Source organism: Gopherus flavomarginatus, chromosome 24, assembly GCF_025201925.1.
Source record: "Gopherus flavomarginatus isolate rGopFla2 chromosome 24, rGopFla2.mat.asm, whole genome shotgun sequence".
NCBI lineage: Eukaryota > Metazoa > Chordata > Testudines > Testudinidae > Gopherus > Gopherus flavomarginatus.
This window is the reverse complement of record NC_066640.1, coordinates 5574761-5634655: the sequence shown is the minus strand read 5'-3', so window position 1 is coordinate 5634655 and position 59895 is coordinate 5574761. Positions and strand designations below refer to the sequence as shown.

Sequence of the window (59895 nt, the reverse complement as noted above, 5' to 3'; positions counted from 1 at the left end):
TGCTTTAGTGTCAGGCCTGGTTATGGGGGCCAGGTGCCCAGTTTTTGACTGGAAAATCAGGTCAAAAAGGGGACCTGACAGTGTCCGGTCAGCTCTAGTCCGGGTACCATGGGGAGGGGCTGAGTCATCAACCACTCCTGCCTCTACCTAGCTAGGGCTGCCTCCTACCTGCATCAGGCAGCTACACCTCCCAGCCACGGCAAAGTAGGTGCATCCCTCCTAACCTTGGCAGGAGGCAGGAGAGGAAAAGCAGCTAATGATGGGGGGGAGGAGGAATAGATTGGGGGTGGGGCAAGGGTGAGGGAAGAGGTGGAGCAGGGGTGAGGGAAGAGGTGGGGGGGAGTTCAGGGGGGAAGACAAGAGGCAGGGCAGGGGAGGTTCTGGCACTCCTGCTGGAGTATCTGGTTTTTAAATATTACCAAGTTGGCAACCCTAGGCCTGGCCTGCACCGAAAAGTTATATCATCCTTGAGAAAAGTTGCTAAGCCAATATAAAGCCTGGTATAGACACTGCTAGGTCAATGGAAGAATTCTTCTACCTCTTGAGGGGATGGTTTTACTACCGTGATGGAAAAACCCCTTCCATGGCTGTAGCAGGTGTCCACGCTACAACAATGTAGCTAGCTGTGCTGCTGTTGCATTTGTAGTGTACATATACCCTCAGAGTTTGTCTTCATCTGGAGTTATTCCAGTACAACTGCATGCATGGGCACTCTTATTCTCAAGTAAATTTGCTTTGTTGCAGTTTATCTTAATCCCTTTTTGAAAGCAGATTACCAAACAGGAACAAGGCGTTCTTATTCCAGAATAAGAGTGGCCACACATGGAGTTATTCCAGAATAGCTATTGTCCTGTAAATTCATACCCTACCTTAATCCGAATTAACTTTCACGTGTAAACAAGACCTTCTTGTTGAGACTTATTTACATCAGAATTAAAGAAGTTTGACACCGAGTTTATGGAAAGAGCTGTTGAGACTGAAGGAAATAACTTTGCAGTATTTCAGGTTTCCAGTGTACCGTTGGTTGTGGGGCTCTGGCACATGCTGTGTCTCACATTTGGGCCTTGGTAGACTGACAGGCTTGGTCTGGCCTGATCTCACTGCCCTTCAGCAGCAGTAGAACATAAGAACGGCCATACTGGGTCAGACCAAAGGTCCATCCAGCCCAGTACCCTGTCTGCTGACAGTGGACAATGCCATGTGCCCCAGAGGGAGAGAACCTAACAGGTAATGATCAAGTGATCTCCTCCTGCCATCCAGCTCCACCCTCGGACAAACAGAGGCTAGGGACACCATTCCTTACCCATCCTGGCTAATGCACCAGCTCCCCTCTGGCAGCATGAAAGGAGGGTTTGGCAATTAGTGGCCACTTAAGATCCCTTTTCTTCTCCAGCAGCGGCACCTGCCTAGGGCCAGCCCTAGGCTTGTTCTTAATTCAGGTTAGCTAACTCAGTCAAATAGCAGTGAAGACACTACAACTTGCCCTTTAACTTGGGTTAGCTGCTCATGCTGCCAACCCAAATTGCAGCGTCTTCACTGCTATTTTATCTGAATTAACTAACACAGGTTTGCTAACCTGAGTTAAGAACACACCTTTTTTTGTAGTGTAGAAATACCCAGTGAAGCTACTCCAGGGTTAACAAGTATGCAAGGCAGAGGAGAATCAGGTCCAGTGTCTCATGTCCCTCTGTGAGAATGACTGAAAGAAAGTCAGGATTTCAGCCCTAAACCAGCAGAGATCATTCTGCCTCTAGTGCAGAGGTCCCCAAGCTATGGGAGTGTGCCCCCCTAGGGCGGCATGGAGGAACATCTAGGGGGCATGACAGGGCCTGATCCAGCCCCTATGGAGGGCAGGAAGGGAGCACCAGCCAACCCCTCCCTGCCCCCAGCTTTGCTCCAGTCCTGCCTCCAGCCACATCCCTGGCTCTTGACCCCATGCCTGGCCCTGTCCCCAGCTTCGGCGTAGTTCCACTTCTGGTCCTGCGCTGGCCAGGGCCCCAGCCTCGACCCCCTTAACTCTGTCCGCATTCCCCCTCTTCCCACTGAGCTGTGGCCCTACTCCTGCCCTGGCTCCCGGGGGGTGCGACCCTCAAAAGTTTGGGGACTGCTGTTCTAGTGAAGCATCTGAAAACCCAGCAAGGCTGGAAGCTTGACTGGGCTGCAGCGGGGGAAGAAGGGGAGTTTCATTACACAAGACCTATCGCCACCTTTTAAATGTGTCCTTGTTTATTGAGGAGCACTTCCAATATAATTGAATTCTTATCCAGTTTACAGACATCTGTGGATATTAAACATTCATTTAATGGATTTCCAGCTTGTTATATGTAGAGCTGGCTGGGAAGAAATTTTTTCAACACTTTCTTTTTGATGAAAAAGGTTATTTCAAGTGGAATGAAGATTTTCTGATTTTGAATTTATTGAAATTTCCTGACAGTGTCCATGAAAAATCAGAAACTGAGAATCTTCAATATAAAGTTTCAGTTTTGTAAAACTGAACATTTTTTATCAAAAGCATTTTTTATAAAAAAAAAACCCAAACAAACCAACCCCAAACAAACAAAAAAGAATGAGAGTTGCTTACTGTTTAGAAGACGGCTTAGTCTAAGTGCTCTAACATCTATGTGCCAACTCAGTGTCTCAAAACTCGCGGGGCTTCAAATGGGCATGGGGTAGAGCTAGAGGTCCAAATTTGGGGTTATTTGAGCCAGGTGTTTGTGAGATACAGCCCCCTAAAAATCACATGTACCAAAATCGCCTGGAGTGAGTGAGGTATTGTTCAAAGAGGGTCCAGTTAAGGCTGTGTTGTAGGGGTAAAAGATGTGCTAGGAATTTTGTGCTGACCCAGGATAGACAAATCCCAGCTCAGACCCTATCCCTGGGCGGCCCCTGCTTGAGCACCCTCCAGCCCCACGACAGACGTGCCTGCGTTAGCTCCCCTTTGTTTCACCTCTCTAAGGAATATTGTCTCTCTCAGTAGGAAATTCAGCCCCTTTTAATTCATGTAAAGTGCAAGACTGCAGATCCCGCATAGGAAAACAGTTCCTCCTCAAAGTCAAACAAAGTGACAAGGCAGCAGCTCCTCAATCCCATTCAAAGGTCACTTTTCCCAGGTCACCCACCTTACAGTCAGTAATCAGTCTGTCCCCATTCCTTTAGTCCCTGTTCCAGGGCTCCACTCTCCAGGGCAGCCATCTGACAGTTCCCAGACTCGCTTCTCTCCCACAAGTCTTCTCCTGTAGTCCCGAATCAGGTCTCCCATGAGAGGGCTCCCTGCAGTATTTCACTCCCCCAGGCTCCGCACCTGTGTGATTCCTACCCCCTGCTCAGGGGAATCTCCCTTCAGAGCAACCCCTTGTTCCTGGGCTCCTCCCACAACCCTCCACTCAGGTCTTCTGCCAGAGGGCTCCTTGCAGTGTTTATACTCCCCACACCTCCAAACCTGGGAATCCTCTTACCCCCTACTCCTGGGCCTCTCCCTCTGGAGTCAATCCCTTGCTTCTGGGCCTGCCTTACACTGACCATGTCGATTCTTCCCCTCATTCCTAGGGGCGCTGCACAAGACTCCCTACCATTTGGCAGGGTTCCCCAGCTCTACCCAGGCCTCCTAGCAGTTTTACTCAGAGCTCAGCAGCAGCTTACAGTTTTTCCTAGATTGGTAGATTCGAAGGGATGGTTGTGACCATCTAAGTCTGACTTCTTGTATAGCACAGGCCAGAGCACTGCCCCCAAATCAGTCCTAGAGCAGATCTGTTAGAAAAACAGCCAATCTTGATTTTCAGCGATGGAGGCCATGACTCTTGGTAAATTGCTAATTAAAGATGTACAACTTATTTTCTGTCTGAATTTGTCTGGCTTTCAACTTCCAGCCCTTGGATTGTATTGGAAGACTGAAGAGCCTGTTATTAAGTATTTATTCTTCAGGCAGGTACTTAGGAGTGTAATCAAGTCACTCCTTAGCCTTCTCTTTGTTAAGCTAAATACGTTGAGCTCCTTGAGTGTGTCACTCTAAGGCAGGTTTTCTAATCCCTTAATCTTTCTCATGGCTCTTCTCTGAACCCTCTCCAATTTATCAACATCCTTGAATTGTGGGTACCAGAACTGGACCGTGAATGACCATTCACAATTTCCCTTCAGCGCTTTCCCTCAGGCAACTAGCCAATTCAACCAGGCCCATAAGCACATGTCCAACTGTAAGCATCTGAATAGTACCCAGAGGTGAAAGTAAGCTGGTGCGCCATACCAGGGCAGATTGGCTTCCCCTGGTGGCAATTTAAAGGGCCTGGGGATTTAAAGGCCCCACCTCTTCCAGTAGAGGCCCTGCCCCTCCTAAGGACTCCAGAGTACCGGTAAGGCCTTTAAGTTAGTTTCACCCCTGATAGTACCATAGGTCTAAAAGTCAGGCATTGAGTACCTTGTGAATGGGGTTTCAGTGACAGCCTGTCCCAGAAAGCCCCTTGAAATCCATGGAAAGACTCTCCCTGGATTCAAGTGGGCTTGGGGCTTTCTGCTAAGAAACAGGAGTCAAATTCAATACTTCCAACACATTTTGCTCCTGTAAAACAGACTTTATTTTCTTTCCATAAATCTTGTGCAATATACATCTATCTCTCTATAGAATCCACTTCATTAAAAGGTCACCCCCATATATTCTAGTACTTTTATGAAAAATCCAAACAAAAGCCCCCCCCACCCCTTAAATTAACATTTCCCCTCCCCTACCCCCACCCACCCTTCCTAGCTGGCCGATTCATAAGAGGAAGTTTCATTATTTTGTTAGGTTTTTTTTTTCTTTACAAAAATAGAAATTACAATCTTACAAGACTGGACATTCAATGAGAACAGAAGTGTTTTCCTAAGTCTAAAAAGTAAAATATTTCCATAAAACCTGTCTGTACCTACAGGTGGTGGTGGTGGGGTGTGTGTGTGTGTTGTGTTGTGTTAGATGGAAAAATGCAAAGCATTTCTTCATTTCATTCATATAGATAAAAATAACATAAAACTGACTGCAATGTTATATATTTTCTCTTTTGCACCAACATTCACAAGAATATATATTAGCCATTTCTTCTTTTTATACACAGTGTGAGGGGTCTAGAGGTGGAAAAACACACTCAGCTAAATGTTCATATAAAACAATATATATATTAGATCTTCATCTGGGAAAGAGTGAGTTCTCGCTTTTTGTTTGGTTCTGCAATTCAACTTTTTTTTTTTTAATAAAAAGGGAAAGCAAACACATGAAACCCATCCAACTATCTAAAGCCTGCTCAGCACGGTGCTATGAGTCAGAGAGACATGGTGTGAAATTTTCAAAAGCACCTGACTTAGGCTCTTAAGAGTCATTGTCAAAAATGACATAGGAGCCTAAGTCTCATTGAAAGTTAGAGGCTCTTAAGTGCCCAAGTTTCTTTTTAAAACAACACTTAGGTTCCTAGGCCCCCCATTCTCAAAGGGATGTAGATGTCTGACTCTCACCGAAATCTGTAGTATTCAGACCAAGAGTCTCAAAGGTGTTGAAGTGCCTAAGTCCCATAGGCACTTTTGAAAATTTTACCTGTGATCTTATCTTTATATCGCTTGGTGTGTGTGTTTGTGTGTGTATCCACCAGGTCAGATTCCCACTTACACTAAGCCTCATTTAATCCACTCTAGCTGCATAAAGGGGCCTTAAACTGTGTGTAATTGCACTTTAAGTCCGCTTCATATTGGCAGAGTGGTGTAAAAAGGCCTTAATCTTATTTACACTAAGACCCACCACGTATACTGGCATATAAACTGAGAAATGTGTGTATACCCCAAAGATGCAGCATATGTTACAGGCCTTGTCTCTAATCTCTTACCTACATAAGTGGGTAATTGCTACTAGCCCGTGGAGTTACTCCTTCAGCTGAAGCAATAGAGGTCCCTACTTTCAGCCCTGCAAGTCCTAGTTTCATTCCCATATTGGGGAAGGGGAGCATTCATTACATCTGTTAGAATGCCAAGATATTAATTTGTGAGGCAGGTGGGTGACACACTCCTATGCCTACGGTGAGTATGATAACCCAGTGACTGAACCTAGGGCCTGATCCCACAAGGTGCAGAGTACCCTCACATGGCATACAAGTCAGTGGGAGATGAGGGTGCTCAGCAGCTCGGCATATCAGGCCCCACTGGCAAAGCTACCTTTGACTACACTGGGAATAACATTGAACAGAAGGGGCAAAGGTGAGAGGAGAAGCAGAGGGAAAGGTGTACAAGGTTTGGAAAGCCTGGTGGGGGGCTGGAGGGCAGGTCCCAAGCCCAGAGCTGGACAGTGCAGCCAGAACGAGAATATATGGAAACTGGCCTACGTGGGACACTGAGCTTTGCAGTGCTAAGTTAGGGGAGTGATTTATACAAAGGGTTATTGTATATGCAAGTATATATGGTACACATGTAGGTGGAGATTTGCAACAGTGCCTAGAGGAGTTAGATGCCCAACTCCCATTAATTTCAACATGCCTAAATTCCCTAGATGGCTTTGAAGATCTCCACCATCACAGGTTGTTTTAAATAATCACGCATGTCCGACTTTCATTCAGCAGCTGGAGGTTAATGTTACTTGTGAAAAGGGCCAAAACTCCATGAGTTTTGACAAACTGATTTATTAAAAAAAAAATTAATTAATTTCACCAACAATTCGGTGCCTTTAAAAAGAAAAAGAAAGAAGTGTTGCTTCCTGCAGTTTGGCAGGTTGGGTTACAATGTCTTATGTTTCCAGTATCTTCCTTAAATTTCTTTGTGGGCTTTTATTGCTCAGAATCCAAAATTTCTCCCATTTGACATACGCTGTGTCGCAAGCAGGGAAATTGCAATTTCAGTGGTGAGGGCTCAGTCTTTCCAGATTTAAGGTGCTCTCTTGGTCTCTTCGCTGATGAAATGAAAATGGCGACTTTTAACCTTGTGCACATTGTTTGGAGAACATCAAAGACACAAAAGGGGACGGGGAGTTGTGCCTTTTTTTTTTTTTTTTCAAACATTTCAGAACACCTGTGGCTACTGCCTTTAAGAACAGGATTTCTGTCCTCTCGCAGAAACTGACAAAAGCCTCTTTAACAAAGCACATTCCTGCCTCGCTGTGCTAGCCCCCTAAGGGCTGCCTTCCATCGAGGAAGATAGCCAATAAGCAATCAGTGCGGTTGGAAATGATTTAAAAAAAGGCACAACCCCGTGTATGAAAAAGGCAATACTGACGTTTCAAGTCCACAAAGTTCCGGGATCAGAGGGTGTATCACAGAAAGCAATATTCCGTCCCCACCCCTGCTAACACTGCCCTGGAGAACAATACATGGCACTAGATACTGCAACGGGCTACTGGGAAAGCCAGCAGCCTTCTTCTGAAAGATGAGTGAATTTGGGAACATACAATCAGTGGAGAAAAACGCCATGTTAATAAACGGAGGTGGAGAATTCTGATATTCCCCACTACAGCCATCTAACAGTGCTGAACAAATGAGAAATGATGTCCAGCTTTATTTTGTGTATGGTGGCTTTAAGGGAAAATGAAAGTCCCAAGTTCTTAGGCAGAGTTCCCATAGACTTCACAGGGAGGTTTGCCTGAATAAGTGCAAAGCATGTTCCTCTCCGGGAGCTGGGCCACCCGCAGAAGAAAAACGTATGACTAGTGCTGGCTAATGGAGTTACTTGCTCACCTCCAGAGATGGAGCGGGCTGTACTATAGAAATGAAGGTAGTGGGTTCAAACCTTCTTGGTGACTTAAGGGATGGGGGAGGTTAATGACATAAGAAATAAGTAAGAAAAAGGTGCAAGGAGTTGGGAGTTTGACTATTTGTCAGTAGGAACCACTGTTCCTCTGGCAAGAAGGTTTTCTCCTTGTACGATTTGGCATTGGCAACAGTGGGAGCAGGAGCTAAAAAATAATCCATAGAAGGTGACAGTTTAATCTCTCCAGCAGTATAACCAACCTATGGGCTGTTACACAGCGTGGAAGGAGATGGTATCCCTCCACCCAAATGATTGCACAAATATAGTCCCTCTTTTTTTTTTTTTTTTCCTCAGAGGCATCAGCTTCTTCCAAAATTGAAACTCTGGGGAGGAGAAGATGCTAGAGGGGGAAATAACGACTGCTGCCCCCATCACCGCCTGGTAACTTTGTTGTGACTAAAAAGATCCATTGAGAGAGAACCCTGATTTCTGCTCAACTCAGAGAGTGAATCCTAAAAAACATCAAAATCGGGGGCTAAAAGCTCCTGAAAAATGGGGTCAAAGATGATTCGACCTCGAGGAACAGAGCAGACACGCGCCGCTTTTTCCTAACCTTGTTACGCTTGGCAGGTACCGTGCATGTTGCCTGGAGAACGAGAACATTAACCGCCCTTACAAGGAGGTGCAAGGCGTGGTGTGGGAGCCAGCACCAAAGGAGGCCCGGGACGCCTTGGTAACACTGCATTCCCAGCTGGGATGTCAGTTGCAGGGACTGACCTGGGACCTCTGGTTCTAAAAAGCACAAGCCACTACTGCCCAAGCAAGAAGACCAAAGTTAGGTAGCTAACACTGCAGTGGGCTCAATAACCTCTGTCTATGGCCCAGCCCCCACTAAAATGGGACAAAGTGCTACACTGAGTGGGTTACACCTCTGGGAGAAGGAGGATTAACATGGCAGCGCTGGATGAAGTTAGGGAGAAGAAAAGGTCACCGGACCTGATCTGAGACAGGGGATTTCTCTTTAAAAGGGGACTCTATACAAATAAATACATACGACAGCCATGGCCCGAACGAACGACTGCTTATAACAACAGTTACAGCCGTGCCTGGCGCCCCAAAGCACGGACACTATATACACACAGCACCTCTAAAATACAGCTGCCTTGGGGAGGGCAATGCACAGCAGCACTACACAGGAACCGGAGAGTGGCATTTGGCCACAGGTAAAGAGGCAAACTCCTTCTCTTAGACAAAGTGCCCAGGATAGTACAGGACAGACGGGGGCTTCCCTGAAAGACTTACATGTATGGCATTCGGAGGAGGGACAGGAACAGCTGATTCTGCATTCAAACCATTGATCACAGGGAGTCTACCCCTGTGCAGACCCCACTAGCATCCCTTCTGGTTAGATTTGGACAGTTACCCTGCTAGATTCTTCATAAGGGGATACGACGTTGAATTTCTACTTCCCTGTTTTCCACCGAGTGGTCCAGCCATTACAGGCCTGGCTCTGTCCCCCTGCTCCTTGGGTAGTCATTAAGCCCAGGGCGCATTAAGAGCAAGATGCTACTTTTGTCTTCTTTTCCCTCCAAGATTCAGTCCAATTCAACTCCCGACTCTACTTCTCTTCCCATCCCCTGCCTGTTTTTGGTTAGCCACCTATCCCACCAAGTCTGTATTGCCCCTTTTTCATTCCATCCTTCTGGCATTTATTTAATTTAAAAGAAACAAATACATATGAAACAAGAGGAGAACAAGGGCTGGTCCTGGGATGAGTGCTGGCAGCTGGGCTCCTTTGCTTTGTTGAATGGGGGTGTGCATGCCCCATGGTGATTCATGCACTAAGGGAAGGTGTTGGTACGGTACTGGAGCGTCTCCTCGAGGGAGTGGAGATTTCACATTCATTTCACCGGTATGGCAAAGTCAGTTCACTTGTCCTTCAAGGTGCATTACATTCAAGAGCTATTGCAAACCACAGCGAGGAGGTGGGGCAGAGGGGCAGATCATCTCGCCCCGTAGGGTCTCTCGGGTTTGGTTATTTGAGTTAAATGAACCTCCTCTGGCCCCCAATGTTTCTGTTCCCCTCCAGACTTTGGGAAATGAAACAGGGTCTGGCTGCTCCGAGCCTTAGCTCTCTCGTGGGTCGCTGTACTGGAGCTCCGAGTTGAATACTTCCTTGTACAGGGGCGGAAAGTTCATAGCGGTCTCTGGATGCAGGAGCCGGAAAAACTCCAACTTGTCCAAGTGCAGGTTGCAGATGGTTTTCATCAAGGGCAGCTTGGAAATCATCTGCAGGGGAAGGAAGTGAGATTTGGGCTTGCGATCAGCATTGCTGTGCACCAGCCATGCCCAAGCTTTGCAGTCACTGGATGGGGCTTAGCTAGACGCGGCGTGGTGTCATGACAGCGAGGCGGCTACAGCAGCGTGAACCCCTGAAGATGGTGAGCTGCGCCTGGGTGATTGCCTCTGGGAACGGACCAAGGCTGAGAGGCACCAGGTCAAGCCCCGTTTTGAACTGGTGCAATGCATCTATCCTAGGGGCTTGCTGTTCTCAGGGGGAAATGATTTGGCTCCCCCTGGGGCCTGGGAATTAAAGGGAGCAGCTGGGCTGGTTTTCAACAGCCCTGAAAATCTATGGCTGAGGTTTCCTCCTGCCCGCCCGAAGGTACCGTAACCACTCGATCCTGAGAGTCACAAACGAGCCCTTGCACTACAGATGGCTGATACGTAAACCTCATCCACACCTGGAACTCGAACCCTAACCCCTCCATTCTTAACGCACAGGCCTCTTGCACTTGAGTGAGAGGAGAACTTCCTTGGGCAGTCCCTGCGGCAGGTTCCACTGTAATTAAGTAACAAAGCTCACCCCAGGCTGTGGGAGAATTCTGCGGTGATGCTCTGCCCCCTCCCAGCCCAGGGCTGTATGTCAGGCCAGAATCAACCTTGATGAAGCGCTGTTAGAAAGGACGTAGCCCGTTCACTCAGTGCTAGAGGCCTTGTGCTGTGCACGGTTAGAAGATTCTAATGGCCTTAACATTTAGAAAGTGAGACCTATTCCCATAGGACCTAGTGAAGCCAGCCAATGCAAGAGGATCTCTACGGTCTGTCCACCAGGGTCTTTGTCTAGTTTAGTTGTAAAATTCCCCAGGAGTAAGGCTACCCTCCCCCACTGAGAGCCAATTGTCCTCAGTAGCGGGACCATTTTCCCTTGATGTTCAGCCCTTGTTTTTTCCTTAGTGTAATTCCACCCCCGTTCCGCCTGGCTGCTCCCAGTCAGCTCCGTTACCTTCGAGAGCTTATCCTCACTGGAGTGTTTCTTCTGGATCTCGTGCTGCAGGGCTATGTAGATCTTGTCCTGGAGCTTCTGCACCTTCTTGGATTCCGTGAGCCAAGGGCGATCTGCAAATCAATAGCCAAAGCTCACGTCAGCCCTGGGAAATGGCTCGGAATCCTGCATAGCACGGCAACGCTGCGGGGAGGGGGTATTTCCTTAACTGATTTTCCTGCCCTTCATATGCAGGGAGCTACAGGTCACTACTTTGCTTTGTGATCATTGCCCCTCCGCCCCCAGTGACACCACTCGCTTGCCCTCGCACAAGTGTCTTGGCTGGAGAGGGCTCCAAATTCAGATCTGGTGGGAAGTGGAAAAAAGGGGACGGGGGGAAGGGGATTCAGTACACAACTTAAGGTTACAAGGATTTTCCACTGGACCATTGGTCTGACATGCTGCCTCTGTTGGTGGCCAATGCCTGATGCTTGAGAACAATTTAGCCCAACTAGCACCCAACTGTGTACAGGGGCAGTTCTTTCCTGACCCCAGCAGCCATCAGTTTTACACCCTGAAGCATGAGAGTGCCATAGACTCCATCAGCAGCCAGATCAGAGCCATGCGTTTCGTTTGCTCCACCTGACAATGATCTTAGTGGGTCTTCAATTTCTCTGATAAAGCTTAGGGTTAACTCCCCAGAATCACAGCCAGAACACTCTCTCCTGGAGCTTGCAGCTCTGCGAGCTCCTTGAATGCAGAACAGACATTGCCATTCGCCTGTCTCCCTCTGCACCTACCTGGAGAGAGCAGGACGGCTGCAGTGAACAGTGCAATCTCCTCGTCTGAGAGCTGTAGCCGGCACAGGTTCCTCCCGAGCTCGAAGACGGCGTTGATAAGGTCGTCGCAGCCTAAAGAGAAGACATGGGAATGAGAAGCACATCACGTCCCAGTGCAGCAGACCCCTTTGCTGCAAGAAATTTGCCTCTGTCCCCACAGGGCAACTCCTGCTCGCAACAACAGCCAAGTCTCTGGGCTCCTCTCCTGGAGCAGGAGAAGAAAGGGAGTCACTTAGAAGGCTCCCGGAGACTAAGCAGGCAAATGGGGAGGAACCCAGCAGGTCTCCAATAAAAGAATCCCTGCATCACAAGCCAAAGGCATTGGAGTGAATGCCACCTCCGCATTGCCCTGCACCACTGCCAATGCCCATTAAAATCAAAGGGTGCAGGGTCCACCCTTGTGGATCCCACTGCAGGACTGGGGCCTACACGTCCACTGGGGCCCAGACTGAGACCCATCGGCTTGCGGCACAAAGAACAACCAGCCATTAGCTGGATACACCTTTGAGAGGCACCAGATCTAGGCTGGGGTCAGAATGACAGCCTAGAGCCCATTAGCCACTGGCCCATTTGCTAGCCAGCCTCTGAGAATATAAACTATGAGATTCTGCAAGAAGAGGTGCTAGACAGTTAGGGAGACAAGAGGACAAGACTCAGTGACTTTCATTATGTTCCTAAATCCCCTAGGTGCTTCTGATGCTTTCCCCCTTACTCCTTGCCATGAAGTTAATGCAGTGACTGGACCTTTCCTGTTGGAGTCACTGCTATGTTTTCACCATAAGAAGCTTTAAAGAAGAGTCATAAACTCACCCCCATCACCCCGCGAGGACAAAAGCGAACAAACCAGCTCTTACCAAGCGACTTGAACATCTGCATGCCGCCGTATTTCCCCTCGAAGAGCACCATGTTATTTAAAGGGTTGAATGCCCGAATCATTCGGATCAGAAGCACTTCCAGGCAACCTAATGCAGGCAGAAAGACAACAGACAACGAGGAGGAGGAGGGAAAGGAGGAGGGTCAGGGAGCATTTCCGTCATCCAAGGACAAAAAAAAAAAAAAAAAAAATCCAGACCAATAATCCCGCCATTCCCAATTCAAGTGTAAATTCCAAATTATTTTTTAAAGTGTTTAAAAAAATCCCAATTTTTTTTTTAAAAGAGCAATTTGTGACCATGATATTTCAGCAAAGGGAAATATGACCCAGTCAGTTAGCAACGGAAAGCAGAGATCAAATGATCAATGTAACGGTGGGTTACAAAGAAAGGAGCAGGTGAAAACAAAATAAAAAAATGGAAGGAAAAAATGAAGAGGTTAGTTAGATTCCATGTGCTAAGACATAGAAACTAGCAGCAATTGGTTTTAAGTGTAGCAGCATGCATGGAACTTAGAGGGAGGACCATGGGTTGCAGGAGGGAGGACATTGGTGAGGAACCAATGCAGGTGGCTATATAAACAGATGTAGCCAGGAGGTGCCCAGCTATCTGTATTGTCTCTCACAACCATGGATGGATGTGGGGGTGTTACGACAGTGGTATGGCTGTGCTCTAGGAAGCTGGGTTACTGGGAGATGACTAACCCAGGATTGCCCAACTCGCAGTTAGCCCGCACTGAAGACGTGGCCTGATTCTCCATCGTCACCCAACCCCTCGTGTGGTGGTTTACATCAGGACAAAATGGACGGATGCTTTTCCCTGGTGTAAATGTCAGTGCAATGGAGAATCAGACCCGGGGGAGCGTAACACCAAATTTTGACTCCCCAAGCCCGCAGACTGATCTGCTAGCATGGACCTGACTGGAGGATCGGGGCCTTCCTGTGTGAAAATCTAACAGGAAGGGAGTGTCGGGGACTGTACATGAGATGAGGGCTCTCAATGGTAAACAATCATCTGTACACAATCAGAAAGCACACGGGATTGGCTGCAGGCCCCAGGGTCGGAGGATCCTCCCTTCACTGTTCTTTCTCAGTAGCAAAAGTGCACAGATGTTCCTGTACTTCTGCTGTAGTTTATAAATGGCAGTGAAAGCAGAGTTTTGCATTTTAAGCCAGTCCCGATGGGTTGGGATTACGCCAACACTCAACGCAAACAAAAAACTAACTCGAGACTTTGGAGTGGAATACAAAAGCAAAGTGGATTAATCTGTTTTCCCCCGAGAGCTGAATATAGCACAGAAAGCCAATGAGCACCATCCATTCTCTTAAATGCACCAAGGGGTTCTTAGAAACTCTCTTTGCTGATTCCTAAAAAGAACAACTTTTAACCTGGCACTTTCCCGATGAGATTCACTGCCCTTAAAACAAAAAAAACAACAAAACAGTGGACAGCTGGAGGTAAGCTAGTATCCAGCCATAAGGAAACGCTCCCACCAATTCAAATTGGCTGCTAAGAGTCCATCAAGAGACCTGTTATATTGGCTGAATGAACAACTGTAGCTTCATCATTTGGACCTGATCTCATTCAAGTCAATGGCAAAACTCCCCTCAACTTCAGTGGGTGCAGGACTGTTTCCTTTAAGGGTGTGACCTTGCAGATACAATGCAGACCAGGGCCACCCTTGTGACCTGGGAACCTGAAGGCTTGGAGATTATTGCTACTTTGACCTCTACCTCTTTGGGGCAGGACGGCAGCTTACACAGGGGGACCTCATCTGTGAGTGGGGCTCGAAGGCCCTCCTGCAATCCATATCAGAGATAATAATAATAAAAGTGGATTCTACGCTTGGCTCTGGCTGCTGGAATAATTCTAGAGGGGAGAAGGTCAGAGCCGTCACATTAGAGTTCAGAGAGGAGCAGTAGTTGCAGTAATGGGAAATCTGACCCTCCAGCGTGGGGTTAGTGGCTGAGCCAGTCAGGAAAGGTGACTTAATTCCCAGGAAAACGTAGACAAGAACAAAGAGCGCGTCATTTTCACGGATATTTTTCTTCAAAAGTTTTCTGGGTTTTCAATTAAAAATTTCAGCAACATCCGACAATTCCCAGGGAAATGTCCACTTTGATGAAAAAGCCATTTTTGGTTGGAAACGCCCCCTCCCCCATTGCGAACGAAAAATTCCAACCCGCTTTAGTTAGTGCCTGAGAGCTGGAAAGTGAAACTGACTGGAAACCCAGGGCCTGATTCTTCAGTAGTTCTGGATAGTTATTTACACCAGTGGTACCAGCTCACAGCGGGATCATTTTATACCCGCTTTGCGCTGGCAAGAGAGAATCCGCGCTATTCAGGCCTAAAAGTGGATAAAACAGCCAGCATTGTCACTACAACATTTATACACTGCTGCAGATGTGTAGGGCACTGCTCAGACATTCACTAAGTCACCCTCACAACATCCCTGGGAGGTAGGTATGGGACACTGAGGCATGGAGAGGGGACGCGATTTGCCCCACGAGTCATTGGCTGAATCAGTATTAGAACTCCGGTCCTTTCTGACTATGAGGGCAAAGATACCTAAGAGACGGATGCTGTGAGAACTAGCTAGATTCACAAAGGTTTTCAGAAGGGCTGAGCATCTGCAGCCCCCATTGACACAGCTGGAGTTGGAGCACTGCTGAAGATCAGGCCCCTAGGAAGCAGAGATGGAAGAAATTTATCAGGTCTCGTCCAGGATTATCGGTGCAAAATTGTTTCCTTCTGTCTATTCCTTAGTGGTCATGGGGTGAGAGGGGGATTCCCAGGGGTTAAGAGGTTGGATCTGAAATGCACTTGGATGCTTATGGGAGCTGGAAGCTGCAGAGAGACACACTTAGTACCCCTCAAGATCCCAACGCCCCTGTACTTGTGGGGAGTGGGGGCACTGAAAACCAGACCTGGATCCAAAATCTGTTGCTTTTTCTGAGGTTCTTAGTGAGCCAAAGCGAAACTCTGGATCTGAACCACTCCAAACCCGGTGGGGGCTGAACTCCAGACATAGACATTAATAGTTGAACCCATCTACATGCAGGACCTTTAATAAAGGTCAGGCCCACGTGTGGACCTGGGAATGGGGAAAGCTTGGTGAATAGAGGGATTGTGGCTTTTCCCTGACTCGGCTAATCCCTGAGCATTCCCAGCCTGGCACCCTGGGATGCGTTACCTCTGGAGGTAACGGACCATCAAGGCTGTGGCTCTACATGATCCTGGTTCTCCGCCCCAGGCGCCTTCACGTTTCCTGTTCTCTCTCCCTTACCCAGCACCACCAGCTGCTGGTTGTGATCAGAAAGAGACCAGGCAGGAAGACTTGTCTCCAAGCTGGTTCTGGAGACGATAAGCTGCCCAGGCCACTGGGCTGACAGCAGAGAGGGTGTGTGTGCGTGTGCGCACTTCCATCTCTCCAGGAAGGGGTGGGTGCTGGGAGATGCCCCTCCCCTTATCGCCTCCCAAGCAGGAGAGCTAGTGAGGAGGCTCTTGAGTCAGGGGCCCCATGCTATGAGATTCCCCCTGGGCCTCCCACCATCACCAGTGGTTTCTGACGGGCTCCTTCATTGGCTCTGGGTTCCAGCTCCTGCCAGTTCTTGGGATCCTCCTCCCCACCCACTCCACCTGTCCACAGTGGGAAATGGGACCTGCGTGTGTCAAGAGGTAGGAGATTCGGGGGGGGGCAGCGGGGCTCAGTGTGTGCTAAGAAGGTGAGCCAGACCCACCTCAGTCTGGAAAAAGAGCGAGGAAGAAGAAGGGATGCAGATGGGGGGGAAGGTGAGGGTGAGTATGAGTAAGAGGGAGAAGTGTTGGTGGGGGAGAGAGGAGAGAAAAGCAAGGAGAGGGGAAGAGAGAGCAGAGAAGGGAAGGAATGAGGAAGTGGCCCTGTGGACGTCTCCCTGTTGAAATCCCAGGCTGAGCCTCCAGGAGGTTGGACTAGATGACCGCCTGAGGTCTCTTCCAACCCTAATCTTTCACGAGGCGCAACGCGGTGGGAAGAAGGCGGCTTTCAGCCATTCTTCAATCTGGGCTGCTCTGGGAAAGGCCCCGACGTAAAGCAGAGCAGCCCCAAGGGGCTCTAATGTACAGCAGCCTCTGGAGAGCAGCTTATGGGCTTCTCTATAGATCAGAGCAGCTCAGAATCTCCATAGTGCTCTGTGCTAAACTGCGCTGAAGCCTTTCACATTGGCTCCGCCCCCTCCCACCCTAGCCCCGCACCCACCCAGCACTGAGGTTCCGATGGGGGCATGTAAGGGCCAGTTAGGGGGCTGTGCCTGGCTCCTCAGCCCCTGGGGCACTAGGCCAGCCCCATTGTGCTGCCTGGGGACCAGGTCAGGGACCGGACTATCAATGCCTAGAAGTCTGGGGGGGATTTTGCTGCCCCAGCAGGGTGTGGGGAGGAACCTGTCTGCGCAGTGGGGTCTGTCTCCCCGCTCTCTTACCTGCTTTGAGGAGGATGATCTGGTCATTCTGGCAGAGCTCCATGAAGCCGTCGATGCGCTTGGCGAACTCCACCACGTACTGAATGGCGTTGGAGATCTGCAGGGAGCATTGCTGCCACATGGTCTCGCAGCTCTGTGAGCACAACAGGGGGCGAATCAGGCGCGGCCAGCTCCCTTCCACACATCACCCTCCCTCTCCCCCCCACAACATCACAGGGGACCAAGCACAGGGGCTCCTTTTTGTACTGTCCCATCATTAAACTTCAGATGAACGACACCTTGAAATAGAAGGGGCTTCACAGAGCCCTTAAAGCAGGGCTTTCACGCTGCCTGCAGACTCAGGCAGACATGTCTGCAGCAGTGACACTTGGTTCTGGGATATTACATCTATTTCATATATTAAGGCTAAAGGTGTCTGGTTCTCTCCCTACCACCCAATGTTCGCCCACCTCCTGAAATGTTAGCGTGGATTTTGGAGCTCAAGGAGATGGCTTCCGGAAAGAGCCCTGCCTTGCTGTGACAGAACCTGGTTCACCCCTGTCTCCACTCCCCTGCCCCCCAGGTGATGGTCTGGAACACCAGGGTACATGGCCTGGGGATTCTGCCACACCAACCCTAGGGCATGTGCACCCCACAAAGCTGTGCTCCCCCACTCGCAGATCCACGCCATGGGGTTCTGCTCCTAACCACAGGGTGGCCGCCTGCTCAGCCAATATCCCTCCCCTGACCCCATCCCCATGGGCTGCACAGCCTCTCCAGCTGGAAAGCTGCCAGCCCACTCCTAGGGCGCCACGTATGATGCAGCTGGCACCCTGAGACAGAGGGGTGTCCCATGACGAGCTCCCATACGTGTGCCCTGACCCCTGGGGACTGGGTATCTAGAGCAGCCTGTTGTGTGGGGCAGTGAGACACAGGCCCCGGGGCCTGGTAGGAAGCAGGGGGAAGTTACCTTGTTCTGAAAGCTCCTGATCTCCTCCTGAGTGTACAGCATCCATGCTAGCCTCTTGAGCTCCTCCGTTGTGTACTGGCAGGTCTCCAGGTGAGACTTGACTACGTTCTGAGCAATCCGGTCTGCCGAAGCAAGCACAAAGCACAGCTGAGACTCAAGGCCTGGGGCCTACGGAGGCAGCCAGGCTTCCTCAAAGGCAGGGCAGCCCCAGGGACAAATGCAGCGCATAGGCAGCCCCAGAGCTCCTGGCGCGTTGCCAGCATAGCCTCTGAGCTACGGATGTGTTGTGATGAGCTGTCGCGTGTCTGTATGTGCCACTGCCTTCTCCTGGGTGGAGTCAGAACTGATCCAGCTGGGTGTCTTAGGCCCTATAGTGCCAGTGGGGATTCTCTTTAGCTCAGGTGCAAGGGGCTTTGTGCTTTCAGAGCAGGAGGATCTGGGGTCTATCCTTGCTACAAAGTTCTTAGCTGCCTGAGGTTTGTTACAGGATTTGTGTGTTGTGAGTAAGCTGGAATTCAGGCAGTTGGCTGATCAGTGGGGTAGGGGCTGGACTGTAGCATAGCAGGGTGTGGGGCATGTTCTGGGTCTCAAGGACGTTAGGAGCTGAGTTTGGGGGGGGGGAGGGGACAATCTGCCTCCTGTCGCTGCTCGGTTCTGGTGGAAGTGGGAGAGGACAGTTCCTGCCACAGCTGCTCTACTCCTCCAAGGGCTTTCTCCCGCCTCCATCCTTCTAGCAAGGGCTGCATTAGCCTTGCATGGACACACTCCCATGCTTTAGGGGGGTGGGTGCCAGACTCACAGGGAGGGGACCGCAGGAGGCTCCAGGAGAGTGCAGGACCAGAGACTGGGAGTCCCCACTTTATCTTCTGCTATCAGCATGTAGCCCCCGCCCCTCGGTTTAGGGGCGGTCCCACATGAGATGATAGCCTACTACTGCTCCCATCTAGCAGAAATGCTCCTTTAGCTCAAGCATAGAGGCCTGTGCTTTCAGTGCTGGAGGTCTGGGGGACAGTCCCACCTATGAGTGGTTGCTCTGAGCCCTGCAAAATTCAGCTCATGCCTTCTCTCATGTCTGAGATGTGGCGGAGGGGGCAGGTACTGACCGATCTCGAGCATCGAAATGTCTGAGGCGAGCTGGCTGCCCTCCAGGGTGCTGTGGGCAAAGAGGCCGGGCTCCAGCATCAGCTCGTAGATGGACTCCTGTTTGATGAGCTTGGCATCGCTGACGTCCATGCTGGACTGGTCGGGTGAGGGCTGGGCCGAGGTCAGGAGGTCCAGATTGTAGTAGGTGCTGCCTCCATCAGGGGTGAGCGGGAAGTCAAAGAGGAGCCCGTCCGACAGCAGGGAGATGTCGTCCAGGTCCGAGACCCCGCTGCTCACGCTGGTGGGGTAGACCCGTGCCAGGACCTCGGAGTCATCCTTGGAGACCCTGTTCTGTTCCTGGTTCTGCTGGTGCTTCTGTACTTCTGCATACAGGCTGTCCCGCTGCTTCTTGGACATGCGGCCGAACTTCACCGCTGGGGAGAAGGAAGCAGGCCGGTAGGTATGGGTGCGTGGATGGCAGTGGCAAACGAAGGGTTAACAACAACTCCACTGCCCGCCCCCAGGCAGTGGCCAGAGGAGTAGGAGGGGGGCAGGGCAAAGCCCTGGGGCTCCAGGGCTGGGGAGATTATTTTGGTACATTCCGATGATGGGATGTTCCCCCCCACACTTTGATTAGCAGCAGCAAGCAGAGGCCCCAGCTGGGATCAGGGCCCCCACTGTGGTAGATGCTGAGTACACAGCTAGGGGGACAGTCCCTGCTCCAAGGAGCTTACAGCTGAAACCGACGAGACTTACCCAAGGTCCCTGGCACAGCCAGGAATTCAAGAGTCCTGGCTCACAGCCTATTCCCCACTGAGCAGCCCAGCCTGCAACTCCCTGATTCCCCAGGGGCCCAGCTGACCCCCAGGCCTTGGGAGCAGACTCACCGTCACGCGACATGCCCAGCGCCAGACATTTCTGCAGGCGGCAGTGCTGGCACCGGTTCCGGTTGGTCCGGTCGATCAGACAGTTCCTCTGGCGCGAGCAGGAGTAGCTGGCGTTATTCTGCTGGCTTCTCCGGAAGAAACCCTGCACGGAAAGGACGGGTCAAAAAAGGGGTGTGTGTGGGGGGATCCCCCACGTGGTCTCCACCTGCCTGGGGAGTGACTGGAGGAGGGGTCTTCCGAGGGCGGGGGCACCTGGCCCATCCCAACCTAAGCTTGTTCCTGGGGAGACGGTCTCCTGTGCTTTGTCCAGCCTTGGCCCACACACAATGGGACTGTTCCAGAGTGGGGAGGGAGCAATGCCAGACCCAGGGGAGGGATGAATTGGTGGGGGAGGGAACTCGGCCAGCGGTGGTGCTAGTAGGATGGTGACCAGAGCCAGGGAGGTGCCATGCGATTTATTCCCAGGCAGCTCAACCAGCGTATCCGGCTCCTGCCCGGCAATGCTCCTAGACTGGGACCTTCAATGGGAGCTGACGTCTAGCTGGCGTCGGCTCCTTTGCAAACCCCTACCCCCGTGCTGGGCGAGCAGACAGCTCACGCCAAAGAGGTTTGTAAACCATCCCCTGAATCATCAGGCTGGGAATGCCCAATTCCTTACACCTGCCGAGTGCCAGGGCCGGACAGAGCCCATCGCTTACCTTACAGCCTTCACAGGTGATGACGCCGTAGTGAATCCCCGAAGACTTGTCTCCGCAGATCTTACACGGGATCACTTCGATTTGGGCTGCAGCCAGGAGGGGAACAAAACAGACAAGCCAGGGTCAGTTCACTGCGGCGTCTCTCTCTCTAGAGGACAGAGCAGTTAAGACACTTGGACCTCGTGCGGAGACAGGGACCTCGCAGAGCTTTACAAACAGACATTAACGAAACCTTCTGGGAGGTGGGTAGCATCATCCCTGTCTTGAGGGAAACTGAGGCGCAGGGCTGTGACTTGCTCAAGGTCAGCCAGCAGGCCAGCAATGGAGCTGGGAACAGAACCCAGGCTTGCTAATCCTGTACTCTAGTCAGTAGATCCCACTGTTTAAACCCTCTGAAATGATCCTCTTACGAGTCCAGCCCTCCTGCTCAGCACACCTGGGAAACAAGCAACACTAACTACTTAGCTCGGCAAGCAGACGCTCTCTTCCCAGCCTCACTCCAAGCACCGCAAGACCCCGCCTAGGCCCTGTTCCAAGTGGCCACAGGATCCCTCCAGATTTTCCTCTTCCTTATTCCTGATGGTGAGTGAGGAGGCTGAGGGGCTCATTAACACTTGGCTTGATTCTGTACCTGTGCTAGTTGCACTCATAGTCATAAGTGGATCTGAGCACTCGGAAGGGACGGATCTCCGCCTGCGTGGATCCCACACACCTGCCCTGCCTGGGTCTCTTTGCAGGGACTGAATCCTGGAACCTCTCCATCTAAATGCCCATATTAAACATCCAGACCTGCTCCACCCACTAGTGAGAGACAAAGTGCTACTCTGCGCTAGCCTGAGGTACACACCCAGGTGCAGTCTGTCTGCAGCGCTTAAATGGCCACTTTTCTCCATCTTTTTTATGGCAGGCTATCAATCAGCCTTGCAAGTATTTGAAGTCCTCTTCATCTCCTCTTTTCCAAACTAAACACACCCAGTTCCTTCAGCCTTTGCTCACAGGGCTTGTGTTCCATCCCTTGGATCAACTTGGTCAGCCACCTCTGGATCCTCTCCAGTTTCTCTACATCCTTTCTATACATTGATGACCAAAACTGGACACATTTCTCCAGCTGAGGCCTAACCAGCGCAGAGGAGGGCGGTACTATCACCTCCTGTGGCCATGCGTGGCCTCTGTTCATACAACCTAAAATTGCATTTGCTTTTTTTGCAAGTTGAGGTGGTGATCCACCATAACTCCCAGAACCTTGCACAGCCATTGCCACCAACAGCATGGAAGTCCTGAGCTGCCTCAGGGGTATAGATGTACAAGAATTACAGACCATTGGGACAGCGTGCTCAATAGCGGGGATCGAAGGGGATCCAGAACCTGGGTTACCTGCCTCGATAGGATACAGTACAGGAGCAGAGGATGAATCAGTACAGTGAATAGGGCTGCAATTCCCAACATGCTCAGGAGATGGTAGTGACGTGCTGTTCCCAGCCATTAGGAGCTCTAGGCTGGATTATAGCTGGGTGGGTGCGTGAAGGGAAAGATCTCACTCTTAGCAGCGGTCGCAAGGCAAGGACAAGGATTTCACAGCTCAGCTGCACAAAGACTCGCTGCCCCCTGACCTCCAACACCCACCCCTCCAGAGCCACATCTGCCTGTGCTGAAACTGGCTCCCCAGCCCCCTCCCCTCCCCATAGCTACCAGTTCCCGGTACGGGGCTGCCCTGCATGTCCCGGACACGGGGTAACGTGCCAGGTGTACCAGCAAGCACTGGTGGTGCTTCAATCCCTAGGCCTTCTCCTTCTGGGTGGGCTCCCATTGTCTGCACACGCAGCTAGCAGGGAAGGGTCGAGCAGGGGCGAAATGGGGCAGGTCCCAGAGGCCATGGGTGTAGTTAGTTGCAGGCACCGGCTATAATCAGTCAAAGGCAACAGAGAATGCAGAAGGGTGCTGCAGTTTCATGGCTCAAAAGGCCTCCTGGAGGGGGAATCCCCTATGTCCCCTGTAAGTGTCCCCAACGTTGCAAGAGGGAGGGCTGGAGCTAAAAGAACTTGGCTTGTTTAGCCTAAGTAAAAGGAGAGCAAGAGGAGCTCAGATCGCTCTCTATAAACACATCAGAGGGATAAATACCAGGCAGGAAGAGGATTATTTAAATTTAGCACCAATGTGGACACAAGAATAAATGGAGATAAACTGGCTAGCAACAAGTTTAGACTTGAAATTAGGTGAAAGTTTCTAACCATCAGAGGATGGAAGTCCTGGAACAGCCTCCTAAAGGGGCACTGGGGGGCAAAAAACCTACCGGGCTTCGAGCCTGAGTGTGACAAGTTTACGGAGGGGGTGGTATGAAGGGATGGCCTACAAAGGCGTGTGGCCCATCGGCGACAGCCAGTAGCAAAAATCCCCACCGGCTGGAGATGGGACCCTAGAGGGGGAGGGGCTCTGAGTTACTGCAGAGAATTATCTCCCAGGTATCTGCCTGGCTGGTCTTGCCCATATGCTCAAGGTCTAGCTGATTGCCATGTGTGGGGGTAGGAAGGAATTTCCCCCTCTGGTCAGACTGGCAGAGACCCTGGGGGGTTTTTGCCTTCCTCTGCACCATGGAGCCGGGCCACTTGCAGGTTTAAACTAGTGTTAGTGGTGGATTCTCTGTAACTTGACGTTTTTTAACCACGATTTGAGGACGTCAGTAACTCAACCAGAGGTTGGGGGTCTCTTACGGGTGAGATCAGACTAGATGACCATGATAGTCCCTGAAAGTCTATCAGTGTGCAGGGGAGCCTGGGCTGAGGCTGCTGGACACAGACAGACCCTGTGGTCCTCTCTGGCTCTCTAGCTGGCAGCCTAGGGTCACTACACAGGGCAGCCCGAAGGCCCAGCCTGGATCCGGCAGCCGCGGACTGGGATTGCTGACTGCACTGTAGTTCTGGGGGGCGCTGCCAGCAAGCCCAGTCCCCACAGGATGTCAAACTACCCCTGCAAGCCCTTTGTGTCCTGGGGTGCCCCCTGGTGTTTGTGTGCATGACGCCTTTCACGCCATCTCTGCTGGTTGGCTTGTCTCGGGGATAGAGCACTGGGACTCAAGTCACCTGGGTTCTAGCCCCAGCTCTGCTGCTGGATGACGCTGGGCAAGCCACCTCCCCTCCCCCTGCCTCAGTTTCCTCATCTGCAAAATGAATGATACTGCCCTCCTTGGTAAAGTGCTTTCAGATCTAGAAACGAGAAGTGCTATGAGAGCTAAGTATTACGGTATTTATTTGCACTGCAGTAGCACCAGGAACCCTAGTCACAGACCAGGACTCCACTGTGCTAGGTGCTGCACAAACACAAGAAAAGATGGTCCCTGCCTCGAAGAGCTTACGGTCCAAGTATAAGATAAGAGACAACACAGACAGACAGGGGAGCACAAGGAAACAATGAGCCAATAGCAACAAGCCATCTCTGCTGCAGCTGAAGTCATTCGGGTGTCCCTGGTGTGGTGGCTGGCCTGCCCATTGGGACAAGCATCGGGATAGGGTCTGGTCATGAAGAGGATGCTGAATGGGCCTGATTCTGCTTTGCACCTCCTGCGCTGATTTCCACAGCACTCTGCAGGATCGGGGGCCCCTGCAGTGGGGGTGCATGTTGACCCGCCAAGGCTTTGGTTGTGTGGTTTTAAAACCAAAAGACCAGGCAGGAGGCAATGCAAGGCAGGTACCAAGGCAGACGGTCAGCAGACTGGCCCAGCTGGGCAGGCCCCGGGCACCACAATAACGGCAATAGCGGGGCTGGAGGGGTAGAGGCAGGGATCTGGCATGCAGGAGTGACACCTGGAACTCCCAGTGCCTTCGCCAGTGGGACCCAGCTGTGTCTAGGACAGGGCTGGGCTTGTTCCCAGGATACTGAGTGGGAGGGGGCTGGGAGTCTGTGGCTAGAACGACTGGGCCAGATTCTGACCTCACACTGGTGTTAAATCCAAAGTATGGTCAGTGGAGTCCCACCAGTGTGAGACTCAGCGTGTCTGTGGGCTCGGCCTGTCTACAGCATGTTTGTGTCCTGGGCTGCACGTAGAGTGGGAGCATGTAGGGGGGGAAGGGAATGGAGCCTACCTGCACAGCTCCTCTGCACTCTTTCCCCCGCCCCCAAAACTGCTAGTGTGGGGGGCACCGCGGATAAGGAACATCAGGGGGTTTGGAAGCACTCCTTTCACACAGCTCTGTCTTTGCAAACATCCATGCACTGGGGCGGATGGAGCGGGGGCAGGAACAGGCCTCCAGATGGGCTTATCAGAACCTGATTAACAGCTGCATAATAACCAGGCTTTTCATTACAGCCAAGGCATTGCCGCAGGGAACAGCTGTGTGTAGAGAGGACGGCTGCCTTCAAGTGTCCTGTGCCTTGGAATAAACCTCTCAGCAAATGCTCAGCTTTGCTCCACCCTTCCCTTCAGCACAAAGTAAGATCCTCTGTTCCTGTGCTTGCAGGATTTCTGAATGCTTTCCAAGCCACTAGAAAAAGGGATCTCTTCACCCAGCACTGCAGTGCAGCCACCTCTGTGATAGAACACGGCAGCTGTTTAACAAGGCACAGCACCGGTTTAGCCCAGGAAGTAAAGAAAAACACAGAATCCACCTAAAGGAATTTCTGGAGGGAAACTGAATGGAATGAGCCAAGCTGGCATCTGGCCACAACAGCAGGGTTGTCTCTAGCAGAAAGAGCCCCAGAATCCTGAGAGATTATAGTGGTTAAAACCGGGGTTTTACATCTCACTTGTGCAAATGCCTGGTAGAGAAAGGAGCCACTCCAGAGGGAGTGCAAAGAGAAATCCAGTCCAGAGCTTGCTTACAACTGTCTCCGGCGGCACAAGTGAGCTCCAGCCCAGTTTAGAAGGGGATAAATAAGGGGTGGATTCCCCTGCCCACCTGCAATGACCTTGGGTGGAAATACCCTGGAGTGGCTCTCTCTTCTCCCCTGGGGCCTGATCCAGTGGAAAGTCTCTCACGGACATCACTGGCCTTTGGAACCAGCCCCTCGAATGGTTCCCTGCTGCTAAAGCCCCATGCTGAGTCCGGGGCTAGAGGGTGCCTCCCGGCAGCCGGAGCACGGCCCTCTTCCCTGCGGCTGTTGCAGCAGGCTGGGTTTCCAACCACGGAAACAACTTGCCAGTTGGATTCTCCATCCCTGCAAATCTGGCAGCGTTTCTAGAAGAGCCGCTGTAGTTCACACAGGACGGAACCCAGTGAAGTCCCATTGGTCCCTTCTGGCTTGGAAACGATGAGCCTAAGGGGTCTGCTTGCAGCCTCTTCCCTGCAGCAGGCAGCCACCTGGGACCGACACGGAAAACAGCCTTGGCAGCAGGCCCCCCGGCAGCACTGCTCTGCATCCGCTTTCCCAGCCTGGGAGAGGGCTTGGCAGCCATTCTCTGCTCGGCTTGTGCTGAGCTGCTAACAGGGTTCAGCCCCTCCATCTTCCAGGCTGCCCCAGATCCAGGGGGTGATCTCCAGCCCTCTCCCCCAGGCAGCCCTTGGCCTTCTGGGTAGGCATTACATGGGCCCTGCCGCCTGGGAAATAGTAGATACCATTCAGATCAGGCCTTGCCCATTACATCGCTACTGACTCAATGCCCTGTTGTGACACTAGGGGGCGCTCGTCTGCCATCTTTTACATGAGACTTTTAAATCAAGGTCCTGGTCAATCACGGTCATTACAGATCCCAGGGTGCTTTCGGCTCCACCATGGTCTTGCTTAAATCCCCAGCTCAGATAAGTCCATTCTGCCTCCCTACATTCCCCTCTGCATTTCCAATGGATTTTTCTTTTAGCTATTGTGTGGTGTTGCTCCGAGCTGGTAAACAGCTGCTGTGTTCCAGCCCAGAGGTGGCTGCATTTCAGTGGCGGGTTCAGTGTTGTGTATAGTTATCCCGGGTGCTTTGAGGTCAGTTGAGATGAACAACATTAGGGAAATCATCATCTTTATTGTTGTTGTTATTCTCTGGCTCCAGAGGCTGGTTTTGTACAGCTCTTTGTTCTCCCCCATCTAACTCATGTTTTCACTGTGCCTTTCATCTTAGAGGACCCCAAAGTGCTTCAGAAACTAGAAGCCTGGTTTTTGGAAGTGCTGAGCACCCACCAGTTCACTTGAAGTCAGTGGGAGCTACGGGGGCTTAGCACCCCCCCAAAATCAGACACGATATCCAGGGATTCCTCCATCCACCGCTGACATGCGGCCACCTCTGGGGTGGAATGAAGCAGCCATCTTCCTGTAAGGAGGACAAGGTTTTATGTCCACAAGCCAGATCCCCTAGTGGCAGAGTGTCCCCTAACTCCACCTTTGGACCAGGGCTCAGCTCTCACATGGGGTGAAGAGCGCCCCCTAGTGAGCATGCCATCTACATGCTCCTTGGAGGTCTCACCTAAGGACCGAGCCCACCAAAGCCAGCTGAACCTCACAAGATCACATCTCCAGGTAGTACCATCCCTGGCCTGTGCTGTTTTCACCCAGCTGTGTTAGCTGTTCGGCTGTGCGTGTGTGTTCTCTGTATGTGCTGCACAGAGAGCCAGCACAGCAGACCTCGAGCGAACCGCCCAATGACCACAAGATCCATTAAAGTACGAAGGTGCCAGGCCAGGTTTACTGCCGACAAAGCACAGTAATATCACCTGGCAGACTCTATGAGGATATTAAGACGTGTCTGCCTGTGGCAAAGGACGCAGCTCAGTGAATGTGGGGACTTTTCATTCTCCCCTCGGCTGGACAAAGATATTCTTTCTGAGATACCTCTGTATACATTCCAGTGTCCCCCACCAGCTGCCCGGGACTCTGAGAAATGTAACTAGCATCCAGTCCAGCGTCCTCATGGGTGGCTCTGGAATTCCTGCATGACCACATGAGAGAAGGTGACCCAGCTACGCAGCTCTCTGGTGTCACTGGTGGGCAATGGGGCACCGTCTATTATTCAGCCCTGCTGGGAAAGAGATGGACAGTAACTGGTGCCCAGACACTGCTGTCGAATGCTGGGGACGTTTCCGAGAAAAGCTGCTGCGAGCCATGTGTGCCTAGATTTTCATCTGCTCCGGTGACCCGCCTGGGACACGAGGTGCCCAGGAGATGCTCAAGGGGTGCCAGGGGTGAGGAGCCACCTCCCTGCTGACACTGCGGCTTCCCATCCGCTGCCAGAGCCCAGCTGCTTGGAGAAAGATGGGGCCCAAACACAGAGACACTAGGGGATCCCACAGTCAAATACCTCACCTGCTCTGGCTGAGTGAGTGGGGAGCGGGCGATGGGGGGCTCAGAGGATGGAAGTGAGTCCAAGTAGGAAGAATGGTGGGGATAGAAGTGGGAGCCCACAGCAGGTGAGGAAGCAGAATGGGGGCAGGGCAGGTGACGGCATACCAAGGTGATGAGCATGTTATAAACACAAGGCATTGGGTGGGTGGAAGGGTGTGTACAGCGAGCGAGAGAGAAGAGCTGTGCACTACGCAACAATCCTGCAATCGTGGGTTGTTGCCGCTCTGTTTTCTAGATTAATCCAGCCCAACATCAGTAAACCAATCAGTCAGAATTCACCCAGCACGGGATTTCAGGGCATCTTGCCAACTGTCGTCAACGAAGCCACATAACTGCAACATTCGACAGAGGGGAAACTGAGGCATGTGCTCACTTGTAGCCAGGACTTCAAGTGGAAACGGGTCCCAGGAGTTTGATCTCCCTCTTGCCTGCCTCCCCACCAAGTGCGCACATGTGTGCGGAGCTCCGGTTATGTAAAGCCCCAGTAGCAGGGGGCCCTGGCACAAAAGCCCAGCAGTTCGTCACGCAGTGATATCAGTGAGTGGAGAATCTCCCTCACAATAACAGTATGGGGAGAATGATCTTTTTCCCTCAAAAGATTGAGTGACTTACCCAAGGCACCTGGCCTTGAACCCAGATCTCCTGAGTCACTAGCCCAGGCCCCGCTCACAAGAGCATCCTTCCTCCCTACAGCACAGTGTTAACCTTATTACTTGTCCCTTTCTCAAGAGTGACCGAGAAGAAGCTTTGGAGACTTCCCTTCATAAAAAGAACACAACTGGACTACATGGTATGGTGCAGTGGAGGGGTGCCTGGGGTGTCTATACAGCCCCTGCCATCTCCTGGCTTATTATACTAACCGCTGGCTCTTCCACTGCACTTTCCACCAGGAGATCTGAAAGCTCTTTACCCAGTATCATTATCCCCATTTCACAGATGGGCAAACTGAGGCACAGAGTGGTGCAATGACTCACCCAAGGTCCCCCAGCAGACTAGTAGCAGAGCCAGGACTAGAACACAGGTCTCATCAGGGTACCTGCCTCTCTGAGGCCAGCGGCCCACTTCATCAGATGCACAGACTGTATGTACTGTGAGAGGGAGACTCCCTGCAATGCTCATTTCCCATCGCAGGGGCGCCATTCCCAGCATGCAATGCTCCTATCATCTGTGTCTCCCATCACCCTGATTCTACGATTTCCTATGGCCTAGGATTTCCAATGACCCGATAGAGTCTCATCTCATGTGCATGCGTTTGTGTTTGTGCATGAGTGTTTGTGCATGCACGTGTCTGTGTGTACATTTGTGCATGTGTGTTCATGCGCACATGGATTTGTGCATGTGCGTGTGCGCTGGTGTGTGTGCATGTGTTCGTGTGTGCATGTATTTGTTCATATGCTTTTGTGTGTGTACATGCATTTGTGCATGCGTGCGTGCACATGGATTTGTGCGCATGCATTGGTGTGTGTCCATGTGTGTGTGCGTGTGCGTTGGTGTGTGTCCATGCATTTGCGTGGGTGAACTGGTGTGTGTCCATGCGTTTGCCGCACACGTCCCTTCTTTTAGGCGAGGGTGGTTTTGGGTTAGGATGGAGTGGGCTGGGTATAAGCCCTTGGGCAGGCAGTGGCACAGGTGTGTCAGCTGGGCACAACGACAATGGGATGGGAATGCCGAGAGAGGGATGCACATTTGAACCTCGCTCCATACCTCAGCCCAACCCCCACCCCAGCCGACCCTCTCCTCCCACGAGCAATTCAAAAGGAGTTGAGTTTGTTTGAGGACCAAGGTGGGAGCCGTGGAAGAGAACCCCGGGCCCAGCTGTGCTGTGAGCGAGGGCACCTCTGAATGGAAGGAGGGTTGTCAGTCAGGCTGGGAACTCCGAGAGGGACAAACCCTGTGTACTTGTGCGAGCACACGTGGGAGTGTGCAGCTGGAGCTGGGGGGCTCTCTGTCACACGGGGGGCGCAGACAGGTGGAACATGCTGGACTGCAGCCAGGGGTGGCTCTAGCCACGGTCCCTGGTCCCACGGATTCAGCGTATCCGCCGCTGAATTGCCGCCAAATCTGTGGGACCGGTGGACCTCCCGCAGTAACGCCATTGAAGGCAGCCTGACTGCCACCCTTGCAGGGACCGGCAGGGTGCCCCCCGCAGCTTGCTGCTCACGCGTTTGGAGCTGCCGCTGACAGCAGCTGAGGCTCGGTGCGTATATCATTTGAGCCAGGAAGGAGTTATTGGGGGAGCGTTTCATTCCCTTTTATCTCTTCTCTTCCCCCATGCCTGGCCCTGCTCACTGGCAGGTCAGTCGGAAGATGACAGAGCTTGCTTCCAAAAGCATCACCCATTCATACGTGACCCAGGCCCTGATCCTGAGCCCGCGCCTCCCCCCGTGCCCAGCTCGGCAGGTTTGATATCTCCGGGGCCCAAAGTAAGCGGAGCCAAAGAACAACAAACCCACCTCATGCCAAGCTGAACACTGACAGATCATTTGCCTTCTAGAATTGATGGGACGGCCTGGCAGGAAACCTAGCAACTGGAGCAGATGCCAACATGCCCAAGCTGTGACATCACTGCCATGCAGACAGTTCTGACTGCACAGGTGTACATGGATACGACTGTACGTGAATAGAGCTGGAATACGTTCAGCCATCTGCAACAGACTGGACTCTGAAGGCACTTTGATTTCATGGTGTAACACATGGACAGCACAGAAGAAACTAAAAGACTAAAGGTCCAAAAAGACCTATAAACAATCCACTTCCCGGAAGAAACAGGGCAGAAAACACCAGGTCAGAGTTAAGGTTGTTAAGGAAATTATACATTTCCAGACTTCCAATCTGTTTTTAATCTTGAATCTGAGCTGAGAATTCTCTGCCTTTCGATCGGCTATGAAGAAAAAACAATCAAATGTATTTGTATTACGGTAACTTCTTCAGGTCCTAATCAGGATTGCAGCCCCCTTGCGCTAGGACACACGGGACAGTCTAATGAGAGACTCTTCTTCGGTAACTGACGTAGAGATACAACCTCAACTCGAACTTTGTGGCGCTTGTGCGTGGAGATGGCCTTTAACTGTGCTCCTGTTTGTAATGTATCGCTGAACCATTTTAATACAAGCCAGAGCAGAACATGTCCCAGTTACTCCCGTGTACCCTGTTAACCCACAACTGAGAGTAAACAAAAGGAGGGAATGAAACCAACAGCTGGAGCTGGTGACTTCTTGGAAAGGACAGGGCTCATCTTTAGTGTAAGTATCAAATCCGACTTCTCCGCAGTGTCAGTTCTGCTGCAGGCGCTACACCCATGGTCCCCAGCATGCTGGCATTGCACGGAGACGGAGTGTGTGGCCTCGTACACAACTCTACAGTGCTGTACAGAGGCAAGGAGCCCCCCGAAGCAGGATGGTCCAGTGGGTAGGGTGCTAGCCAAGGACTCAGAAGAGCTTGGGTGAGTTCCCAGCTCTGCCACCCTGGGCAAATCTTTTAGCTTTTCTGTGCATCTGTTCTCCATGCGTGAACTGGGCATAGTGGCCCTCACTGGGACACTAGGAGAAGAAATACATCGTAGAGTGTGTGTTTTCAGATGATGATGGCAGCCAGCGGCTAAACCAAGGGACTTTATAGGTGACACCAGGCACCCGTCACACTGGCTGTCCTCCCTAGCCCTGGCAGTGAACGAGGGGGCAGTTACCCATGAAGTGGGTCCCATTGGCCCCTAAACAGAGCATGAGGAGCTCATGTGACACACCCAGGGCCAATGGCAACAAATTGCCTGTGCTAACTTCTAGGCAACACCATTGTAGCATTTACTCCATCTCTTTATACAGCCCAGGAAGCTAAGATCTCCCGTGCGTCCGAAGCCAGAGGACAAGGGCTGGGCATGTGTGGATTCATTAGCTATTCTCTGTTGCTGACAAACATGGATTCCTTACAGCAGGAAGTTAAGGTACATAATCTGATTCCTACATGGAGCAAGCAGCCTGCTTATTGTGAGCTCAGGGCCCTCAGCCAGAGAGCGATTCCATCCTCCCAGCTACCCAGCAAGGCACTTACCTGGCCTTCACCACCCTGCTATCTGAGCACCTCAGCGAGGGATTTTAACTCTCCCCTTCCCCACTGCGAGGTAGGGAAATGTTACCCCCTTTCATAGATGAGGATCTGAGACCCAAAGAGGCTGTGAATCAAGGGCTGCACCACAGTCGAGTCCCAGGCCAGCACCCTAGCTGGTCAAGGAAGGATTCTGATGGCTACAATGGAGACTGGTACGTCCTCTGGGTCAGTTCCCTGCTCTGCCACAGACATCTCATGTGACCTTGGGAAAGTCACTTAGAACCAGATCCTCAAAGCATTAGGGGCCTAACTATCCCTGAGGAGCTGACCCTTAGCCTCTCTGTGCCTCAGTTTCCCCCTCTGTGCCATGGGAAAAATAGCCCAGCCCTGCCTGCCAAGGAGCGGTGAGGATCAACACACTGATGATCATGAAGCAGTCGGGGATGGGAGCCAGGTAAGTGCCTGGGACTGACAGCTGGAGCCTCTTCCAAACACTCGACCGGCGGCGGGCTGACGCCATGAATTATCCTGGTTTTTAACGAGGTGTTTACGGGACCATCAGTGGAAGGGGTCAAGATTAAAAAAAAACCCAAACCCAGCCAGCAATTAAAATGTCCCAGCCTTGGCATTTGCTCCCTCCCACTGTCAATACGTCTTGCCTAACTCCCTGAAACCGCACGGGTTATATAACCAGCCTGAGCTAAACATAACGCTGACGACACCACCCGGGACCCGCCCCGCTTCCGCACGCTCACTGGGCCAAGTGGCTTGTTTGTTGACTCTGTGCTGGCCGCGGTTGGTCCCTGGGCCTGTCAGTCAGGCTTGGGCCAAGCTCATGAAGTCATGCTGTCCTACTAACACACTTTCAGCGTCTAATATCCCTTAATGATGCGCTTGTATAAGCAGGGCCGCACTGGATTAACTCTTCCTGAGCCAGGGGCGCTTTCACTGCTTCCTGCTTTTCTTGCCTTGGCCGACTGGGTCTTTCTCCAGCCGCCCCCTGGCACCAGGGCTGAGCTGTGGACAATCAGTTATCTGGGGACTGGGAATCTCTGACTGCTCCCTGGCGGGCAGCAAGGAACTGGGAATCAATGTCTTTCCAGCTTTCACGCCCTCTCTCCCCACTGCACCTGCACTTCTGCAGGGCGACTCCGATTTACAGCGGCGTAGCGTAGGGGAGAAGCAGGCCCTGCCTGCTGTTGCCTGCTCACACCTTGTTCCTATCATTTCATACCCCCCAAGTGGGAGTGCCAGAATCTGATCTCACCTGCACCAGTGTAAATCGGGAGTTGCTCCACCAACACATAGAGAGTTACTTCAGGTTCACCCCGGCGTGTGACCCAGATCAGAGTCTGTCCCAGAGTGTATATGCCTAACAGGGAAGTGGCCTCAGAGAAGCGTACACACGGCTGAATGCAAAGTGGGGTCCCTGCTACGGTGCAGACAGGGGCTGGGATCTCCTGGGTGCCCTCCCCTAGGAAACAGATGTACGAAATGTGGATATAGGGTTGCCAACAGTCCCTTATTACAAGGGACATCTCCTATTTTTTTTTATCTCTACAACAAGATGGGGAGTTGCCGAGTGCTACAAAAAGCAGCCAGAAAACCCTCTGCAAATCTCACCAAACTGGGTGACTGGGCAACAGAATGGCAGTTGAAATTCAATGTTGATAAATGCAAAGTGATGCATATTGGAAACAACAATCCCAACTATACATATGCAATGATGGGCTCTAAATTAGCTGTTACCACCCAAGAAAGAGATCGCTGTGGAGAGTTCTCTGAAAACATCCACCCAGTGTGCAGCGGCCATCAGACACACAAACAGAATGTTGGGACTCATTAAGAAAGGGATAGAGAATAAGACAGAAAATATCATGTTGCCTCTATATAAATCCATGGCATGCCCACATTTTGAATACTGCGTGCAGATGTGGTCACTCCATCTCAAAAAAGATATATTGGAATTGGAAAAGGGGCAAGAAAAATGATTAGGGGTATAGGACGGCTTCCGTATGAGGAGAGATTAATAAGACTGGGACTTTTCAGCTTGGAAAAGAGGCGACTAAGGGAGGATACGATAGAGATCTCTGAAATCATGACGGGTGTGGAGAAAGTAAATAAGGAAGTGTTATTTACTCCTTCTCAGAACACAAGAACTAGGGGTCACCAAATGAAATCAATAGGCAGCAGGTTTAAAGCAAACAAAAGGAAGTATTTCTTCACGCAACACACCATCAACCTGTGGAACTCCTTGCCAGGGGATGTTGTGAAGGCCAAGACTATAACAGTTAAAAAAAGTAGATAAAATCATGGACGATAGGTCCATCAATGGCTATTAGTCAGGCTGGGCAGGGATGGTGTCCCTAGCCTCTGTTTGCCAGAAGCTGGGAATGGGCAACAGAGGATGGATCACTCGGTGATTCCCTGTTCTGTTCATACCCTCTGGGGCACCTGGCATTGGCCGTTGTTGGAAGACAGGATACTGGGCTAGATGGACCTTTGGTCTGATCCAGTCTGGCCAGTCCTATGTTAAATGTAGCTGAATCCTGGTTAGTGTTGTTATTAACTGATAAGATCAGGAGGCGGGGTGGGGATGTTAAGAAAACAGTTCCTTATTTTCGACATACAATGTTGATAATCCTGCGTGGATACTTTTCAGGCTCGGAAACACAACTAAGTGTCTACTCCACATGCCCATGGCCTAGCTGGGAAAGAACCTTTCCTTTCCTGTCTGGAAGAGGTGCCCAGTCTCAGTAACTCTCTTCCTCCCCGCCTGCACACATGGCATTTCTCCCTGCACTTCCCAGAACACTGAAGCCAAGAGATGGCCACCCTTCACAGTCTCGGTTCCTGAAAGCCGAGCCAAGCAGCTGGGGCCGAGGCCCCACTGAATGGGGACGCGCTGCTCGGAGGAGACAACTCCCAAGGTTTCGGCAGAGCAGGCAACGCCCTCATCCAGGCAGGAATTGGCACCAGCATGGGCGACCCAACTGCATTCCTCCCAGGCTGGCAAAGGCAGCAGGGTGTGCCCTCCACCTCATCCTCTTCCTCCGCCTGCTCCCGCCCCCCACCCCCCCCGGCTAAACATCCCCTCTCGTTGCTGGGATATCGCTATAAACAAAACAGGGTGGGGCCCTCTCTCTCTGCTGGGCCCATCCAGAAGCCCCAGAGCACCATCCATGGAGCGGCCGCAATGCACACACATGCCAGTACTTTGCTATCCAGCAGGGAACGCTTGCCTCCCTGGAAGCAGTGAGCTAGTCCTTGCATGTCTCACTGTAACAGGGAAAAGGAATGGAGACACAGCCCCATGAAGAAGTGCAAAGTTCCCTCCAGGAGTTCCAGCGAGTCATGTCCTTGGAGTCGGGGCTGTGCTGGCAGGACAAAACAGCCTGGCCTATCTGTCACCCTTAGGGACACAGTAATGTGGGAGACCAGCCTTCATGCTTCAGGGCATGAGCTGATGGCTGGCTGGGGTCAGGAAGGAAGTCCCTCTGCCCAATGTACAGAACAGTAGAGTGTAGCACAGAGGTTATCCTGTAGCAGTGTCCAAGGTACGATACTGGGCGGGATGGAGTATCAGTGTGTTATGGCAGGATCTCATGGAACATGCCTTGGGGAGGGCATGGTAGAGGGTCCCTTGATCTCTGCTGGCAAGACAGGAGGGGGTCCTCCTAATGAATATTACATTACTGAAGTGCCCGGAGGCCCCAATGAAGGTCAGGGCCCTGCTGGGCTAAGCACTGTAGGTGCACAGTCCCTGCCCCCAGGAGCTTACAATCGCTATTGGCCCAAGGGTGGGAGGGGAAATGCAAAGAGAGGAAGGGCTCTGCCGACAATCCCCGGCAAAGCCTAAGGCCCAGCTTCTCAAAGCGGTTTATGCACCTTTGATTTCACTGGGAGTTAGGTGCTTAGATCTCCTTGAGGAGCTAGGCCTGTGAGTCCTTCCTGGGCCTCACGCACTCTCGCCCTCTGGGCTGAAGTGGCACCTCCTGCTGCCAGTCGTGGAGTCCTGCTCTGAGCAGCAGGGCGGAGCTGGGAGGTTACTGGCTGGCAAGGGGCTGCGACTGTGTGAGGATGGAGTGTGGGGGACCAGAGAGGAAAGGAGGGGAGGGAGAGCGACATCTGGGATGGGACGGGGTGCCTGCGCTCTGCCCATTCCCTTCCTGTTTGGGGGAGCTGCATTGCCGAGCCATCACAGCGGGGGGCTAGGAATCAGGGCTCCCAGCTTGACTACTGATTCACAGCGGGACTGGGGACAAGTTACTTCCCTGTCTCCTGCCTCAGTTTCCCCTTTGACCTGCTTTGAGATCGCTGGGGAGGGGAGTTGTGTGCATTGTGCTATTTTCTCTCCCTGTGCCCCTGAATCCCTACCCTTCTATCCCCAACCCCGCTGTGGGTGCAGGACACCTCAGCTCAAGCATTGGAGCTCCCTGCATCCTCCAATAGAGACGGATTGAGAACCAGAAGTCCCACAAGGGCTGGCTGGCCAGGCTTTCCACAGATGCTGCTGGAGCTGCTTTGCCACTGCAGAGCTCACTGGGAAATCGAATGGGGGGTGGGGAGCACCAATCCCAGCAGCTGGGCCCCACCTGGCTTCCTTTCCCATTTAAATCGCAGCAGAAGTATCAATACGTCAAAGGGTTCTGTAAAGATTTGGGTCCCCCTGCCCCTCCCTGCATCGCCTCTCTATGTCCCCCATATTGTGTCCCTGCCGCACCAGGGATCAGTTTCATAAATCCCAGCTACTCGCATGAGGCTTAGACACCCCGAGCGGTCCCGTGGCCACACGAGACCCTTTCAAATTGAATCCCAGCTCTCTGTTGTTATTTCATAACTGAATGCCCAGATTGCATGAAGCAGCGCCGGGTTAATTAAATCAGATGGTGTCTTCAGGGATGATGTAATTACAAAACATCTGGTGGGTGAACAGGAAGGAGGAAAGTTTGTAATCAAGCCCCAGACTCCCTATTGGTTATGAGACACGCATGTAGAGATGGGGTGCTGGGGGCAAAGGCTGTGTGGTTTAGTGGTTGCAGAAGGTGACAGGGAGGCTGGAGGTCTGCAGCACACCCTCTGGGCCCTGCCTAACTGCTAAACCACACAGCTGCCCCTCTGCACAGGATCGGTTGGCCTCGGCCCAGCTCCCCGCTTTGCACGTGCAATGCCCCGCGCGGATGCGGCGTTGCTCTCAGCTGCGGGGTGCCTCATTGCAGAGGCTTTGGGCAGCACGGAGCGGACACTGACGCTGGCAGAGCCGAGATCAGACTCTCCCTGGCCTCGTTTCCTACTGGAGGAGTCTGGTTAGGCCGTCATGGCGTCATGGCGCAGCAGCTAATTACCCAGCAGGCCTGCGGAGAAAGTAGGTCCCTGCCCCATCCTGCTGCGGGGAATCAATGCCTCCGAACAGGGCAGGGGAAGCGAGTGGCAATTAGTGTCTGTTTCCCCCAGCACTTGCCTTCGTGGAGCCCACCGCTGCATACAGCTCAGGCCAAGGAGTCAGCGGGGGCAGGGGAGAAATTAGCTTTAATGAGGAAGATGATGGTGCAGCTCAGCAAGCTCCCTGGGATGAAGGCTGGTCCATGGAGGATGCTGTCAGCTTCCGCCCCCTGGAAGCCCCACGAGGGCTCTGGGATGTTTGGAACAAGGGCCATGACCAGCCTGCTCTGCTGGCTGGCTCGTCCAGGGTAAATCTTGGAGGCTTAGATGTGTGGGAAGCTGGCTGGTTGGGTCTCCCCGCCGCTGGAAAGCCCATCTGAGATTCCCCATGTCCCAAGAGGTAACTTCCTCAGCTTCCCTGCTGCCAAGGAGCCCCATGATCTTTCAATCTCACCAGTCAGCCTGGGGAATGCAAATCTAGCTCAGGTCATGCCAAGAAGAAAAGAGCCAGGCCCAGGGGGTGGAGGGTAGGGAGAGAGAGTAAGTTTGTTGGCGAGAGTGGGAGTGGGGGGCTTTCGCTGAGGGGAAAATTGGCTTTAATGTGGAAGGTCCTGTGAGCCGGAGGACCGGGAGCTGCTCACGTTCATACGTGTTACTAGCAGAGCCAGGGCCAGCACTCATCACCTGCTGCCCAGTGCCCCACTGCTTTAACCATTAGCCCCCGCTCCCTTCTCAGTGCGGGAACAACGTTCTAGAGTCCTCAGCTGCACTTCGCAGACCACTAGATCACAGTCCTCTCCCAGACCCGGAAACGGAGCCCAAGAGTTCTGATTCGAAGCCACCTCTTCTAACCACTGGACACCAGGACAGGTGAGGAGACCTGGCTCCCAGCCCCCGGTGCTCTAAGCACTAGTCCCACCTCTTTATCCAGAGCTGGAAACAGCACCCAGTATCCTGACTCCCACTCCCCCATTCTACCCATTACACCATACTGCCCTCCCAGGGCCGGGGCTGCTACCTAGGTCTTGTGTTTCCCAGTCCCCTTCTTTATCCACTCGACCCTCCCAGAACCGGAGCTAGAACCCAGGTCTAACCACAACACATTGACAGCCATGGGTCCTGCCCTTCGCTGGCAACCGCACCCCGAGAAAACAGGGAGAGTCTGAAACCTGCCCTTAAACTCTCCGTTCTTTGCTCCTCCTTAGATCGCGTGGGCCTTTTTCGCTGCAATTATCGTTTACCATCATTTGCCGAGGAGCCCAGTGGCCTCTGGGCACAGACATCCAAGAAAATATTAAAGTGGCTCTGATTAAATATGTTGTTGTTTGTATCTTCTAGGAACTCGATATAGAAGAACTCTGTGATCCCCCATTGGCTCCTCTACCCTGCATTCCCTGTGGCCTCTGAGCACCTGCCTCTGGCGGCTTTCAAGGCTCAGCTGCCCACTCGAGATATCCAGCTACATACCAAGAACAGGCTAATGTGTACCTGCCCCACTGCCTTCTGTTGGGTGCAGAATGGAGTTCTCAGATGGGTGTCATAGCCCCTATACTGCTATCTCTGCCCTAAGATTCTCCTTCAGCTTAAGTAGTAGGGCCCTGGGCCTTTGGATCAGTAGGATCTGGGTTCTACCCCTGCTGCTGCTAGGAAGTTCTGTGTAACAGCCAGGAGGTTACTGCTGTAGGTGGGTAGGGCTCTGTAGACTCCATGTCCTGTATCTCCACTAACCCACTGCACCAGTGGCCAGATGCGGGGCCATCCAGAGATTAGGCTACAGTGCAGCAAGGGAGGGAGCATCTTTTCCCCCAAAGGCTGGTAGTCACCCACCAGGTTCCTGGGGTCCCACCTTCATGCAGCTGCCCTGGCGCTGACTCCCTGACTTGCTTCCAGCGAGGAGGGGCCAGGCCAGAATGAACACCATGATGCTGTGCTTGACCCGGTGACAGGGGGGTGCTGTGACATCGCTGGCAGGGGCAAATAAACCACTTGCGGTGGCAGGAACTCTGCATGGAGGGGCTGCCAAACACACAGCCGGGCAAATTCTCCCCCCACTGGCACCGCCCCTCCCCTGTTCTACATGTGTCTTTGATCTGAGATGTTCCAGGCCATGACAGATCAATGGACCATCTACTCCAGGCCAGCTGTTTTCTCTTGATACACCCCAATGCTCAGTTAATTTCTAATAGCCGGGTCATGGGAGGAGAGCGACGTTGCACCCCAGTGGAGCTCCACGGGCTTCCACTGGGGATGGATCAGGCTATCTGGGGGCTCTTCGCTTGCCATTCAAATGTCAGGCAAGGCTAATAATGCTGGTTGGGTGGCTGGGGTGGATGTCATCAGCCTGACAAAGTGCAGGAGGAAAACAAAACCTCTAAGAGATGTGGGGGCTGATTCTGAGATGTGCTGCTGAGCACCCCCAGCGATTTGAGCAGCCAACGGGAGCCTCCTAATCCAAGGGTGCCTCATGCATTCTTATCCAAGTGGATCGGTTATTGCAAGTGGGCCCGGCCATTTTCAGAGACACAGGAGCAGCAGGGGGTTGGGGCTTGATGTACAATCTTCCAGCTCCAGGCCCGTCTTCCTGCTCAATGAGACTGGACTGATCAGCTGCTCACAGACCTGCGGCAGGTGCTTCTCTTGAACAGCTCTTCAGCGGCAAGTCCGAGTCAGAACCAGAGGGTGCTACTCTGAGCAGGCAACAACAGCGATCTCCCTAAGCGGTTTAACCAAGTCGGGATAGAAACCAGTTTAATTTAATCAGTGCCACTCCTTTGTGTGGACGCGGTTTCCAAGTGCCCAATACCGATTTAGCCTCAGTTGGTTTCTTCCCAGCTTACGTGAAATATTTCTCAGCTGTTCTTCAATCCCTAGAAGACCTCCCTGCTATGGTGGTGCATTCGATGTAGCTAAGTCAGTTTCCACGTCAGTTTAGTCACATTGGGACTGTTTTCTCCTATGGACAAGGCCTTCAATTGGAAGCTCCTGGGGGCAGGGACCGTCTTTTCAACACACGTGTCTGCGCAGCGCCTAACACAATGGGGTTCAGCTTGCAGACAAAGGAGAGGACGCGGAGGCGGAGTTGTGCCTGTGCATGAGAGGCCAGAACTGAGCCCCGCTGATGTAAATTCACAGCAGAGGGAATCTTTCCCACTCCCTACTCGGGGTGCTGGGAGGACTGGCTGCCTGGGAAGCATCAGTTCATGTTGCAGCCCTACTGAGGCTCTGACACAGTTTGGGAGTCGCTCCCTGCAGCGGGATTGCCAGCTTTTTTTCATTCTGTTTGGCTGGTGTCGCTCCAACGTCCTTGAAATCCTGAGTGGAGTTTGGGAGGGACTCCGGGGAGAGCGTGGCTCTGAGGCTAGAACTGGGGGACTGGTGATCAGAACTCCTGGGTTCAATTCCGTGACATTGAATAAGCCGCTTCCCTTCTCTCTGTCTCAGTTCCTTCCTGGGGACAAAGGGCCCAGTTCACCTCTGAAACGGGCGAGGAGCCACTCTGCTGAAGTTAACAGAGCTACACTGGCATAAGCGAGCTAATATAACGTTCAACAGGTCTTACCAAGGGGTAGCCAGGGTTAAAGAACGTGCTTTGAGATCCTCAGCTAAATGTGCTAGAACAGGGGGACGCACACTCCTGGGGGTAGGCAGAGCTCTTCCAGGGGGTCCATCAACTCCTCTAGAGATTTGCCTAGTTTTACAAGAGGCTACGTAAAAAGCACTAGCAAAGTCAGTACAAACTACAATGTCATCCAGACAATGACTTGCATCTACTGCTCTACCTACCACCCACTGACACGGAAGGACAGTATTTCTATCCCAATGGATTTATTCTATAACGACACGGTGAAAATGAGAAAGAAGCAACTGTTCAGTACCAATGTGCTGTGACACTTGTATGGTCAGGTCTGATTTTGTGAGCAAGGCATGTTTAAGTGAGGTGAAACTTGTGGGGGACATGAGACAAACCAGACTCAAGGGACAGCCGTCCGGAAAGGTTGGGAGCCACAGGGTCCTGCTGCTGACAGTGGCTCTGGGGCTCAGACAAGGGCTCATCCGTCTCCTGAGCTCATGAAGCAGCACGCTCTCCCTTAATAACAGGATGGTGCAGCTGGCTCCCATAGGAGCTCGTCTCAGTCAGTCATATGGGAAGGGCAGGATGGCCATGACCCCCTGACATCTGCTTGTGATGCCCAGTGGAGGGGCCCCTGGGATAAGGGACAGAAGCTCCCTTCTTATGAGCCTCTGCTGGGAATGTTTGGTGCAGCTCACCGAGCAAACCTGCGCTCAGCTAACAGTGAGGAGGTTCCACCCGTGGCTCGGGGTAGGGGTGGGGGGGCACCGGCTCAGATGTTCCATAAGGCACCTGGATGCAGGTGCCCTGGCGCTGACTCCCTGACTTGCTTCCAGGCCAGAACAAACACCATGATGCTGTGCCTGACCAGGTGATGGGGGGGGGGGTGCTGTGACATCGCTGCCAGGGGCAAATAAACCACTTGCGGTGGCAGGAACTCTGCACGGAGGGGCTGGCAAACACACAGCCGGGCATTGCCATGCTGGCGGCTGGGCAGGGCAGGCATCACATCAGGTGCAGCAGCCTGGCTCTGAGCACAACTTCCCCACCCGTGGGCAGCTCAGAGGTCCCCTGCAGTGCGTAGCCAGGGCACGAGTCACTCTGCCCATTAGGGGCAGGCGGTGGGGTCAGACCCCATGTGCCAGGGTCCCCAGCGCCGACACTTTCCCGACTCCAGACGACGGGGAACTAAGGCAAAGGGCAGCCCCCGGGTGCAAGACACAGAAATGATCTGTCCTCTATATCACAGCTTCAGAGAGAAGTGAACCCAAGGGCCTTTTCACCGCGTCCCAGATTTTACGGAAGAGAATCAAGAGGGTGTGTTGAGCTGGGCAGTGTCTCAAGAGCAAGGTGTGCTCACGTGTAGCGCACATGCCTATAAAATGACTCCCACTGCACAAAGCAGCCAGTGCTCAGAGATACTGACAAGGTGCCATTCTTGCAAGGGGACACACACACGGTCTGTATCAGATACCAGCTGGCTGCCAGGTTCAGCCAGCTACATTTCAACCGGGGGCCACTGAAACCTTAAATCTGGAGTCCATTTTCCCAGTGGCTCAGCATTATCCGGGCTGATATAATCTGCGTTCCAGTCCACATAATCCTAACACACACAGACACCCAAATTATACACACACACGACGTAAGCACTGACACGCTATACAAACACAAACACACCCTTCTTATACATAAGCCGGGCGCCTGATCCTGACATCTTTACTCATGTGCGTAAGGGTGATGCAGCTAGGCCCTTAAGAAGCAAGCAGCTTGGGTCCAGGACCTGGGTCTCTTTATCTGTACAGCACGATACATACCAGTAGGAGTCTGGAATCACTACTGTTATCTGACATCGCATACCTGCGGGGAGGAGCGTCCGGGCTCTTTTGCAAATCCCAGCCTAAGGGAGTTAGGCACTCAAGTCCTGCTGTATTGCAACAGGACTTGGGTGCTGAATTCCCTTAGGAGTCTTTGAAACTTCCAGGCCATCATCATCTTTGCACCCACACATCTCCTGGGTGAGTTTCATGGCTCATTCAGTGCTGCCCTAACTCTCCCTGAGAGAGTTACTTTTCCATCCTGCTCAGCGCTTGGGTTCTGACACACAAGATCTCTTTCCCAGCACAGGGTGGGTGTGTTGGCCCTTTGTAGCTCCAGGAAGGCTGAGACTACTGCCTACTCCGCATTGCGGGCAATGCCGGAGTAACTCGAGCTAGGGCCCTTCTTGCCCAGATGAGCGTACACATGCTGTATAAATGGGAAAGGAGGCTCCTCCTACCTCCCACCTCCCCTTTTCTGATTTTCCAATGACAGATCTAGGTCACTGGGACAACTTCTAATACTTGCCAAGCCCACAGCACACTCTTAGCCATGCTGTCTTTCAAAACAAGAGACCAGGAGGTTTATAAACCCAATAGGATTATACAATGCGCGGCTCAGTCAGCACAGAACGCAGCCCTGTCCAGCTGAAACAGGGAAGGGTGGGGAGAGCCACAAGAGAGAAGCAAACAGGGGAGTATAATGAACAGGGAAGGGGATCCGTACAGAGGAGGTGGTAAAAAGAAAATTCAGATCAAGACAATTTTTGGTTTCAATTCGAATGGAGAACCCAACCCTGCGCTCGCCACGTATATCGGGCCATCCATCCTCCATGGGCGTAAATCGGCATCACTCCAGACAGCCGAGGCAACTAATGACCCCTCCATCCCCCAAATTCAAAGGAAGGAAACTTCACCCACCTGCTAATTAACTGCTCAGTGTTTGCACTGCGTTTTGGCCAGGTGAAGCGCTACGTAAGGGCTAGGCGTTGTCATTAATTGGGAGGGCATTAACCCTCTCCTCCCCGTCAACAAGCCTGGACGCCAGGCAGAGAAAGAAAAGGCAGTCGAAGGCCACATGGGCCCAATTCCCCATCGGCCTGTGCCCTGTGCTGTCAATGTACCCCCCTGCGTGTAGAACGCTATTGCTCTGAGGTGGCGACGTTTTCCATCCGCCTCACGCTGGTGCCAATGACGACACGGGGCACACGGAGATGGAGAAAATGGAGACCTATGTGGCAAGAGGCACATCAGGCCCGTATGTGTCTATGTAAGGAGTTGTGTGAGGCTGGTTACATGAACTCACACTGTAACGTCCAACAGCTCCTCAGATAGCCCCCAGGGAACCCCAAACCCAGGAAAGTCACCAGACCGTGATGGAAACAGAAAATCACTTGAAAGGAAGAAAGAAATCGGCACAACACGGCCATCACATTCTATACATCTACCGCAGGGGGAACGGCAGGAAGGGTCCAATCCTCAGCCATTGCACCAGGGGCCATCAGACCCTTTCTATGCTTCAGGGGCAGAATCAGTGCTGAGTCTTACAGCTGGATCCATTACTTCCTGCAGGATTGTTCCCAATGCAGTCTCTCTCTCCTCCATCTTCCCCCCTTGCACCTAATTCTTTTGATTCCTATTTTCATTTTTTTTTAAAAAAAAAGGAAGGCTGGGAATAATCTTTAACAATAAATGAAGGGGGATTTGAACCGTCAGATCCTCACGTCAGTGACTTCTGACCAAGTCAGATATTATCAGACAAGCGTACCCCCAAATGAAGACTTACTCCCTGCCCCTTTCCTTGTACGAAACCACTCGCTTCAAAATACTTTTTTCAGCCTTCCCTTCCATCCCTCCCATAAAGGAAAACAATCAAAATCCTTAATCATCATCATCATCATAAAAATCAAATTATAACAGGAGCAACATATTGAAAAGGAGCTTAAGAGCTTTTCCTAGCAGTGAAATCCTAAATGAGGTCTAAGCTGGTGCATAAAATGGACCAAAACAAATAAGAATTGGATTCATAATCACAAATGATTCACCCCATTGAAAAGCCAGATTTACCCATATGCATTTCCAAGAAAATGGACAGTCAGCGTCAAACCCCTCCTAGCAACAAACAACTTTAGCAGCAGAAAAATATTTTCCCTCTTCTGCTTTGCAGACTTTTTTTTTTTTTTTTTTGACTGGAGCCTAAAATACCGTGCAGCTCGTTTGGATTATAGAAGGGAAAAAAAACAAACACGATTCTGTGTGTGTTCTGAGTGCCAAGCGATGGGTGGATGCATCTTTTGTCCAAATCCCTCAAAAGCAACCGTAATGTCAGAAAAACGTGCACCCTAAATTACAAAAAAAATTAAAATAAAGGAAGTCCAGAAACACCCCCCAGGAATATACATAGCAGGCTAAATCTCTCCAAGAGTTCTCAACACCCAGAGACCAAACAATATCCATTGCAAGTCACACTCTGCATTGTGCTTTTTCAAATGCACCTTTTTTTTAAAAAAAAAACCCCAACCTTCCAGGATTTTTCCCAGTCACAAAAGGATAAAGTTACCAGCCTTGGCTATCCAAGTTGAGGTGATGCACAGCTCACTCTGCCTCTCCGGGCTGGTGATAAGAGAAAAAGACTCATTTGGGTGACCAAGCGAAAGTCGCCTGCCCTGCAGACACACACATGCATCGTCAGAATCTTACCTCGCATCTTGGGGGTTTCTGGTCTTAGGGCTGTGCTGAGAATATCATGAAAACACGCAGCGCAGGTGCCTCGGACAGCAGCAATTCCCTTGATAAATTAAGTCTCCAGGATTGGGTCCTTGTTCTGCGGTGGTGTTTTGCTCTCCTAATTATGGGTCAGGGACTGGAGCTGCCTCTTCGGCCCCTCTAGGTACCTGCCCCTCTCCTGGGCTGCTAGTCCCTGCTACAGCTCTGCTAACCTACTTTCCGCTGGAGCCGATGGAGCATGTGGAAATTCACATGACAAACCCTGCTCAGACCCCGCCCCCTCAAGTCAGTTTCACTTTGCGCCACGCCCCCTTTTCTCTCCCCCCCCCATGTCCCCTCCCTTCCTGCATCTTCAGCTCCCTGGATCCACTTTCTTAGACATGTTCCTCTTCTCACACTCTCCCCTCTGACTCTGATGTGAATCAGGCCTGCTAGGTAGCTGGCTTCTTTTTTAAAGCAGGGGAAATGAAGGAACATACAACCGGGAAAAGCCAGGGGACCTGGGCGGGAGCTTGTCGTACCAGCTGAGCATCACCAGCCACCCAAGCTTACCCTTGGATTACATGGAAAGGCCTGATCCTTCTGGCAGTTTCGCCCACAAGTAGGTTTATTCCAGTAGGTCGCCCTGCTGAAATGTAGGACCTGTCCTGGGCGTCTCAACTTCTTTTCATGTCACCGCTCCTGATCCCTGCCCCATTGGAGCGGAAGGTACTGGGTATCTGTAAAACAGTGTGCCAGCCTTGTAAGCACCTCCTGCTGGTTGGGCATGGCTCAGCAGAGACCTGCCTCAGTTTCCCCATCTCTCAGGACCCTTTAGGAACTCCACACAGCCCAAAGGGGTAAGGGACAAATCCCCTGCAAGGGTTTTACTCTATTAAGTCCTAACAAAGTCTCTTCCATCCAGACTCAAAATAAAGTCTCCCTGGCCTGTCAGGGGGTTGCGCAGCTCTGTTTTCTTGGGGCCTGTGTTTCTGTGCTCTCAGCAGCTTCCCCTCCTGCTTCCTTCAGGACCCTCCCAGCTGCTCTTTCTGTCATTCTTTGCCTGACCTCCTGAGGCTGAGAGAATGCCACCTGTAGCTGTCCTGCTTTTGGTCCTCAGGCCCAGCTGCCTTCCTGGAAGCCCAACTAAGCAGCAATGATTAGTTCAGGTGCTCTCCTCCCATTCCCTCTTAAAGGGGCCACCACCCTCTGACACCGTCTCTCAGGATCAGCCTTTCAGCACTGTGCCACACACATCAGCACTGGTGTTTGCAGGTCCAGGCTCTGTAACGTGCATGCAAACACTCGCCATCATCAATTTCTCCCTTTGCCTTAAAATCCATGGGCGGGGAACTGTCAACATTAACCCCCAAGACTGACAGACAGAGTGACCAGACAGCAAGTGTGAAAAATCAGGATGGGGTTGGGAGGTAATAGGAGCTTATATAAGCAAAAGACCCAAAAATCAGGACTGTTCCTATAAAATCGGGACATCTGGTCACTTTACTGACAGAAAGGGAAAGTTATAGTTAAAAAAGACATGGATAGAGGGCTAACGAGTGCATCTCTGCCTGCGTGTTAGTGGCTATAGTTGTCTTCCTACAAGCTCTAGCTCAACCGCAGGTGATGGGCTCGAGGCAGGAATCAGCTGTGAGATTCTCAGACCTGTACCACTGGGTCAGACTAGACCAGTGGTTCTCAACCTATTTCCCATTGTGGGACGCACATGCAGCTCTCTGTGCGTTATATGGGCTGCATCCACACAATATATACACTACCTGGGTGGCCCTGAGGATGTCACATGGGGTGCAGCTGTGTGCTGACTGAGCCGCAAATGTCCCGCGGGCCATGGGTAGAGAACCACCGGACTGGTCCTTTCTGGCCATAGAACCTAGGAACTGCTTCTTATTCCACAACGCTTAAGAATGAAATGTTAACAGATCATAAAGAAACACTGCATCCCCGTACTCCCCTACCTGTTGTCTCTTGTCTTATGCTTAGATTGGAAGCTCTCTGGGACAGGGACTTTTTGTCCTGTATTTGTACAGCACCTAGCACTGGGGCATCCTGGTCTCAGGCTAGGGCTCCTAGGTGCTACGGTCATACAAACAATAAATAATCCTAATCACGAATCTGGGCCTGGATAATTAGTATCTTCTTACAAGAGACAAGGCTAGCTGCTGTTTCCCAGAGCTGAGAGTGAATGGAGGGCGGAGGTCACTGCTCTGTGTCCTCCGCAGTGTGGAAAGAGACCTTGAGGTGTGTGAGCCTGCCATGCATCACTGCAGCAGAGGGTACAAGACCAGTGGGATCCCATGCTGCATGCGCATTGGCATTGCTCCAATGGTCTTTGCACAGCACCTGCACGTGGTCATATGGCACCCCCATTCCAGGCTGCACCTTAGCTGGTGAGCGTGTTAGGTAAGACTTTACTGTCACGGGCAAAATAAAACAAGACAGACACATGGAACAGATTGTATCAGGGTGGGGACCACCCTGGCTGCCTGAGCGGGTGCAGGGTTCACACTGGGGCTGATATAACGTAAGGTCCCCAGCTGCCAGTTATGGAACATGCTTCTGCGTGACCCTGGTGGGGGTAGCCTCTGGCATCAATGGCTACCAGCCCAGGCCATTTGCCAGAACATAATCTTTTTATAACCCCAACCCACACCAGCTGACTGTGTGCTATGCCTTAAAAAGGTGGTGTGAGCAGTGGGATAGCAGAGTGTGAGTAATCATGTTAACTAGAAATCTGTCATCTAAAGTCCTTCGCAGGCTTGGAAGTTCTGCTGATGTGCTTTGCCACACCGGGGAGTGAAGTGGGGGATAAAGACTGAAGGATGAGTTTAATCTGCCCTACTCCCCTTGACTTTGCCTGGTGCAATATAGGAATGCTGGTTCCAATGGTGAAACAAAGGTGGGACCATGGAAGACTGGTATTCATGGCCTGGCCCCAGGTTCATTGCAAAGCCCTGGTAGATTCCGGGGAGCCATTCTTCAAATGCTGCAATGCTCACCCTAGTTTATTAGATCACGGGCAGGAGCAGGGGTCAATAGACGTTGAAACAGAAAGGGAGAGTGAGTTGCACCAGCCAGGGACAGGTGAGGGAGCTCCCATCTCCCTGCTCTCCCTACTTCAATCCCCAGACAGAAGGACGAACACTGTAGTGCCAGCATCTGAGAAGCTTCTTGAGCCAAAGGATGACTTGCCTGGAAGCTACGGGGCAGGAAACTAGAGCCAACGAAATACCACATCAAGAGGGCCCAGCAGCTCTGCCCGGTGCAAGGGAGAGGGATTGACAGATCCCAGAGGGTGCAAGACAACTTGTCCAGGTAACAAGCCAGCATCCAGCATAACCACCCAAGGGCCATTCCTGCAAGGGAGAAGAAGACACCTGGACAGTCTCAAGAAGGGGGTTATGGGAAGCTCTGCCACTGACCTTGCAGGTGACCTTGGACAACTCCCTTGTTCACTCTGCGCCCATTTTCCTGCCTGCCCTTTGTCTATGTTGACGGGAAGCTCACTGGGGCAGGGGCTGTCTCTTGCTGTGCGTTTGCTTCACGCATGGCTGGTTGCAAATCCATCTGAGCTCCTCCAACAGAAGGGCAAACTACTATTCCAGAGCTGGAGGGGAAAGGGGGGGGTTGGAATGGCATGTGGCCCGAGCCAAAGCCCACTGAGGTCGATGTGAGTACCACTGCACCAGGCCTTCAGAGCACTGGAAAATGTATGTTGGATACAGGAAACAATGAGACCTAGCAGCCCGTAGAATAATCTCCATGGGGAAGTGCTGATAGATTGGACGAAGCAGTGGAGAATATGCTGCATGGAACAATCCTGGCAGGGAATAAGTGTCTGAGTCTCTACTCCGGCAGTAGGTCTTGGTTTCCATAACTGGCAGCTGGGGACCTTACGTTATATCAGCCCCAGTGTGAACCCTGCACCCGCTCAGGCAGCCAGGGCGGTCCCCACCCTGATACAATCTGTTCCATGTGTCTGTCTTGTTTTATTTTGCCCGTGACAGTAAAGTCTTACCTAACACGCTCACCAGCTAAGGTGCAGCCTGGAATGGGGGTGCCATATGACCACGTGCAGGTGCTGTGCAAAGACCCGGGGCGTGGCAGGGTGCTGAGGCTTGGAGGGGATAATTCCCAGGATAGTTTCCTTGGTCAATGGAAGCGAGAGAGAGGAGATTTGCGGGGGCAAAGTGGCTGGGGGAGAGAGGGGAGGCTGAGGGATGTGGTGTGCATAGGCGGTACAGGCCTGAGATGGGTTTGGACCTGGGTTCAAATGTGGGTCTAGTTCCCAAGGTGAGTTTGGTGCATGCACCTCAAAGAGCAAACAGCCCTCTTCCCACACCCAGTTTGATAGCTGCTCATGGTGAGGAGTGTGGTCCTGATTCAGCAGAGCATGGGCTTCAAGTTAATCGGTCCTGAGTGAGCTCAGCACTTCCGTCCCACTTGAGAGTAAGTGCTTTGTTGAACAGGGATGAGATTATTTGAGGGCAAGCAGTGTGGCCTAGATTAGGACGCAGGAGCCCCCAGTCCTGGGTTGTCTTCTGAGTGACATGGAGCTAGTCACTGCCTACCTCTGTGCCTCAGTTTCCCCTTCTGTGAAATGGGGAGATGATCCTGACTTCCCTTTGTAGAATGCATTGAAATCGCCTGAAGAAACGAGCTAGGCAGTATTACCATTAACATGACACACGGTCTTTGCAGAATTGGCCCCCCCGCAGTGCTCAGACACCCATGTAAACACATACGTGCAATTACCTAGCCCCTGCCTCCTCACCAGACCCCCTAATGTTTCCAGGACAGGAAGTGAAACACAAAGGAATGGAAGTCGTGTGCCCTGGGTAAGTGGAACATACAGTAGCTCCCCAAACAAACAGAGTCAGTGAAGTGGAGGGAGGGGCATCGAGCTCTGCTGTCCTCAGATGCTGCTGCCTGGCATGATTTTGCTGAGAGCAAATAGGATCTGATTAATTTCTAATGCTGTTTGAATTCGCTCTTTTCCTCCCTCCCTTTCACCTCCTCCTCAGAGCCTTCTCCACATGGATAGACACATAGACGTAGATGGAGGATGACACATCCGCTCGGTATTTATAGACTACGCTTCCACCAGAATCCCGAGAGTGCGTCCAGCGATTCTGGCTAGTCCTGGCAGCTCGGAGAGAGGGGCATTCCTGCCATGGCACAGCAGTGCTTAGAGCTTTTTAAACTCCCACTTCACCCTGAGAAAAAGCAGGTGGGTTGATCTTAGCTTCTGTTCTGAGAACAAACAACAGGAGAGTCTAGGAGAACAACAAGGAACCAAAACAGTCTCCATAAGAGAGAGAGCACAGTGTGTGTTTGCCCTAGTACAAAATGGCCACGGACAGCAGCGTCCTTAATTACACCTAGCTCTTACATAGCGCTATCCAGCTGTAGCGCTCAAAGGGCTTTACCAAGGAGGTCTGTATCATTGATTCCCATTGTACAGATGGGCAAACCGAGGCCCAGAGAGGGGAAGTGACTTGCCCAAGTAGGCCAGCGCCAGAGCCATGAATAGACCTCATCTCTCCTAGTCCAGTACTTTATCCACTAGACCATGATTATTGTTAATTATCATTGGGGTGGCACCTAAAAGCCTCAATTAGGAACCTGGATCTCATTGTGCCAGGCCTTAGAGATGTAACGATGCAGTAGATGGAAAACAAAAGCATGAGGGTTACATAACTAAACAAGCCACACCTGTAATTAAAAATGCCTATTACGGGTAAGCCATTGCATGATCACCCAGAGCTGAAATATCTATAGCACGCTGCACCCCATTGGTATTAGTAGCACCACACTGAGGAAGCCACTTGCAGTAAGAACATAAAACCGGCCACACTGGGTCAGACCAAAGTTCCATCTAGCCCAGTGTCCTGTCTTCCGACAATGGCCAATGCCAGGTGCCCCAGAGGGAATGAACAGAACAGGGAATCACTGAGTGATCCATCCTCTGTTGCCCATTCCCAGCTTCTGGCAAACAGAGGCTAGAGACACCATCCCTGTCCATCCTGGCTAATCGCCATTGATGGACCCATCCTCTAGGAACGTATCTAGTTCTTTTTTGAACCCTCTCATAGTCTTGGCCTTCACAACATCCTCTGGCAAGGAGTTCCACAGATTGCCTGTGCATTGTGTGAAAAAATACTTCTTTTTGTTTGTTTTAAACCTGCTGCCTATTAATTTCATTTGGTGACCCCTAGTTCTTGTGTTCTGAGAAGGAGTAAATAACACTTCCTTATTTACTTTCTCCACATCCGTCATGATTTTACAGATCTCTATCATATCCCCTCTTAGCTGTCTCTTTTCCAAGCTGAAAAGTCCCAGTATTATTAATTGCTCCTTATACGGAAGCCGTTCCATACCCCTCATCATTTTTGTTGTCCTTGTCTGAACACTTTCCAATTCCAAAATATCTTTTTTGAGATGAGGCGACCACGTCTGCATGCAGTATTCAAAATGTGGGTGTACCATGGATTTATATAGAGGCAACATGATATTTTCTGTCTTATTCTCTATCCCTTCCTTAATGATTCCAAACATTGCGTTCGCGTGTCTGACGGCTGCTGTCCATTGAGTGGATGTTTTCAGAGAACTCTCCACAATGACTCCAAGATCTCTTTCTTGAGTGGCAGTCCCCGTTTCTGAAATTAAATGCTACAGTGTTGGGCTGCTCTGGTGTTTTTCCCGCCACAGGAATGTTAAATTTAATTATATTATGGTCACTGTTACCAAGTGACCCAGCTATATTCACCTCTTGGACCAGATCCTGTGTTGCACTTAGGATTAAATCAAGAATTGCCTCTCCTGTTGTGGGTTCCAGGCAGGGCCGGCTTTAGGAACTGTGGGGCCCGATTCGAAAACCCGGCAGCGGTCCGGGGCTTCAGTGACACTTCGGCGGCATAGGGTCCTTCACTTGCTCCAGACCCCCTACCGCTGAAATGCCACCAAAGACCCAGACCACTGCCGGGAATGTAAAAAAATTTTTTTAATTAATTTTTAGGCGCGGGGCCCGATTCTGGGGAATTGGCCTAAAGCCGGCCCTGGTTCCAGGACTAGCTGCTCCAAGACCAGTCATTTAAGTGTCAAGAAAGTTTATCTCTGCATCCTGTCCTGAGGTGACATGTATCCAGTCAAAATGGGGGGAGTTGAAATCCCCCATTATTATGGATTTTTTAATTTTTATAGCCTCTCTCATCTCCCTGAGCATTTCACAGTCACTATCACCATCCTGGTCAGGTGGTCGCTAATATATCCCTACTGCTATATTCTTATTATTATTAGAGCATGGCATTACTATCCATAGGGATTCTATGGTACAGTTTGCTTCATTCAAGATTTTTACTTTACTTGATTCCATGCCACTCCCCCACCAGCATGACCTGTTCTGTCCTTCTGATATATTTTGCACCCTGGTATTACTGCGTCCCATTGATTATCCTTGTTCCACAATGCACAACAAACTATGTTGATCCTACAAAAACTAGGAAGTCTGAGGGATATTCTTGAGTATCACCTACTGGCACCTTATCTAGTCATTCCCACTTACCTATGTACAGATACAGAGCACTCCTGGCATAGTTGGAGCCCAAAAAGCAGTACTGATTTGCACATTTTTAATCACAGACCATACACAGAGACCCTTTCACTCAGTGCTGAAATGTAGCCACCTCTGGGGTGGAACACGGCCACTGCTTGAAAGTTCACAGCAATGCTGTCAAAAGGAGACAAATGCAGTATCCAGAGGAAAGAGCAGGGGTGAATTTTAAGGAGGCAGAATGGAACTGGGATTTGGCTGGGATACAGGAGTTAAAAACCTGATTCCTGCAGAAAGGACCATAATGACCACAAGGGACCATGCCCTTTGGTATTGTGGCTTGGCTTGAAGAATGTGCCTCCATCATGTCTCAGAGACAGTTCTCCTACAGCGTGCTGATGTACTAGGATAGTGTTGGGTCAAATGAAAGAATATCATCTGCACCAATCCCACCAACCTGCATGTGTTCTTCCCCCGAACAGCCCCCATCCCTATATCCTATCCCAGACCATCTCTGGTTAACATGGGAGGGATGACAGGTGTATGTTGCCCAACTCTGAAGAGCGTTTATGAAACATGAAGTGAGCTGAGACCATCCTTCTCATTTCAGCTCTGGACCACTGGATAGCCAGGAAATGCGTAACGACTCTTGGTTCCTACAGACTTGGACTGGATTGAAACGGGAGATGTATGACTAACCTCTGCTCTTAGTGACACTGGTGCCAAAGTGGAGTCACTCCACTGGCTTCCAGGGAACCGCTCTAGATTGACGCCGGTGTCACAGAGGGTAGGGTTTGCTTCCTAGATGTGAAAGATTCGAACCCCCCTTCTAGCCCCTGGAACCATCTCAATCCAAACACACACGGATGCTCAGTGAGGCTATTGTCTATCATGTCAGAGCAAAGCCCGGCAGATCTTTCCCCTTCAGAGCTGGGTGGGAGTCCCTGCCAGGCACAACACGGGAGCTGATGCCGAAGGAATCCGGCTTCCCCCTTTGGTGCCTATGTCGGCTGCTCATCCCCACACTCTCCAAGGTGTCCTGTCCATCATCTAAAAACAACACTGAAGCAAAGACTGGCGTGCCAGCATTCTGGTTTCCAAGGGCATACCCAGTCCCATGAGGGCACACCCAGTCCCATGAGGGCACACCCAGATCCATGAGGGCCCAGTAGGACCTTCTGTCCCATGCTGGTCATTTGCCAACATTTCGAGGGATTAATGCTCTTGGCTGGCCTGCTGCCAGCTCTGTAACCCAGCAGATCCACCTGGATGCGGTAATTCAAGCACTGATCAGAACTGCCCTAGCCTCGCTGTAAATCATTTGAATGATTGGAGCTGGCGGGGCGTGGGGGGCTGGCTGTGATTCAGAGAGAGGTTTCTTGTTTGGGTCTGACAGAGACCAGGGCTTTGGCTGATGTGCGTTTGGGTTGCAGTTCCTGGGGGCCAGTCTGAGTCAAAACAAGAGAGATGCCCACTAGCAAATACCCTCTCTCCGCAAGCGCTCAGAGCCTAGGCTGAAGGGGGACCTAGAGAGACAGAACGTGGGTGTGAGGCAGCACGCTAGGATGTCTTGCCCTCGGAAAGGGCACCCACTGTGCCCTTTCAGACAATTTGGGGAGTCATATATAACCAAGTAATGCCAACAGCAGGGTATGGATCGATCCACATCACAGAAGGGAACAGGCGGCTCTAGAAATCAGCAATGAGGTCAGGCTCACCCAGCTGGGGAGGAAGTAATTATCCAGAAGCAGAGAGGTAGAGAAATAAAAACTTTACAACGGTGGAACAGAGCAAACCAAAACAAGAGCTGCCCGCCTGGCCAAATTCCAACTTGGCTAATTACATTTTGCTGACTTAATTCCCCTTGCGTTTTCCACTGGATGCATTTTTTTCTTTCCTTTTAATCATGAGTTGGACATATTAGCCTGTTCAGTTGTGGAGGGCTTATCAGCTCCCTTGTTCCACCCCAGAGATGGTTGCATTTCAGTGCCTGATCCCTGCGCATGATTTTTATTTCATTTCTGACATGCTCTGGCTGCAAGGTGCTATGTGACTCTGCGGGTCTGTCTGGCTTCTGGTTATTCTTTGTGTGTGTTAACAGAATCTTTTTTATTAAAATAAATCTCCAAAGCAGGTTGGCAGCAAAACTGAAAGAACGGGTGCAAACAAACAGGTGAATTACAAACAGTATTTGCAAACAGTGAGATGGATCTTAAAGTGTCTTGGATGTACAGTGCACGTCACTCTAGAGCGCATTTAACAGGGCCAGAGAGTAGCTTCAATCGGGTTATCTAGACTAAGGAAATTCGGACTGAGGCAACTACATCCATGTAATTACACTGATGGAAATCTCTCGTGGATACACGCTTGTGCAAAAGGGGCTTGCATGTTAATCACACTTAGTGCAAGCCCGATGCAGCGCAGCTGCACCGTGGGTTTGCACAGGTGAAACTACAATGGTTCAGCCGTACCTGCCAACCCCATCAGCAGAGACAGTGTCCACCCCATTCTTCAGTGGCTTCTGTGGAGGGGCACAAGCTGAGGAGTCTCCCAAGGGAAAAAAACACCCAAGGAGGGGAGCCTCAGTCTCAGCTCAGCTCCCCGACATGTGGCCAGCAGCTAGCACATATGGGTCCTGTCCATGACCGGGGCCTCTGGGAACTGCCTTAAGAGAACGTGCATGTGTAAGCGGGGGAATGGTCACGCTATTGGAGGGAACTTTCCTGGGCTTCCATACGCCCTGGTGGAATTGGCTAGTGAAAGGATCTGAGTCCCCTCTGGGTACTCAGAGGCCAGCCTGCCCTCGAGGGCTCCCCTTCCTCCTTCCCATGCGGCAAAGCCCTCTTAACCCCGACAAGGCTGGGCCAGGATTCCAGGGGAGCTCGACCCCCAACCTTGTCGTGGTCACTTAGGGCAGGGGCTAGGGTGTCCCCACTCCGGGGGGCTCTCTCTGCTCTGGACGCTTCCCTGACCCTGATCATTGCATACAGCTCAAAGCAAATACAATGTATTGGACAGCAACCAATGTAACAAAATAAGAAAAACATGGGAAAGGTTAAAGGAAAACCATCACCCCGCTCTGTGGCACGGGGATGTCACGACCAGCGTCTCTGGGATATCAGGGCAGTTCACAGTCCGTTTCTCACGACCCAGGCCCCTGCCCAGGCCCTGGCTGTGCTGCAGGGACGCTGTGAGTCGGACACTTGCTCTGGCGCTGGCCACACGCCCTCAGGCTCTAGGTGGTAGGGCCCTTTGCGCCCCCCTGTCAGAGTTATGAACCCGCTCCCGGGGCCACCTGCAAGGGCTCTTTGCTGGGGGCATCTCCCTGCCCTGGGCCCACTGCCCAAGGTCCCCCTTGCCCTTCCCAGCTGCTCACTGCTCCCGGCTCTGGACTGTTCCTGCCCCGCTCTGCTACTGCTCTGCCTCCAGCTCCAACTCCAGCCTCTGCCTCCAGCTCCAGCTCCACCCTCACCCTGCCCCAGCTCTGCTACTGCTCTGCCTCCAGCTCCCTGGGCTGCTCCTCTGGCCGCTCTGGCTCTGGCCAGCAGCTCTGCCTCCAGCTCAGCTCAGGCTCCTGCTCTCCCCTTAGCTCAGCCCCTCTCAGGCAGCTCCAGGTCACAGAGAGGATGGGACCCCTGACCTCCTGACTCCCTCATTGGCTGGCTTGTCCTGTTAATCAGGCTGACAGAGCGTTGGCCTCTCCCCATTACCCCTGGGGACTGTCAGTCTCAGGGTCCATCGACCCTTCCCCTGACTTTTGGTATTGGGAGCTAGCAACCAAAACACCCCCCTCATGCACACTGAGTTTTAGCAAAGGGCCAACAAGTCCCCTTCCACATACTAAATTGGAGTCACGCACACCTGTGCCCCAGGCCGGCTTTAGGGCGATTCCTCCAATTCCCAGGAATCGGGCCCCGTGCCTAAGAGGGCCCCGCAGCGGCTGTGACAGGGGCCCCGCACCCTCCGCCGAAGCGCCACCGAAAACAGCGGCAACCAATTGAGCTGCCGCCGAATTGCCATCGCTATCTTCGGCGGCATTTCGATGGCAGCTCTTTCGAATCGGGCCCCACACATCCTAAGGCCGGCCCTGGCCCCAGCAACCTCGTACGTTACATCAGCTCAGACACCCCCAGACCCAGCTGTGCCACCTCTGACTCGGGCCCCTGGTGGGGAAAGTTACATGCAGTTGGCAGAATTCATCTCTCTGCGGCTGGTCAGAGGCGCTGTGGGGAGATGGCCTGAGCTTCTCCAGCCCAATGGTTCTCAAACTTTTGTCCTGGTGACCCTTTCACACAGCGAACCTCTGAGTGTGACCCCCCCAGCCCTTATAAATTAAAAGCACCTTTTTATATATTTAACACTATTATAAATGCTGGAGGCAAAGCAGGCTTTGGGGTGAAGGCTGACAGCTCACGATCCCCCATGTAATAACCTCGCGACCTCCTCATGGGTCCTGACCCCAGTTTGAGATCCCCTGCCCTAGCCAGAGGCTTCCCATGGAGGGTTTGGCCCCTAAAACATAAGAATGGCCACACTGGGTCAGAGCAAAGGTCCATTTAGTCCATCTAGTCTACCGACAGTGGCCAGTGCCTGGTGCCCCAGAGGGAATGAACAGAACAGGGAATCACCAAGTGATCCATCCCCTGTCGCCCATTCCCAGCTTCTGGCAAACAAAGGCTAGGGACACTGTTCCTGCTCACCCTGGCTAATAGCCATTGACAGACCAATCCTCCAGGAACTTATCTAGGAATGGCTGGGGGAGGATGTCTGGCCTGTGCTAGACAGCCTGGATGGACCCTTCTGGACCTAGCAATCTACCTCCACCCCAGGGGCTTGCAGCAGCAGGGGATGGCTAGGGCCTGAGACTATTCTAGCAACAGCTCCTCTCATCCCAACATGCCTCCATCCCATCCTGTGTCAGGGGCTCCTGCAGGAAAAGCACCTGGAGAGGGGTTCGGCGCAGAAGCACGTCCCTGCAGCTGGGCCACAGGCCCGGGCTGGAGCCCTCCCAGCCACCCCTTTGACAGGTGGGCGACAGATTCGGACTCCAGGCTGGAGGAGCTGATCTGACGCGGGGTTGCAAGAAGGTGGAGGTCAAGGGGCTGCTTTCACTTGCCAATCAGGCTGCTGTACTCCCGTCTCCTGGCCCCTCGGTGCGTGATATACACAGACCTAGAGGGGCTTGCACCTGGAACTTACACTTTCCCTCGGGCTGTGGTCCAGGGAGACCTGCATGAGAAGGATGCAGGCAAATGTTATTCCGTGCAGGCATTTGAAGGGGGAGGGATAGCTCAGTGATTTGAGCATTGGCCTGCGCTAAACCCAGGGTTGTTAGTTCAATCCTTGAGGGGGCCGTTTAGAGATCGAGGGCAAAATCCATCTGGGGCTTGGTCCTGCTTTGAGCAGGGGGCTGGACTAGATACCTCCTGAGGTCCCTTCCAACCCTGACATTCTATGAAAGCAAAACCCAAGCTGTTCTCAGCAGTAATATGCTGTTTGCAGTGTCGGTGTAGCCGTGTCAGCCACAGGATAGGAGACAAGGTGCTGACAGGGCCGCCCAGAGGATTCAGGGGGCCTGGGGTCTTCGGCAGCGAGGGGTCCTTCCGCTCTGGGTCTTCAGGGCACTTTGGCAGTGGGTCCCAGAGCAAGTGAAAGACCCACCACCAAATTGCCACCGAAGACCTGGAGCGGAAGGAGCCCTCGCCGCTGAATTTCTGCCGAAGACCCGGAGCGGAAGAAGCTCTGGGTCTTCGGTAGCGGGTCCTTCACTCACTCCGGGTGTGTTCAGAGGCACTGAAGGACCCACCGAAAACTCTCGTGAGGGCCCCTGAAAACTCTCATGGGGGCTCCTGCAGGGCCTGGGGCCTGGAGCAAATTGCCCCACTTGCCTCCCCACACCCCGCCCCCAGGCGCTGAGGTCTTTTATTGGAACAGCTTCTTCTGGTGGGAAGGGACAAGCTTTCTGGCTATGTCTCCACTGCAATTAAACCCCTCGCAGCTGGCCTGTGTCACCTGACTTGGGACAGGGAGGGCAGATGTTTGGGGGTGGGCTGGAGCCTGGGCTCTGAGACCCTGCCCTCTTGTGGGGTCCCAGAGCCCTGGCTCCAGCCCGAGCCTGAATGTCTCTGGAGCCCGAGTCAGCTGACATGGGCTAGCCATGGGTTTAGCCATGGAGTGCTGACACCCCCTCTGTGACCAGGTGGAGAGCTCTGTGTAAGCTCAAAAGATCGTCCCTTCCACCAACAGAAGCTGGTGCAATAAAAGAAATCACCTCCCCCACCTTGTCTCTCTCCCCAGTAATAGGAATTTGGTATTACACCATCTCCCCTGGCTAGTCAAGCTAATTACAAATTGTTTGCTCCTGTTAGACCCCACCCAAGAACAGGTTAAAAAGCTAAGCCTGTCATTAGGAATTTTCCATGAGGCTCATCCTGGCTTCTGGATCAAACCTCTTTAATTTTTTCTTCCTAGTGACACTCCTGGAACCAAGAAAAACCAGCCCATTAATGCAGAGGCCTGCTGTCGGAGTAGGCGAGTGGCTCCAGAGGACATGCTGTGGCTGCTGAACTGCCCTCCTGGGAACTGGCAGCTTTCTGAGAAAGATGGTCCAGCAGTCAGAGTGCCAACCTAGCACTGGGCTCAGTCCTCTTCTCTGCCACACACTTCCTGTGGGTCCTTGGGCATGTCCCCAGATCATCCAAGGTATTTAGGCACCTAACTTCCATTGATCACCCAATGTATTTAGTGGTGCCTAACTCTCATTGACCTAAATACCTTTGAGGATCTGGGCCTTAGTCACTCTCTCAGTTTCCCCATCT

The 59895-nt window shown here is 52.0% G+C and overlaps 1 protein-coding gene across 1 annotated transcript; it reads right to left on the bottom strand.

Annotated features, from left to right (window-relative positions):
• Positions 1–8298: 8298 nt before the first annotated feature.
• Positions 8299–45758, bottom strand: LOC127040033 (nuclear receptor ROR-beta-like). The gene is made up of 10 exons (XM_050933782.1): positions 45502–45758; positions 20737–20822; positions 20039–20180; positions 19172–19585; positions 18069–18190; positions 17120–17252; positions 12645–12752; positions 11752–11862; positions 10973–11085; positions 8299–9975 (listed from the first exon to the last, which is right to left on the bottom strand). The coding sequence occupies exons 1-10, from the start codon at positions 45506–45508 to the stop codon at positions 9814–9816; spliced, it is 1398 nt and encodes a 465-aa protein (XP_050789739.1). The 5' UTR covers positions 45509–45758; the 3' UTR covers positions 8299–9813.
• Positions 45759–59895: the final 14137 nt, after the last annotated feature.

Coding starts and splice junctions, on each gene's coding strand:
- LOC127040033 (XM_050933782.1), bottom strand. Junction 17,253..18,068: donor TCAGGAGCTTTCAGAACAAG/GTAACTTCCCCC, acceptor TTGTGCTCACAG/AGCTGCGAGACCATGTGGCA. Junction 9,976..10,972: donor GTGAGGATAAGCTCTCGAAG/GTAACGGAGCTG, acceptor CTTCCCCTGCAG/ATGATTTCCAAGCTGCCCTT.